The sequence below is a fragment of the Apaloderma vittatum genome, unplaced genomic scaffold (genome assembly GCF_000703405.1).
Source record: "Apaloderma vittatum isolate BGI_N311 unplaced genomic scaffold, ASM70340v1 scaffold20432, whole genome shotgun sequence".
Taxonomy (NCBI): domain Eukaryota; kingdom Metazoa; phylum Chordata; class Aves; order Trogoniformes; family Trogonidae; genus Apaloderma; species Apaloderma vittatum.
In genome coordinates, this window is record NW_009704381.1 from 1 (window position 1) to 58,269 (window position 58,269).

A 58,269-nucleotide genomic window follows, 5' to 3' on the forward strand; every position below is an offset into this window, starting at 1 on the left:
TATATTTCATATTATATATTCTATTTTATATTTCATTTTCTATATTCTATATATTATATTTTATATTTTATATCTTACATTTTATGTTATTTTGTATTTTATGTTATTTTAGATTTTATGTTACTTTATATTTTGTATTATGTGCTTTTATTTTAATTTATTTTATCATTTTATTTTATTTTGTCAGTGAAGATAGGGTCAGTAACAGGTTAGTATATTATGGCTATTGGGGTAAAATGTGAAACAAATCTCTCTGGAAACACTCATTTTCAATTTCTGAGCCTTAAATACATTTGGAACTGTAGTGCTGGCCAGACCTATGGGAAGTCAAACGTTTCTTAAAACAGTCTCTAGATATGTCTTACTGCAGAAGTGAACAGGTTTCTACAAGACTGTAAGCTCTAGCTTAGTTCCAAATCCATCATTCCTAACTTCATTTTTCTATAGCAAAGCTCTGTGTACCTTTGGAACCTTTGCCTGTTCAGGTAGTGGGAAGGATGACTGTGAGCCCCAAATAATAGTGAAAAAGCTGCCTATTCCTAGATAATTCTCTGCTAATTTCAGACCACCTTGAGAGGATCTTAACCACAGTGCTGCAGTAGAAGAAAAGAACAATCAGGAAGGGAGAGAGTATTTCAAATGTCCCTCTATTCCTTTTTTTCTTCCTTTCTTCCCAGTGCCAGTAATAGAATTACCCTTTTGCCCTGGAGTTTAGTTGCCAACTGAAGTAAATTAAAACAAACTCAGCTGAGCTGCAATAGGGAATCAGGTAGCTCTAAGGGGACTTTGAATTACCAAGAAATGTGTGGAGTAAGTAGACAACTGAGGTATGAAAAAAAGGACCAAAAACTATTACATTTGAGAAGGTCTTAGGATGAGAGGAGAAAAAAGGAAGTGGGGGGGGAAAAAAAAAAGGGAATATATTGGTCTTTGAGTTGCACTATGGAGGTCACCAGGCTTTAGAACTTCAGCCTGAACCTTCCTTGCCTCACGTTGGTCCTCTCCAGTTCGAGGAGCTGCTGTTCTGCTGTGCTACCCTATGGCATGCCTTGAAAAAGTAGAAGCAGTGACGTGGTCTGATAGGATTGTGTCATCATTAGCTGTCAAATTTCAACACCTTTCTGTGCTTGTTTTCTTGTCAGACACTGCACATTTCTGCAATCCTGGATGAGGAACCAGAGATGGATGAGCACTTTGTTGTCACCCTGTTCAATCCAACTGGAGGAGCCAGACTAGGGACAAGAGTGCAAACGATGATTACAGTATTACAGAATCAGGCTCCACTCGGGCTTTTCAGCATCTACCCAGTTACAAATAGGTACTAAACATTCATGATTCAGTTAAAAGGAGATATTTTTGTATTCGTTAGAGATTTTGGTTTTGATTTGTATTCAGCAGAGATTTTGTTTTCAATCAATCCCTTTAACCAAATTCAGCTATCCAAATGTAAAATGTTCGTAAATTTGAAGAGTACACTCTCTGCCAAATACTATGACTGTTATGGAAAAGAACAGAAAGTCACGTATAATGGACTACTCATCATTAGAAATGTCAATTTTTCTATGAAGTTTTTTCATAAAGCAGTACTTCATTACTCCGTAAATATTCCACTAACAGTAACCTATGTTAAGAGTTCCAAACCTCCTAGTCATAGATTTTATAATTTATTTTTGGTTTCAAGCAGGCGTAAAATCCACTTTCACTTAGGGCTGGTTTTCAGAAGCAAATGAACCATATGGAATTACATTTTTACCAATCACTGAGCTTAAACTGTACAGCTGGTATGTTAAATTTCAGAACAGGTTTAAGAGTTTATTGAATTTCCTACAATTTTGCGAAGATATTGTGGTTAAGAAACATTAGACAACCTTGATTAACAAAGTTATCAGTCCATCAGATAGCAAAACTAGTTTTTTTATTATTATTATTTCTGTTGTGACTTCTGTGCTGGAATTGTACTGTAAGGACCTTCTTCATATGCTATGAAAATAACACTTTTTTTCCCTTTATTTTCACAATTCTCATGTTTAGGACAAATTTCCTCACAGTTGAAGAAGCCAATACTACAGTTTATTTGAAAGTTTTGCGGAGCAATGGGCTCAACGTGTCTGTGAGTGTGGAGTGGGAGACGTTGTCGGATACTGCATTTGGCATCAGTACGTTCATTTTATCAAGCGTGTCCACTGCTTTTGTCAGAGTGGAGATAGCCAGAGAGTAGACAAACTTACAGGACATGTAGCTTTGGAATCTAAATTCACATATTCAGACCTGATTAATGAATGTTTTTCTGAGCATGCCAAAATTCATTAAAGAGCTTGAGAGTAACATTATCATCAGTCACTTTTGCCAGAATTTCAGTAATTTACTGCTCTCCCTGCTGCTTGTAGGAACTTTATTGTCACTAGAATTTCATTTAACAAAATTTGAGGTTTACTACTTGTAACTTTGAATTTTTCTAACATTGTTTTCTATCATTACTTCCCATTTATGGGAGTCTTGGGCTGAAGGGATCCATCGTTTCATCTCTACTCACTTGTTCCCATTTGCATGCTAAGTGTTTTTTTGCTCCCGTACCGATATGTGTATAGCTACTCACTAATCCGGACTATCTAACAAAGTGAAAAAAAGGAAAATGCCTGATTTTGAACGTGGATGAATACTCTGTGTGGCTCATCAGCTGGTCTAACCTGTATGTGGGTTTGGGAGTTTAGTTCTGGCATTGCAGTGGTTTTTTTCTGTAGGCCAGTCAAACGACTTAGGCAATCTAAGAATCTTAGTGCCGTGCCTGCTTATTGTGGGAAGGAGAAAAAGGAGAACAAATCATTTTTGTAGTTTCTGTCACTTTTTTCACTACTTGCTATTTAACTAATTTTCTTGCTAGCTGGATTCCAAACTGAATCATTCTGAATCAAACTCAAATTGCCTATGCATCTTCCATATGAAATTGTAATATATAAAGAAAACATGTATTGCTTAACTCTGCTAATGTCCCCAGTACTATAAAATTTCTGTGCATTTATATACACTTATACAAACTACTTAAAGACAACTTCAACATTTCTGGTATTAGGTCTGGCTTTTCAAGTAAAACATGAAAATAGCATTGCAAAAGACCTCAAGAACAAGCAATGTTTTCTTCTATTATATTGCAGGGGGTAGTATCAGTGTCCTGTCTGTCTTGCAAAGTTTTATGGAAGAGGCAGCATCTAGCTGGTGTTTCTTTACCTCTGGAGAAATCCTGTATGGTGTCCTGCTGCGTATGCCTCCAGCTACGTTTTCTACTATCTACCAATGGAAAGGAGTTTTTGTTCCTGTCGAGGTAAATGTTTGCTTGCAAACACCAAGCAAGCTACTCAGTAAAGAATTTAAATCTCAGTTTTTCTTTTTTTCTTTTTTTTTTAATTATTCTTCTCTTAGAATTTCAGTATGTGGAATCCTAAGAGCTGCGTGCCTTTCCAAATCCATGCCTCTCCCTACCTTGTGGTTACTCACGGAGGAGACAGGCAGGGATCTTCCAACAACAGTGTGTATGTGTTCATGCCTGGACCCAGGCTGTTGAAGGTAAATCTGTTTTACACACAAAATTATAAAATAGTGGATTTGGAGAGAACCTCAGTGCGGCCTCCAGTCCAGCCATGTTTTAGAAAAGAGCACTCTCTTCTCAGTTTGTTTGGGGCCCTAACGCTCCACATGGCTGCAGTGTTGTAAGTTTTCACAGCTTGTGGCCTACTGTGCTTTTATATTTATATGTTGGTGATGGGGGGAAATGACCTGGGAAGTGAGGAAATAAATTGTGGAGCAGTCATAGAGCATTTTCTTTAAAATGTGTGGTAAGTTTTATTAATTTTGTAAATAAATGCCACATATAGAAATGCATTTGTTAAATTGTAAAATTATATATATATATAATTTCATATATTTTATAGAGAGCTTTATATATGTTCATGCAGTTTTTAAAAACATATATATATATATAAGCTTGTCACTTAAGATGGCTTCCAAAAACCTCTTTTGTCACATTTCCCTCACAGATACAGACTGTCTCTATTTTGGATACCAGACATGTGGAACATTTTGCTGTAGATGAAGAAGACTATTTGATTTTTGTGAGTCACTCGACCGGTTCCAGTTCCATCCAGGTTAGGATACATTTGCCTTCCCTGGCTTTGATACAGGTAGTTTGATTAGTTTTGAGCTTGAAATGTGAAGGGATAATAAAATCCATACATATGTATTTCTGAAAAAATACGTTTTTATTATGGATTTATAAGACTTAAAATTCGTATTCTTTTGAAGAACAAGCATAGCTCTCTGAAGGAAGGTAGTTAGTTACCAGTGTGTTTCTATCTTAATGTAGGGTCCATCTTAGAAACTAGGAATTTAATTCACTGCAAGTCTTCCCAGTTTTTCATAACAACACTTAATTTCTCTTCTCTTGGTAGTAATTACGAAAGTATAATGACAAGAGTATTTCATATTTCCACAGGTTTTCCAGTGGAATAATGATGTATTTGTGCTGCATCATCAACTTCCACTTTACAGAGCTCTGAACATAGCCTTGTTTCCTAGAGGAGGCATCATGTACCTGCTAGTTTCTTTGTCAAATACCAGCCAGAACATGCTCTTGTACCACTGGGTGAATAATGAGTTTAGGAATCTTCATCAGTTACCAGCAAAAGAAATAAAACATATGGAGGCCTGGATTTCTGGATCTGATATCTATTTAATTACTGCAAAAGGTATTTAGCAGAAGATGAACACTGACTTTGCTGAGTATATGCTGGTTTGCTTGGTAGTGAAGGCATTTAGACAGGGATTAAGGTGATATTATTATTATTACTGTTGTCATTGGTGGTGTTGGTGGTCTTTTTATTATTATTATCATTATTATTATTTCTACTATTACTAGTAGTAGTAGTAGTATCATCAGCATTGTTGCTTTGATATTATCATTATCATTATTAAACCTTATTGTCCTTATTAAGGATTGGTGTCCCTGCCCATGGCAGGGAGATTGGAACTAGATCTTTAAAGCCCCTTCCAACCCAAACCATTCCATGATTTTGTGGTTACTGGCAAGTGAGAACCATTTTATCAAAACAATCTCTGTTTTGTCTCTCAGAAAATAAAATCATTTCATTCATTCTCAAATGCTTATGGAACTGGTGAAATATTTTCCCAAGAAAAACAGAAAACAACTCCATTCATGTAGCTGCTGATTGCATCTTTTCTAAGATTTTCTGAGCTTTGTCATGTGAAAACATCATTGGTCTGAAAAGTTCATTTGTTTTTTTTGTTGCAGACATGACATTTTAGTTGTTGTTTTTCTGTTTGCCTGTTGAAAAATTTAGGCTGCAGTCTATAGGTTTCTTTGCAATTGACTGTTGCCTACTGGCAATCAGTGTTCTTATATGTCAGTGTGTGCAGAAAAGCCCTTAAATTATGGTTGGGTGGGTGAATGATCCCATGGAGATCAGTCATGCCATGGAGTTATGCACCAAGTAAAAAGGAATATATTATAATTTTCTTCACTTCGTAATTAAAGCTCTAAGAATGCAGAAAAAAAAGAAAGTAAGTTTTGTTGTTTCTCTACTTTGCAGAATTTGGAAATTCTTCTGAAATTTTCATCTGGGAGACAGGGCAGTCTACCTTTAGGCACTTTCAGTCTCTTCCAGTCTGCGCCATAAGAAACGTCCATGTTTTCATGCCTCCTTCAGGTTTAGGTAAGACTTAAATGACAACATTTGTTCAAATCCTGGGAATTGCAGAAAAATATGCGCTCACTTTTTTGTATTATTATGCAATTTAAAAGTTACTATGATCATTTTGCTGCCAAGGACATTTCTGGTGTTACAAGGAGAACTTTTATATAAGTCACTGAATATTACTGTGGTTTGTTTTGTGTTTTTTTTTACTCCTTGCTCGATGTAGTTCACATTCTCCTGTCTGGTAAGGACACAACAACGCTGTATTCTTGGAACTCGGAAGGGAACCAGTTCTCTGTGATGCTGCAAGCCCCATATGCAGATCATATCACTTCAGCTACTGCAACGTCTCTGAACTCCAGCAAGAGCTTGATCGCTCTGTCCCAAGAGTCCAACTCCCAGATTTATGAGCTGACCACTGTCTCAAACCAGTCAGATTTTATACCTAGGTAGGTTTTGTGGGTTTTTTGTTTGTTTGTTTTATATAACTTTCTCCCAGCACCTGCCTTTGTTTTTCTGTTTTATACTGTTCTGGATACAGTGGAGAGCCTTATATACTTACGTGTGCAGTGTGCTTATTAACATTATAGAGAATTTTTTATAGGTAAGTGTTAAAATAGCCTGAGGTCGAGCTGCCTCACAGCTGGCTTTAAAACATGGCAAGAAAGGACTTGGAGCTATGACTTGATTTTCTTTAAGCTTTTATTTAGGATAAATTAAATTACTTCCATAATTTCAGTTGCTCTATGATCTATTGTAATAAAAAAACCCCAAACCGCCAAGCTCCCTTTCACCCCCCCCAAAAAACCCACACCCTTTAAACCAGGAGTGCTTTCTAAGTTCATTAATCAGCTATCCTCAGTTTATAATTATTTGATGTGTGCATTTTTATGCTAGTTCAGGTGAACTGATATTTGACCCTGGGGTCATGGAAGCTGTGGTAGCAGTCAATATCCTGGATGACGTCATCCCAGAGGAGGAAGAATGCTTCAAAGTGTGGTTGAAAAACCCTAAGGGAGGTGCAGAGATTGGTGTTCATGGTTTTGTTAACATAATTATTCCTTCCAATGACAATGCCTACGGAATCATTGCATTTGCTCAGGTAAAACTACTAAGGTGAATCATTACAGTATGTATTTATAATTTCTGAATAACAGAAAGCATAGTAAAACTCTGAGCTGGTGGATGCGACAGGGTTGATCTTCTAAAGTCGTGTAGAAACCCAAGTTAGAAGCTCTTGAACATCCATTTAGCATTGCAATAGGATCAGATGATAGAAACTCAGTCTGTCCCCATTCTGACATTTTTTAATCCTATTGCATTTAGATTGACACATTAGTTTATCAGCTTGGTTTGCAACAACTTAAGAATTAGGTTTTCACATGGCAAATATGATACAATCATGGAGTTGCTACTGCTTGGTTAATCAGGGGAATTAATTAAAAGGAATCTGAAGATCCTTTTCCCCTGAAAGAGATACTAACTGGGTTATGCCACAAGATGAGCCAGCTTGCCAGAACAAAATCATTTATTTGGAAAAAATGTCAGACTGAAGGTATTATTTGGAATATGTAATTCTTAAATCATCAAACACTGTAGAAGTTATCTAGACAGGCATATAGTAAATGTGTACTAAAAATATATAGCACAGAAGAATTGTTACTGAAATGAAACACTGCATTGCATTATGAGGAGGGTGAGTAACAGTAAAGTAAAAGCAGAAAAAATAAGTCTCTCTTGAAGGTCCCTTTATTTATTATCTACTTCGTGTGTTTTGGACATAAAATGCTGTACTGAAAAAAAACAACCCAAAACCTAAAAAAATGGAATGTTGGGCTTTTTGCCTTAGGATAAAGAAGCCAGACATTTTAAATTCTCCGTGAAACCTGGAAGAATTTAGTACCTCGAAAAGTTAGGACTTAAACATGTAATCAATGAACATGTATTTAGCTACTTAATAGTAGACTAACATATTGATGCCCAGTGTCAGTGGCCCCCATTGAATACCCAGATCCCTAAAGAAACTTTTTGTTATAAGGAAATATTGTTATGGTTCCACTATTTAATGTTTTCCAGAGTTCTTTATTTAAGCAAGTTGAAGAAATGGAACAGGACAGCTTAATCACCTTGAATATTGAACGTTTAATAGGAACATATGGACGAGTTACAGTAGAGTGGATCGCTAATGGGAGCATAAGTGATGTATTTCCAGCTTCAGGAATGGTACGTAATAACATCACTGGTGTTAGGGAAGCACTGACTGGGTTGTCTCAGACAATAGATGCAGATGTACTGAGGGAGAAGTACACGTCAGATTGCCCTGCTCTCCCGTTAATTCCTGCTTCCTGGTCCTTTCCTGTGATTCTAGCAGTCTGCACTTTTGGCTGGCGCATAACACCGCAGCATCATTCTTGCGCTTCTAGAACCAGATGCCCTCCAGGCACTAGAAATACGTATCTGTAGTATCCTCTCTTCCCTTCTTCCCACTGTGAGATCCAGCAGCTTCTGTCAAATCATTTGCGGAGGTGGGAATCTGGGGGCATTTGCTCTTCGTCCTGACCTTCTTAGTGCAACTGAGAGCTCCAGTGGCCTAGGAGAATAACACAAACTCCAGTTTTCCCTGTTTACGAGACTGTTCAGATTTCCAGCCACTCTTGGCATACTTTAGGAGCGATAGATGCCAGGTTCTTTAAGTCAAGGGCCTCCGTCTGGTGGCCATCTGTAGAAGACAGAAAGCCCTATGGCAAAATGGCCCTGTTTGCCTAAAGCAAAGACACAGCTGAGGGAGAACAGGGCCAAAACTTTACACCCAAAAATAATGGATCTGAAGTAAGATAAAAAATCCAGAGAAAAGCCAAGAAGAGGGAAAGTCAAGGATGCCAAAACAATCATACTGAAATTGTTAAAGCACTCCTTGAGCGTTCTGGGTGGAAAGCTACATGATTTCCCTCCACAAATTTGCACCTAGGAAGAGACAGAAAGGCAAAGTAAAAGCGTAATGCTATTCATTGAAAATTTCTATTTATCCTTCAGAGTGTGTGTAGCCTAAGTGTTTATAGACAGGTCTTACCTGGTGAGAGAGAGACCTAATTAAGTGACCAGGATTTTGAATTTAAAAATAATAGATAGACAAAGCATTTACCAATAATTTTATCTAAAAAAACCCAACCCCAAACTAAAACAACAAAAAAATCAACAAAACTGATGACTGGGCATTTCTTCAGTTAGCAGTGATTTTGATATATATTACGTGCTCATAACTCTTTTGGCGTATTCATATGGGGTGAATTGACCACGGCTGGCTGAGAACCCCCACCCAGTTGCTCTCTTACTCCACCTCCTCATCAGGACGTGGAAGAAAATAAGGTGGAAAAGCTTGAGACAAAGGCATTTTAATAAGCAAAAGCCACACATGGAAGCAAATCTAAAAGTGGAATTTATTCAGTAGTTTCCATCAGAGAGAGATGTGCAGACACTTCTTGAGAAGCAGGCTATGTCCTGTGTCTGCAATGGGAACAATACAGGAAATCTCAATTAAACATGAGGATTATATGCACAGCCTGGGTAATAAACAGGAGGAACTGGAGCTCTGTTGTGAGTCAGAAATTTATTATGTCATAGGAATAATTGAAACACAGTGGGACAACACATGGCTAGAGGATCATGATATGTGTCTATAGGCTGTTTCATAAAGACAGGTAGGGAAGAAGAGGAGGAGTCTCTCTTTAAATTAAGGAGAACCTTGAATGTGTAGCAGTCAACTACGGTGATTGTGGAGGCCCTGTTGAATGCCTATGGGTAAAGATCAGAGGGGTCATCCCCACAGAAGATCTAACAGTAAGCATCTGCTACTGACCTCCAAAGTAAGATAATAAGGACAGCAAATAAATATCTGTGTTACTTAAGCAAGCTCAGATCAACAAAATCCAGCTCTTACAGGTGATTTGCACTACCCAGATGTTTGTTAGAAGAACACAGCAGCAGCTCATATGCCATCTGTAAGTTCTGGCATGCATGAAGGACTGCTTCCTCATACAAATGTTAGATATGCCAACCAGGAATGGGGCACTGCTGATCTTAGAATCGTAGAATCATAGAATAATTCAGGTTGGAAAAGACTCTTGGGATCATCGAATCCAACCATTAACCCAACAGTACAAGTTCACCCCTAAACCATATCACCCAACACCACATCTAAGTGACACTTGAACACATCCAGGGATGGCGACTCAACCACCTCCCTAGGCAGTCTGTTCCAGGGTCTGACCACTCTTCCCGTGAAGAATTTCTTCTCTTTCTCTGAAGTATTTCTTCTCTTTCTTGCTGCTCACAGACCAAGAAAAACTGCTTTGTAATATATCAGTTAGTTACAGCCTTGGCTGCAGTGATCACGGTATTGTGGAGTTTGGAATTCTGCTGAGCATGTGGTGGAAGATGGGTAGTAAGACAAAGGTTTTAGATTTTAGAAGAGCAGACTTTAGCTCACTCAGAGCTCATCTGGGAGGGATTCCATGGGAAGCTCCCATGAAGGATGAAGGAGCTACTGAGTGCTGGGAGTTTTTCAAGATCTCTCTGTGGGAAGCACAAAAACAGTTCATCCCTTTCAGACACAAAGGAAGTAGGTGGAGAAGGAGACCTGGACCACTGGGCTAACAAGAACTTTGTGAAGTTCAGCAAGGACAAATGTAAGGCCTTGCACCTAGGCAAACATAAATTTGTGAGTGCAGCTCAGGCTGGGATCTAACTGGCTGGGGAACAGCTCTGTGGAAAGGGACCTGGGGGGTCTTTGTGGGCAAATAGCTCAATATGGGTGAATAATGTGCTGCTGCATCCCAGGAAGACAATGGGATGCTGGGCTGCATCAACAGTACTCAGCACTGGTCAGGACAAACCTGGAATCAGTACTGTGTTCAGTTTTGTCCCTGCTGTGCAAAAAAAGATGTGGACAGGCTGAAGAGGGTCCAGAGAAGGACCACAAGGGTGATCCAAGGATTGGATACAATTGGATACAATTACTGCTGAGGACATTCTGATTGGACACAAGAGGAAGATTCTCAAAATGGGAACAATCAGGCCTTGGAATAATCTACTCAGGGTACTGACACATTTCTCATAATTGGAGACTTTGAAGATTCAGATGGGCAGGTTGCTGGGCCATCTTGTCTAGACCATGTCTTTGTCAAGAAATGTTCAACCAGGTGATCCTTGAGATCCCCTCCAACATGAGATTCTATGATTCTGTAATATGATGATTGAATTATAGATATTTATATTTGTATATATGTGTGTATGCATATATATTTAATTGGTAGTGTTTTACAGAGAGTAAAACAGTTGGTGTAACATCATTAGGAAGAAGTTTGACTTTTCTTTTGCCCTCCCTCTGAAATTTTAGATTACATTTTCAGAAGGTCAAGCCCTGTCCACGATCACCCTGACAATTCTTGCGGATGGTGTTGCAGAGCTTTCAGAGACCGTGGAAATCACACTCGCTCGTGTTACCACTGTGGGTGTGCAGGATGCTGCAAAAGGAGCCGTCATTGACCCCAAAAGGGCAAGGGCTATACTCACCATTTTACCCAGTGACTCTCCACACGGTGTGATAGGGTGGCATATGGAGTCTCTCTTTGTTAAAGCCACAGAGCCAGAAGGTAAGTCTGTTTCTTGATTCATAGGGAAAAAAAAGTTTTTTTCAACATCAGCATTGTTGAACCTGTAACATTTTTTATATGTAATAAATATAAAATATAAAAAATATTTTACTTTTTATATTTTACATTTTAGATTTTATGTATTTTATTTATATATCAGGAGATGTAGTGATAGCATGAGGGGTAAGGGTTTCATACTGAAATACGGTAGGTGTAGATTAGATATCAGGAAGAAATTCTTCACTGAGAGAATGGTGAGGCACTGGAACAGGTTGCCTCATCTGAGGCAAACAGTAAGTTTGCAGATGATATGAAATGGCATGGGAATGTTATCATTCCTTGAAAGGAGGGTGTCGCCAGGTGGGAGTCAGTCTCTTCTTGCAAGTGACAAGTGGAAGGACAAGAGGAAATGGCCTTAAGTTGCCCAGGGAGGTTCAGATTGGATATTAGTGAAAATTTCTTCACAGAAAGGGCTGTCAAGTCTTGGAACAGGCTGCCCAGGGCAGTGGTGGAGTCACCATCACCAGAGATATTTAAAAGTCTTGTAGATGTGGTGCTGAAGGACATGGTTTGGTGGTGGACCTGGCATTGCTAGGTTAATGCTTGAACTCAGTGATCTTAAAGGTCTTTTCTAACCTAAACAGTCCTATGATTCTATGCTCAGGGAAGCTGTAGCAGCCCCCTCCCCGGCAGTCTCCAAGGCCAGGTCGGATGAGGCTTTGGGTGACTTAGTCTAGTGGGAGATGTCCCTGCCCATGGTGGCGGTGTGCAAACTAGATGATCTTTAAGGTCCCTTCCAACTAAAACTTTTCTATGATTCTGTTTTTTTTCTAGAAGTAATTTGTAGCAGAAATATCCTTTAAAATATGTAGCTGTGCTATTTCATTACACTCATTTTATGCTGTATTCTTCATTTGATTTATCAACATTATCCAGTCATTCTCGTAAATTGTTACAATATTGTAATTATTAAAATATTGGCATCTTATATTTCAAATCATTAATACATACAATGTTTCTATTTAGACAAACAGCTGAACCTGACCATTTAATGGGATTAATATATTGTTTAGAGTAACTTACACAGAGATTTTCATCATGAACGGGGTCAGAAAGGGAAGCTTTTTGTTCCGCAAGTTAGGGGAAGGTGGGAAGTAGGCAAATTTATGAAAAATATGCTTTCCATCAGAATATTATTGCAGATAAAACTTCCTCAAGTATTTTATTTTGAAGTGAATTATTATTGCCCCTTTTCTAGCACCTAGAAGTATTGTGAAGGCATTCTGTTATTTCCTCACATATCTGCCTCTTGCAAGCAGCTCCTGTACAATTAGTCAAGATGAAAGCCAAGCAGAGCAAGGGTTAAAACAATCGTGTCTTGATTATTTTTCTTTGTTACAGGGCAACTGAATTCAACTACTCTCACTTTACAAATTATTCGAGAACAAGGGTTTGTTGGAGAGATTGCAGTTCAGCTGAGCACTGCGCCCAACTTCGAACTCGCCCTCTCCAACCAGGCAACAGAGAATGAGGATTATATACTTGAAAAGAAGACAGTCATTATGGCGGAGAACACAACAATGACTTCTGTTGTAGTCACTATTTTGCCTGTGAGTAGCCTTGTGAGTAGCACAACTTTAGCTAAAAATATCATTGAAGGAAAAAGAAAATGGTACAAATGTAACAAAAGTAGGGTTTAGCATTCTAGAAGTGTCTAGGATGGGATTCTTCTCTCATCAGATGGTTGTATACTAGTAAGAATGCAGCCATCTGTTTCAAAGGAATCTGAGTATTTATCACTGACAAAATTCTTTGTTTTGCTGTAGTCCCAAGATTCACATATACTAATGACAGAGAAAAAATTATCAGTGTCATTGGTGCTTGCTCTTTTTTCAACTTGTTGCAGGTTTTTACAGAGGATCTATTTTACTTTACATGCCTCTTAACAGACTTTTTTTCTGTACTACAGGAGAAGTTAATTTTCAACCAAAGATATGTATGTTCTTTAAATATATTCAGAATGCTTTTCAAGTTCTGGCTTAGTTTTTGAAATCTAGCTGCTTTTCTTATAGATAGAAGAAACTGGTGACAGCCAGCAATACTTTGCACCTTTCTTACAGATCTGGAATTTGACTGCCAACTTAAATTTTTAAAACTCAAATGAGGTAGTACTTTTCACCTTTCATATGGTGTTAAGCAGGGGATTGGTTTTATGGTCCCAAGTGCTGAGAATTTTTGGACAGTAAGCAACCTACAAGTAGTCAGCTTTCTGCGTGTGTTGTAACTTAGCATGTTTTATTTAAAAAGTGGCATTTAAAAATGTTTTTGCAGGATGATGTTCCTGAATTACAGGAAGGATTTATAATTAATATTACTGTTGTGCAACTGGTTGATTCTCCCACTGGAAGTCAGCCAAGTGTGAAGAGGCTCGGGTTGGAAATAGCTGAAATAACAATCGAAGAAAATGATGATGCCAGAGGAATATTTGGTTTCAATGTTACAAGAGTAAGTAAATGTTGGTGAAAAATATTTATAGTAGCATTCCATCAGGAGAGTCTGTTTTTTCGTAGCAGTTTTGATAATGGTCTAATAGACTTTACAACATAAATTATTCTGGATAAAAAGTCCAGATACCAGACAAACAATTCCTTCTTAAAAGGTTCTTAGAAATTAGTAGATTAAATTTATTAGAGGACTAGAAGTGCTAAAACTTATGTCATAGAGTATTCTGAAAGGGACTTTAGCAGGTCATCTAATCCAGACTTTTGCCGATAACAAGGTCAATACTAAATTCAGACCAATTCGCAAGTCATTATGCAATTTTTCGATATTTGTCTAACCTGCAAGTCAATATGGGCAAAAAAAAAAAAGAAAAAAGAAAGAAAAAAAGGTTGCTGCGACACTCAGCAGTTCCCTGTTGATTTTACAGGATATAACTGGAGCTGTTGCTGGTTATGAGGTACCACCACCACAGAATGTATTGAAACTTCCAGTTGTTCGACAGGCGGGGAGGTTTGGGTCAGCAACTCTGTATTGGGAAGCCATTCATTCAACGGCCAGCTTTGAAGATTTCACACCATCATTTGGAAACCTTACATTTGCAGATGGGCAGGTATGTGCTTGGTGAAAGCTTAACTATCTCTAGATTAAAAGTTTAAGAGTTTCTCAAGTTTTCTTTGAGCAGAATTTACATCTTTTCAGTGAAAATATTTTATGTGTGGCCTTATGCGTGTGAATAATGCTCCTGACTTCAGTCCTTTAACGTGGAGAATCAGAATGTTCATAAACATTCAACAGATAAGGTTTTATGCCTTTGATGCCTCTGCAGGTGAAGACATAATTTCTAACAATAAAAGCTGGTACATTGAAAATTTGTAACATTACCTGTCTTCTCTATAAATTCTCAGAATAAGCCTATGTGTTTTCTTAGCTGTGCACTGAATATTCTCTTAAATATCATTCTTGCCCTGACAATACTGAGTGTATACAAGAGGATTTGATTTCAAGTGAACAGAGCTGGTCTTTGGCAAATAGAACTTTATACTTCATCAACAGAATTCTCACCAAAGCAGAGCTGTCTGCTGGTTTCAACATACAAGATTCGTGTTCATGGAATTAAAGGCACTTTTGAAATTTTATTATCTTTTTATAACTATACAAGTATGATAAGAAATAAGCACAACTGAACAATACGTATTAATCTATTATTAGATAAAATTTACCTATTTTAATTTCATTTTTTTTCCAAATTATGAACAGAATGTTATAAATGAAACTTCATTGCTCTCTTATTTTTTAACAATTTCTGCAGGCTACAGGAGAAATAGAAATTACAATCGTAGATGACAGTGAAGTTGAATTCCTTGAGATATTCAAGATTTCCCTGGTGAGGGTCACAGGTGGTGCAAGACTAGGGGATGACACTCTGGTAACTGTCACTATTCCGCCAAATGATTCCCCTGTTGGAGTATTTGGGTTAGAGGAAAAGAACGTAAGTTTGATTTGGATTGAAATCTTTTCTACTAAAGCTAGGTAGTGAGTTTGTGTTACTCACACATAGCCTGTTTTGGTAAGCCTTCATTGCAGCGAAAGATGTGACTTCATTGAAAGGCACATTGGCAGTTGTCTTCATCTAGCTGTGTAGGATGGTAACGAGAATGAAAGTGCTGCTGTAAAGATGTAGATTTCTGTATGGCTGATTCAATTTATTTCAGTATATTAACAATTCAGGATATCTCATGTTGGATTTCTGGCAGTCTGTTGAATGTTAGAATGGTTTTGTAATAACCTCTATTCCTGAAAGTAGATTTTGGAAAGCAATTATGAAATGTATCCCCTCTTAGTTCTTGTCAGTGAGTGATTCTTCTGCTCTCCATTTTGCTGGTGCTGTGCCGACTTGTGACTCATTGTAATTGTTTTGAATCATAGAGCATACAGAAATAACGAGTGACTAATCTTTGCTAGCAGAATTCAACATGTTCCTTACATTCTTCCTGTTCATTTTCACTCTTGCCTTCATTGTCACCGATGATGCTTTTCGTTGTTCAGCTTCAGCCAGTACCGATGCCCTTTGCTGCTGCCTTTCCCACTTCCTCCTTCTCTTTTTTGATCAGGTAACAGTGAGGGAACCTCAGACACCTGATGACCCTGCTGCAGTGGTATTGCTCACTGTAAGTCGAAGTCAAGGAGGACGAGGAGCAGTTAAAGTGCTGTGGATTCTCGAGGAAGCAGCCAGATATGATCTGTCCCCTCTGAATGGTACCCTTCACTTCAATGAGGTATTTCTGATATTGCAATGAATTATTTACTGTTACATTTAGAAATACTTTCTTCTTATTATGTACATTTGCATGGGATTTTTTACATGTTTGTAGAAGTAGGGGTGTATGTAATGCACTAGGAAAAGACCAGTTCAAACTGGTGACGTTGTCAGTGTGCAGCATTTTTCCAAACAGGAAAGGAAAGCTGATGTGCTGTTTTTGAGCTAGCATAATGTAACCATCAGGAAGAGAGGCTTTCAAATCTAAATTACTTTTACAATTTAAAAAAAGAAAAAGAACAAGAGTGTCCTGACTGACAAGAATGATTGCAGCAACATTTATTGCATTTCAGTATCAGACAACTGAAAGAGAAAACTGATATCAAAAGAGGGAGAAGGATAAATGAATGATCAAAATTTGCAGATTTTAAAAAATATATAATCATAGAATCATAGAATGGCTTAGGCTGGAAGGGACCTTAGAGATCATTTAATCCAACCTCCCTGTCATGGGCAGGGATGCCTCTCAACTAGATCAGGCAACACATGGGGACTGAATGGGAATAAAACACTCTAGTGACTTTCAAACTGGACATAGTTATTTGATTCATGTTTTGTGGCACGTTAACTCTGAAGTACGAGCCAAAGTATTATTAGGCTATTGTTCTTCTCTTCATATTCATCTTTTACAGCTTATTAAAAATGTTTAATGAAGAAAAGTGTTTTTACATAAAGCATAATCTATTCTGCCTGTAAAAGGCTATTTTGCATTAAATAGATAGGCATATTGGGTGTTTCTTTTATTCAGCTGGAAAAATAACATTTTTTGGTATCACCATGAGTATCTGGCAAAGTTTTTCTATAATTTTGGGGTCCTTCCTCTACTGATCAGCCTGAACATTGTTTTTCTCTTCCTGAAGCTCTTATATATGCATATATGTAAGAATACAAGTATGTATTTATGAAGTACTAAATTATACAATATGTACCTACTTTTCCCCTATATGCTTATTTTAAGCATTTACTGCTGCCCACTGACAAAAACGTGGGTTAGATAACAATTTGCTATGAGCTAATCTATGTAAATTTATTAATGTTGATCCTTAGAATGTATATATTTGTTTGAATATGCACTTTCTGATGGAAAATATTTTTCTATCAAGTGTTTCCTCTAGGCGGAAAATTTCTATGTGAATGCAATTTCAAAATAATCATTATTCAGCTGAAAACAGCCAGCTTATTTTTGGAGTGGTTCGAGAGATGATTTTTGGTATTTATTAATCTGTGGCAAAACATTTCAGCCAGATCAGACCTGTCATATTTTGAAAAAATATAAAGAATTTGTCAAGCATATGCATGCTTAACATTAGGTTTGTTAAAGAAATTGTTAAAGAAAAAAAGCTTCTTTGTAATTCCATATTTTGTTTAGTTTCACTTAATGTCTTTATGTGATGCAGACTGAATCACAGAAGGTGATTGTTTTACATGTGGTTCAAGATGATCAGCTGGAGGGGAATGAAACATTTGCCATTCAGCTACTCTCTACGGGTGATGCAGAGATATCCCCTGTAAATGGTAAAGAATTAATTCTGTTAATTACGTTCTCTTTTGGGACATTTTGCATGAGAATTCTTGTAAGTCTGTTCATATCATTTTAGTCTGCAATACTTAATGTTCTATATGCAACTCGTTGATAGCAGTTTTGACTGTCAGATTTTTTTTCCGTAAGTTATTTCCTAGTCTGAAGAAATAAAAGAGAAAGTTAGATCATAATTTTTCATTCTACGGTAGTTCCCGGTGTAGACTTTTGTGTTCAGGTGGTTAACATTCTCCATGGAGAATTCTTTGACAAAAATAAACAAAAAATCAAATGCAAGTTCAGATCTCTAAGAATCGTAGAGTAATTTAATTTGTAAAAGACCAACCAGGGTGGTCATCTAGTTGAAAACCTTGCTTAAGCAACAGGAGACTTCACAATTAGGTCAGGTGGCTGGATGCCTTTTCCACTCAAATTCTGAATACCTCTAAGCATGAGGATTCCATGAACTCTCTGGGAAGCTTGTGCTTAACCACTTATGTCACAAAATTTATGAAAATTTCCACATTATTTAGTTTTCATTAACCATGAGAAGCTTTGTTCTCTTTGTAGGCGTTGCAACCATCATTATTGTGGGTGATGAAGGAGCTTCTGGGGTGGTTGGGATAGCCCATTCATCCAAGCATGTTCTGATTGGAGAACCTTCAGGAAATTATAATGGAACTGCCCTCATTAGGTAGGTACATCACTCATTTTTCCAAAGGAAGGACAACAGCTCAGTTTCAAAAGCTACGAGAATTGACATTTGGCAAGAGTTTCTTGAGTGCTGCATTTCATTATCACTTCTAAAATCGAACTATTTTTAAAATTAGTTCCTTATTTTTGAAGAAAATGAGAACATAATACGCATGTGGTTTTTCAGTATTACTGGAGAGCTCCAAGTATTCCTCTCAGACTTTATATTATTTACAACACTGATGCATTAAAGGAAAGGCAATTCTAACCAAAATAAGGGGGTGAGGAAATAAATGACTTTTAAAGTCACGTTGTGCTTTTCAGGATTCAGTTCACCATTGGTGTCTGAACTGTATTTCAGTATATTTCTATGATGTGTAACATAACCACAGTGGGAACTGGATTTTTAGTTGAAACAAGGTAAAGTTATTTCACTGCATTCAGTCAGCTGATCACAGAATGAAGAAGTAAAGGTGTTACCATACCTTCTAAGAGTATTGGAAAAAACATTTCTTTCATGCACAGCGATATGAGATACTGTCTGTCTCTGGATTGACTATCAAATATTAAAGGTAGAAAATAAAACCTGTGTTTGTGTTCCTACCTGCAGCCTGACACGTGGCCCGGGGATTTTTGGTGAGATAGTAATATATTGGAATATAACACCTCCTCATCACACAGAATTTATTGAGACATCGGGGATCTTGACAATGCGAGACAGACAGTCTGCAGCAGTTGTTCTAATACAGGTATACGAGAGATTTTATACCAGCGACTATTTCAAGTACTTCCTTTTATTTAGTTATTATCTCGGCTAGAAATTCATTATACCTCTCCCTCTGGAAATGGTGTAAATCCTTTTAGTTTTCATTGGTTCTTCTCTCTAGGCTGTGGATGACAACCGTCCTGAGGAGAAGCATTACTACCAGTTTCAACTAACTGGAATCAGTTATGGAGGACTCATAAATGAATCTAGCAGCACAGCAAATATTACCATGGCCTCCAGTGATTTTCCGTATGGAAAGTTTACATTTTCACAGGAACTGTTACAAACAACAGAAGAAGAAAAATGGGTATTAATTTAAAATTCCTTCTTATGTAAATTAAGATATAAAATATAGATATCAATATTGTTGCTCGATCTATGCTTAACTTGAGGAGAAAAAAAAAAAAAAAGAAAAAGAAAAGAGATTGATTCTACATTTATCATAGCACAGTCTCCAGAATGGCTGTCTGAGCCTTCCGGAGTTTTTTAATACCCTGGGAAAAAAAAGCTAGCTGCCAAGTTGCACGTACTCTGTACTTACTAAGACAAATTGTTGTCATTTGACAGAACTATTGAAAAGGTGCCTTTAGAACAGTCTCCTAGAGACAACTAACAGAAAAAAAACAAAACCATTTTTAAAGAAAATGTCCTCTTTCCTTCAGGTTAACATCACTATTGTGCGTTCCAGGGGATCCTATGGCGAAGTTCGTCTTTGCTTTCAGATAATAAATGGGACTGCAGAGGAGGGAGCTGATTTCACTCCTGCAGTGAGGGAATTGTTGTTTGAACCACATGAGGAGAGTAGAACAATTTTGGTTGAAATTCATGATGATGACTTTCCTGAAGGTCCTGAAGACTTTTCAGTGATGATTACCGAGGTGGAACTCCAGGGAAGGTAAAGATGAATGGGGATGAACGGCGAACCCAGTTCTAATAATGGCATAAAGATTTTTCTGATTAAGGCTTATTAAAGCTAAAAGTACATAAAAATTGTGAAGTTGCCTTAAATTCAAATAAGAAGATAAAATTAGAAAGAAAAAGTGAAAGATACACTTTTCTCTGAGTTAACTATATATAATAGTTTGAATAAATGTGACCAGAAAGTTTGTCAGAAAATAAAAATATTTGTGGTAACTGACAAATTGTAATACCTGCATCATAGTAGTTTCACAAGTATTTTTTATGTAATTCTTTTTTATGTTCTTGCAAGTGGATTTGATTTTACTGTAAAGGAAAATGGTCTACAGATAGATCAACCTCCAGTAATAGGAAATATCTCCACAGTACGAATCACTATAGCAAAAAGTGATAATGCAGAAGGCATCATAGAATTTGATCCACAGTATATCCTCCTACAGGGTAAGTTTGCCCTAAGTTTTCACAGTGCTTTAGAAAATATGTCTGTGGTTATTGACTAAATTTTGAAGAAAAATAACTTTTTCTTAATTATTCATGCAGTGGAAGAGGATGCTGGATTAATCATGATTCCTGTTGTGAGAAGGCGTGGAACTTATGGCTATGTGACAGCTGATTTTCTTTCTCGAAGTATTTCTGCACTTCCCAATGGTGTTGACTATGTTCTCCATAATGATTCCATAATTTTTGATCATGGCCAGAACAAGACTTTTATTTATGTTTCTATTATAGATGACGAAGAGAGGTAATTGGTTTTTTGAATATTTAGTCTCTAACTTATCTCTTGAGAAATCCTTTTTTTTAACATGTGTGGTATGCTTGTGTGTAGAACTGGAACTGAAAAGTAATGCAGTGCTGAAAAACCACGTAAATTTAAAAGGGAAAAAAGAATCTATTCTTAGAATTTCATAGTTCTTGTTAAATGTTATGCATATTCAAACATTTTTAATTAAGTTATAGGTAATTTTATGTGTTAAAAGTACTGCTTTGCATAATTAAATATTCTGCTTATTTTGTTTTCAAATTTAACACAGGGAAGGAATAGAACATTATTTTTATTTCGACTATCACCATTCTTTGCAAATGGAGAAATCTTCTACTGTATGCTGACAGAGATAACCTTTGTATACCTTCAAAGAGATCCAGTTGGATGCGTGATTGAATTACTAAGTGCAGCTTTAATTTGTTTTTTTTTTCTCCTCTCGGATGTCTCAGGACCTCTTTTTCCTTTTTCCCTGCAGTGAATTTGCAGAGCAGTTTGAAATCCAGCTGACAGGAGCCACTGGTGGGGCCATCCTCGGGCTCCACTTAGTGAGCCAGGTCACTATTGCTAAAAGTGACTCCCCCCAGGGTATCGTGAGGTTTCTCAACCAAAGTCGAATTATTCTTCCCAACCCCGACACCCTCATGGCAGTTTCCCTGGTGCTGGAAAGGACTGGAAGATTGATAGGGGAGACAGAGGTGGGTCCTGGCCGTCAAAAAACACATGCTTTCCAGTGACTAGGTCAAAAAGCTCCTGAATTTTCCTTCAGGAGCTTCTTCGTGATTCATTTCTAGTGGGATAGCTGTGGATTTTCATCGGGCATGAATTAAATATAGTTGCAGTATAACATAGAATGTTGTTACCCTTTTAATCTCTTTCTCCTCCTGCTTTCTTTCTTTTATTATGATCTAGCCTACTTTGCTTTGAAATATCTCCTCATCCCGTCAGAAATATGGTTAATTTCATGCACCACCATTTAAATTTAATTTAGTTGCATTACTTCCTGAAGATGGTCAACTTTTATTCAGTAAATAATTTATTGAGAGTTTTCTAGATTTTGTTCTCTGCTCTACACAGAACACTGTCAAAACAAAGGTATAAATATGAACCAAGGCAGGACTTTCACAGTCTTGTCAAACAACTGGAAGATTGCCCATAAAGGCCATCCTCCCCTTGTCTCCCTATATAAAACCTGGTTTTCCTGCTTTTGAATTTTTCTAGAAAGCTGAAAAGCATTTAAAATGCCCAAAATAATAAAGTGATGAAAATGACCTCCTCAAAAATAATCTAATTTGTGGGAAATTGTTAAATATTTAAAAATATTCTAGTTTCTAATCAGGATGAAGAAGTATGAATCATCATTTGAGGGATCAAAAACCTCTAATGCAGACACTTAAAAAAATATTTGTCCTCTCTGTCTTCATATCACACTTCACAGGGAATGGTTTTGGTCATGATTATTCATTTGGGGAGCTTTGGAAAACAATTAATAAAAGAGAGAGTGAGAAATAGAAACTGGCCTGTGTGTTTCCTGTTAATGTGTTAAAGAAATCTCAGTTTTCTTTTCTATTACTAGTATCTAGAATTTCACAAACTGGCGTTGTGGTTAAGTAACACTTCAAAATGTTCGTTTATAATCTGTCATGTCTGTTTTTCCAGAGGATTATATGATATCACGTGTACAACTAACTATGAATCTTTTATATTCCATATTAACAGTAAAGATTTAAACATAGCTAGTTGCCAGATGCAGGAACTTTTGTTTCACTTGCATTACTCTGTTGTTTCTTCCTCTGGGAGGCAATTAAAATATGTCACCACTCTGAATCTGAAACTGATCTTTTCCACAGATTAATTGGGACGTCTTGGGGCCCAATTCAGAAGAAGTTTTATCTCCCCTGAATAGTGACATTGGTGACCCTGTGAGTGGATCATTTTACTTTGGAGAAGGAGAAGGGGGTCTGAGAGCTATTGATCTACGCATCTATCCTCATGAAGAAGTTGAAGTTCAGGAGATCTTCATTATTAGACTGAGCCTTAAGAAAGGTGAAACAGAAATAGATCCTAAGGCAAACAACATTACACTAATGGTAAGTCATTATTGCTTTTCTTCTGGGATCTCTGTTGATACTGGTATTTATGCTGCAAATCTTCTAAAAATTAATAACTATTTCGTATTTTGTCATTTGGCTTTTTTTTTGTTCCTTGTACTACTGAAGTTTAACTTCCTAAAAAAGAAGGAAAAGAATCTGTCAGTAAAATTTGGTATATAACCCCTGACCTGGCCTTCTTATTTGTGGATTTCTGTGTTTGTCTTTGGAGAGAGTTTGACTGGATCCTCATTTCTGGGTGTCATAAATAAAAGAGAGGGGAAATCTGACTATGGCAGAGCAAGAGAAATGCATGAATTTGTGGGAGAAGGCACAGGGAACTATCAAAGACAAATTATTACTCCAGAGATACTACAACTAGAAACATATTTATAAAGCTGTTATAAAAAAAACCAAAACAAACAAAAGCTAAATTTGTCCTAGCAATTGGGATTTTTGTTTACATTTTTATTTTTTTCTGTAGAGCATTGATGGACTTAGCTCCCATTTCCTCAAATGACTCAGTTTCTGCTTTGTGGACCCAGGTTTATTCTTTGGACTGGAATGTTTCACCTTGCACACCAATGAATGGGGTTCTCCATAGGCACTGATGTTACGACTCAGTTGTACCTCAGTTCACCACGAATCCCCATCGCAGCTAGTGATTCATGCAGGTGGATGTGAATGTCCAGGGGGTTGAGTTTCTAACCTGATAGCGTTAGAAGAGTTTCTGTGCTCTAGTCTAAGGTACCTGAGTGTTTCCTGCTTTAATATCAGAATATTCAGACACAGCATTTGAAATAAACCTCTATCTTTTTCTTCCTTGGACGGAGGGGACTGAAAACTAAAAAGAGGACAGTCATACTTTCTCTGCTGTCTCTTAGTATCATTTAGAAACATGTTCAATTTAGATCCTGCCTAAACTTCTTTGTGTATCACTGACAGTTTTTTGTCACAAAAGAGCAAGCCCCTCAGTAGGTTTAGTACAACAGTCTTGCTTTTTGTGCATATTGGTGAGTGCGTGGGCTTGGTATCACTCTCTTCTCATGACCTCTTGGTCCTGTCTGCTGGGTTGTGTTTTTACTCTCTCTTCTCACTGCTAATATATTCTTAAATCTTCTTAAGAGGAGAAAACTCAGTAGGAAGAACTAATAGATATATGTCCTGCAGCATCTAGCAATGAAAGGTCTCAATGGTTTGAACAAGAATACAACTCGCTCTACAATTCTTGGGGTTTTTTTGCTTGTTTACTTTTTTTACAGATACAGAAGTTTGGTGATCCCAACGGAATTGTACAGTTTGCTCCTGAATCATTAACTCAGAACAATTATACAGAACCTTCAGCAGTGGAAGGGCCACAAAATATTACTCTGTTTGTCAGACGAATTCAAGGCACTCTGGGAAATATAACGGTATTCCCACTCTTTTCCTTATAAACAGTATGAATTGAAATCATCCTCAGTATCGATGTATGGAGGAATATCTTATTCTGTGCCTTTCAGTTGCTTGTTTCTCAAATTTATTTTTGAAGTGTTGCCTTTTAGACTGAGGGGCTCAGCCCTAGTGCTTGTAGTTTGCAAATTCAGTCTCCCCAGTCAGGGAAAAAAAACCAAACCAGTACTGCAGTGTTGTCTCACTTTCTCTCTCCCTCTGCCCCCTGTGCTTTTGATGGGAGAGCAGAAGAGGCTGTACTTTCATAGTGAGTTTTCTGAGTTCATCACAATTTACTTTTTTTCTAGACAATTTAAAGTTAAGAATCAGACTTTTTTGTGAACCGTCACTCACATTGTTTGTAATCTAAAGTTGATTTTAAGTCAACCTGAGAGCAACCTTGGGAACAGGAAAACCAGCAAGGATATGCTGGGTGTAAAACCAGAAATAATTTCAAGAAACAGTTCAGAGATTCCATATAGTTCTACCTAAATCTTCTGAAGATATACAAAGGAAGTCGTTGCATTCATAGTATTGTTAGAGGAACAACACACCCTTTTCCAAGATTGCCTGTGTGCTTATCTCTGTGCATATCTAAACCAACTCTTGTTTTACCCTCTTTAAACCAATCTGTTCCATATTCTATCTGTACTGAATCCTGAATATGAAAGTTACTGACTCTGTGGGTAATTTTGATTTCCTTTGTTTTGTGCATTTTCTAAACTTGTTTCAGGTTTACTGGGAAATAAGTAGCGAGTTTGACATCATGGGTGACTTTCTTAGGACAGAGGGATCTGTCATCATTGCTGACCAGCAGAGCAGAGCTGAGATAATTATCTACCTCTTACCTGATGATGTCCCAGAATTGGATGAAAACTATGTGGTGCAGCTGATTTCTGTAGAAGGTGGAGCAGATTTAGACCAAGAGAAGAGAATTTCAAAGATCACCGTGTTTGCAAATGATGATCCTCACGGAGTGTTCGCCCTCTACTCTGATGAGCAGTCCCTCTTCATAGAGAGAAACCTGGATCGGTGTGTTCAGATCAATGTAACTCGGCATGCTGGGGCCTTTGGAGACGTGATCGTTGAGTACCATATCTCATCTCATTATGAAGAAGTGCTAATTGAGCCAGAGAACGAGGTGGGACACCTCACAGTAAAAGATGGTGCCAGCTTTGGAGTGAAAAGCGTGCCAATAAGCAACCAGGTCTGTATCACACTTCTACCTCCTGTGATATCTGCTGCTTCCAGTTGTGTTCATCACGGTACAAATGTGCTGGAACAAGATATAAACTCCCAATAGTATTCACTGTGAAGAAGCAGAAAAAAGTTTTAGTATTGCAAATTTCCTATTTTTGGATTAGAACTGAGTTCAGATACCACATTTTCAGATAATAATTGCAAAATCATTGCTGTGCATGTGTTCAAATACTCAGAGTTTCCTTACTTCATTGCTTTGTGCTACTTATCAGTTCGACATTTTATTATTATATATATGCAAATATTTTCTCAAGTTTCCCTTTTGGACTCTAAATAGTCAGTGCTGATTCATGAAGCAGCAGACAAATTTACCAGCAGTTCTCTTTGTTCTCACGTTCTTTGTAATTGTTATTGCAGTCTTACATCCACACTAACATACTTTTACCTCCATTTTAGATCTATATAATCCTAAAGTTTAAAATCAAGATGAGGCACACTGTGTTAGACACAATGTATTAAGATTACAGTGGCTGCCCTACAAACTTACTTACTGCATCCACAATATTGATATTTTAGCTGTATTTCTTTTGAGAAACATGATCAACAAACCATTTGTCTTGAAAACACTGCTTTTTGTATGCAAGTAGCACAAAGTCCACAGATTGTTTCTGCTACTTAATTTTCTGAACTGGTAGTTATAATGTGTTTAGTCAGATTAAATTCCTACCTTTTAAACTAAAATATCTTTCTCAAAGGCATTTATTTTACTGGGCTTGAATTTTACTCTGGAACTGATTAACGTAAGCCTGGTTGGTGGAAGTGCCAAGGATGTGCCTAAAATATTGGGAAAAGCACAGTCAGCTGTTCTGCTTGTTCCTGAAGAAGCTGCCAATTCACAGGTCAGTAGACTAACGTTTCTACCCCAGAAAGAAGGTACATTGCATTACAAAAGATAGCTGATACAAGAATTCACCTGGCTCCTCAAAGTTTTCATCACTGCAACCATTTTAATGAGTCACAAGACTTGTCCAGCTATTACTGTATATTGTCTCTTCTCTGATACAAATTCTGATAGAAATGTGTTAATGCAGGGTCAAAATGTCTCTTCACCTCTAAAATGTAAATAGTGTAAATATGATGGTTAATTTGTACTTTTGTTTACATGAAATGGAAGTTCTGAGACTTAAAGGAAAATAACTAATTCTGGACAGTGCTATTCCTTTAAGTAGAGCAGCCCCAAAGTAGTAGCGTGTATGCAGCACTTACATGCAAGAAGAGATGAAGGTCATGCTGGGTTTTAGTGTAGTTGACAGGCTAATCACTGAGTGGGAAATTTTCCATATATCTACTTTGTATGACAGTGAGAAAAGATAATTTCCCTATTCTGATATGTGCTGCAGTTCCTTTCTTGTGCATCAGGCAAAGCCGATAGCGTGCTGAGTTTTTATCTCTTAAATATTGTTGAAGTTTTTATTTCGTGATTTGTCTTGAAGCCCCATTCTGTCTTTTAACATCTAATTGAAATTAATTCAAATGGTCTTTCTGTAAACGTTGTTTACTACCATATATCCATTTATCATTCCTTTTAGTATCTGTGAGTTATTGTTTTAGTTCCATCTGCTGCTCAAACGAAAAGAATAATTTTTGAATGGTGTCAGGTTGCAACAATTTACTTTTCACTGGTCACACGACAATTTTCTTTAGACATATGTATATATATATAGCTATATATGTGGCTATTGCCGTGTGAACAACAAGGGCAGGTTGGTTTGTTTTTCTTTTAAACAGACACAGAATGCTATATTCAGTGTTTTCTGTATTGAAATGTCAGTCATACTCGTTCCTTTTCCCTAGGATTTACTTCTCAGAAAACTAAAATTTGGAAGTTCTGTTAAAGAGTTGTAAAGGAAGAATGTGAATGTGTATACACACATGCATATACACATACATACATTTATAAGTGCATGTAATTATTGTAAAATGCCTATTTAAAAATATAGTGCCCCTTCATACATGTTATTGCTCGTTTTTTATTCAATTTTCTTTAACAAAATCTACTATGTTTCCACAGGTTGGATTCGAATCTGTGATTTTACGACTTACAAACATTGTAGCAGGGACAGGCCAGGCTGTCATAACCAGAAAAGGAATTTATGGCTCGGTAGTAGTTAGCTGGGTTTCAGGATACCCACCCGACCTAATGACTGGCTTTGCTCAGCCAGGCAATATTACTCCTCCATTTGGTAAGTACTTATCTGAGGAAAGATTGTCTAAGTTGCAAAAGTGACAATGCCCACTTTTAGTTGTGTGTACCTCTACATGCTTCCTCTGTTAGTGAAGAGTCATGAGAATGAAATTGTATGGTCTAATTTTTATCTGTAAAGGATATGTTTATATTACGAGCAAAAAAAAAGAAGTAAGCTTCACAGATTCATATCTGGGAGTTTGACACAGTGCTGTGCCCCTGAAGGACAGTCTTATCTAGGAAAGACTCTTATCATGCAGATTTCTTCTTTCTAAATGAAGTGGAATTGTGATTAAAGTCTCTGTCTTGGCATTTTACCAGGTAAAAAAGAAGATTCCTACTTAGTGATTTTCACTTATGGTTTCTCTCTCTCTTTTCTTTCAGGTACTGTTGTGTTTTCCTCTGGTGAGCAAAGTAAAGTAATTTCATTTCAGGCTACTCAAAGCCTAAGTAGACATGAGTTGTTTGCCATCACTTTAGCATCAGTGCACAGCAATGTCTCTGGTGGGGCTCGCCTGAGGTAAGGAGAAAAATTATTCGTTGAAGCTGCACAGATGCTGTGTAAGAATTGTGGCCTGTTTAGAGGCATATATCTTATACAAATCACTACTGAATTTTAGGTAGCTAGTAAGTTGTAGTGACTCCTTTGATAAATCTGATGTCTTAGATCAGGTGGAAACAGGTGTCAGTATTGGAGATCTGATCAGAACTGAGGCTTTTCTCCAGTTACAGTCTATTTCATATTGCTGGGATCCAAGGTGCTTAAAATGTGTCTAGAAAATGACGAAACAAGATAAAAGTTTTAGCCACAAAGCTGAAGAACAAAAGCAACTTAACACTTTTCATTAGTGTCTCTAAAAATCCATATTTAGAAGATTTTAAATAATGAACATTATTTAAAATAAATAAAATGAAAGTACAAATGCTCTGAAAATACCAAAATTATATAAAACCTTTTTTTTATTCTTAAAACCAAAACCATTACACATAATGTAGCTTTTCATTTCAGCTGTTATCTATTCTTCAAACTATTTTAGTTTCATCCTTCCTTGCTAAATGATAACTAAATCTGATATAACAAGAATGGACATGGACTAATACTGTGTATGGAGAAAAGTATTGGCTTTGCAATATTAGTGATTGAAAGGATCTAGTTTGTTCACAAAAATCACTCACTGTAATCTCAGTGCCATTTGTAAGACCCAAGGTTTAGCAAAGAGTCTTAGTCTCTATGCTTACTTTCCAATAAAAATTTAATATGAACAAAGTAGAGCTTAAGTTGTTAATAGGGCTCAAATCTGGAAGAAATTACTATGAGTAATGTTGAGAAGTGGCAGTTAGTATTTCAAAGTCCAACTTTAAATTTTGAAATAACATCCTTTCCTTCTCTGGCTTCCTGGCTAAAAGTGTAGTTCTGCTAGCATCTGTCTGCTCCACAGTTTCCCCTTGGTACAGGAAGTTTGTTCAACAGTTAAAACTGGTTTTACTCAGAGCGACTGTATTGTAATATAACTCCCTGCGTTGTGCCCACAATAGGACATCATGCCTTCCTTTGCCTCTTCATTTTCTCAGGAAGACCTTATTTTTTTTTTATTCTTTACTCTGTATCCTGTCCTGACTCAGGATGCATTAAGCCTGTGGAGGGGGCTGTGTGATCCAATCACTGCAAAAACATTTTCCAGGGAAATTCTTAACACCTTGCTTTGTGAAGTTGCCTCTGCTTCCCTGTATTGTTACACATTTTTTAATTCACTTTCTTAAAGGTGCAATTGACTGTTCACTGGAAATTATTCTGCTTGGGTGTTTTACTTTTCATACTCCGTATTTCCTCCCTCAGCTTTAATATCTTTTCTTTTTCAGACCAGGATTTACGATAGCTGAAATTGAGCCAATGGGGATCTTCCAATTTGATGTCAATTCAAGATCTGTTTCAGTTGAAGAAGATGTTCAGGTAGTCACACTACACATCCAAAGATTGTTTGGTTTTCGAAGTAATCTCACTAAACTGATTTATCAGACTATTCCAGGAAGTGCCAAACCATTGGAGGACTTTATACCTGTCTACAATGGAGAACTTATGTTTTTGCATTTTCAGACAAATGCTGTGATAGAAATATCAATAATTGATGACACTGTGTCTGAAATAGAGGAATTTTTTTTTGTAAATTTGACTGCTGTGGAAGTTTTGGATGCTCAGCCTGTGAATCCTGCCTGGAGTCCACGTCTGAATCCAGCTTTCAGTGTTGCAACAGTTAATATCCTGGCTAATGATATTCTTCATGGAATACTAAGTTTGGGGCCAGAGCTTATCTATGTTGAAGAAGATGCAAACAACAGTACCCCCAATACAGTGATACTTCATATCAGAAGGACCAAGGGTTTTACTGGTAATATTGAAGTAACTGTTAAAACCTTTGGAGGAGTGAGTGCACAAAGTGGAGTAGATTCATATCCCTTCAAAAATATTGATGGAAAACCAAACTTCACATGGGCAGTGGAAGGAGAAGACTTTGAGGAACAGCTAATCTCTCTGACTTTGCTGGATGGAGAAAGAGAAAGCAAGGTGTCCATAAAAATTTTTGATGATGATGAGCCTGAAGGACAAGAATTGTTTTACGTTTTCCTCTCAGATCCTGAATATGGAGCGCAGATTGTGGAAGGGAAGGATGAATATGGATTTGCTGCCTTTGCAACAGTAATTATTGCAGGTAATATTTTTCCCCCAGAAAATAATAATTAAATAACAGTAAAAACCCTGTATGTTCTCATGGATGTATTCATGTAAAGGTCGGACTTCTATTTGATGATAGTCGGGGTTTTCTAATCCAAAATCTTGACTTTTCCAGATGTGAGGAAGCATCTAATGCACTAAGTCCACATTGCATCCCTTAGCAATGTAGCTCAAAATATATTTATAGATGTGCCTTATATTGGCTCTTGTCCTGTTTATCTTCATGAAAGGAAAAGGCTAAGCTTGAGTGTTTTTCATGCAGATGTAGTAGCATGGCAGGCTTTTTTGGTTTTCTTTGACATTCTGTCACTTCTACGTTGTATATCATTTGCATAAGGTGTACAAAACAGTTTCTGGTTTTGTTCTTTGATACCACACAGTTTATATCTGCAATGTAATCATCTTCTGGTTCTGGGGACGTAGGATAGGGATGGGCTTGTGTAGACATCAGGGAAGAATTTTACTCTCAGTCACTTCGCTACTGTAAGAAAGTGATGTCAGAGCTTCAGTTTTCCTTTTAGACTTACCAGTTGAATATAAACCAGGTTTAATGACTATTTACATGAAAGTTTATAAAGAAGCTGGGAATTGGAACAGTTTAGGCTAATCAAGCAACTTATGTACAAGGTCCAACATGTAATGGAAGTTTTGCCTATTTAGATAGTCTCAACAAAACAAGGCAGATATTGAAAACTAGGATTAAACTGTGCTGTTGGAGGAGTGTACACAGCAACAGAAATCATACATACAAGAGCATACTGTGTGCAAAACACGTTCCCTTCAGGTGCACTCTAAAGCCATCACTACCTGTAAGGAGAAATAATGTAGAAGCAAGATTCAATGGAACTCTGTGAAGACGTTAGTTTCTCCTCATTACCCCTGTTGTTGTTTTTTTTACCCTTGGCTGCTGTTTTGATGAAGTTATTTATGTTCCCATGAGAACAATACAGTGTTTTGCATCTCCCTAGTTCCACACACAGAATTAAAGATGCAGGAAAAAATCTGATGTAACAGTTTGGGAAAGTGGATGGATTGAACAACATTGTGGGTGGGATGAATAAGAAAACTAAACTCACATTCTCGAAAGCCCATCTTTATCCCATAACCTACTATGGCGATGCTGTCCATGTAGAGAGGCACATTTCTGTTTAGAAATAATATGTTTTAAGTATTATGGTAAATATAATATAGCTGAAGTGCTATCTCAGAAACAAGGCTTTTGACACTGTCCTGCACTACTGTAACAGCTAGTGTCTTTATGCTGAAGGACACAGAATTCAGTCAGTTTGCTGAATGCTGCTCAAAGTACAAACTTACGTACATAGATGGTGCAAGAACTGTCATAAGGAATATCCTTTCAAAAATTCTTATTCTACTCATTAAGTTAGAATTCAGAAGGGCCAGCATTTGAAGTTCTAGATAAGTATGGAGGGTAAATTAAGAATAGAAATACTAAAATTAGTTTTCTTTAGGCATCCCCAAGTGATACTTCACAGCACGCTTTCGATATCTACTTTTAATTTTTTAAGCAGTTATCCATATTAAAGTTATAATTTAGTCTAAGCTTAAATTACTTGTTAATTATTTACTTGTTATTTATTTCCTATATAGGAAGTGATCTCCAGAATGGCATTTTGGGATTCATTCCAGAAGTGCAAAGAGGTCTTGTACTTGATGAAGACTCAGAAAACAGAGAGGTGCTGCTGATGGTCACAAGGCAACCAAACAGGTGCAGGCAACAGCTGATTGAAGGGCTCTTCCCACGTGCTGTAACATGCTCTGTTGAGTCACAGAAGGTGCTGTTAGCAGAAGAGGTTATCACAAAGTTTTATAATAAATCTTTGCCTTTCAGCTCCTTTGGCAAATGGGCTTTTAAGTTGTGAATGTGATTAGGTCTGTCACTGTGCTGTTAGGAAGCAGAAAAGGAAAACAAACAAAAAACCAAATGTTTTCCAACTTATAAAGCAGCAAGTGTGAAAGTTTTGCTTAAGGTAAAGTATTTGCATTGCTGAAGTTATAACTCAAATTCTGATCTCCCTGTGTGATATAAGTAGGTATGAATACCAAAATGAGCAATTAAGGAGTTACCTAAGTGTTGGTGCTATGCTGTGTCTTCACTCACACAGTTATTATGTTTTTTTCCAATTAACACGTACATGTGTTGCACATTTATGTGTACTTTAAGCAAGTATGCTCAAGTACTCTAAGTTCCCTAAACTTAGAGGAAAGGCAAATTTTGACAGCTTTCCAGACAAATGGTTACTGTAGTATTACAAAAAGCACTTGGGCACATCCCTGTCTTCCAAACACAGGTGTCTCCAGCTAATCTCACGTTTTCTGAAACAAAAACTGAGAAATATCTGGGTGCTTTATTTTATGTTACTTTTTTGGTTTTAGAGGAAGGAAATTAAATAAAGGGAGAAAAGTTTTTATCTTAAAGCACTTTGTTCCCTAGTGGTAAGTTTTGAATAATAACACAAAGTGTAAGTTAAGTCTGTGGTTTCTGTTCACTAAAGCAGTAACGCTCACCTTCAGCACGTGTATACTCTTGTGATTTGCTTGTAGGGCTTTTGAAGATGTGAAGATCTTTTGGCGTGTGACCTTTAATGAAACAGCTGTTGTTCTTCTGAAGGATGGCACAAACTTGGAGAACGAACTTGTATCTGTGCTGGGAGCTACAACCTGCATGGCAGGTCAAACAATATGCAACATCTCCATTGAAATAAAACCTGATAATGTAAGTAATTATTGCTCATTTGTGTACAGCACAATTAAATTTATTAAGATGAAGAAAATCCTCTGATCCAGGGGAACTGATGTGCAGTTAGAAGATGGTAACTTGAGACCTACTCAGTTCTTCTGCAGACACGTTTATTTACAGGCTTTTACTATCTTCATTACGACTAGTAAAGATTCAGGAAGAGGATGAGTATTTAGTTTAAAGAGTAAATTTCATATCTCACATTTCCATAGAACAATAAGGAAAAAAAAGAATGGAATTATTTCAGTGAGGTGCATATTCATACACTGGACTCTTGATCTTCACACAGTAAATTTTTCATCAAAGCACTTCTTAGGGTGTATCCTGTAAGTAATAACATCTCATTCAACAACAAAAAACCAGTTTTGTTGCAACTTGTGCATAATTTTACGTGCCTAAATCCAGCACAATGATCTGTGAACAATCAGTTATAAAGCTGAGTGTCTAAGATTCTGTGGCCGTGCACATCCAGGTGGTGAGTAGCAAAGCTCAGTTTAGCAGCCATCGTCCTCTAGAGCCACTTGGCATTTGTCACTTGGGTTTGCCTAAGCCTAAAAGCCTTCAGAGGCCCTTCTGGCACTCCAGAATACAAATATCATTGAGGTAACACAAAGCACAGCATTACAGTCACTTTTATTGAAAAGAGATGGGAAATAAAGCATTTTTGTGTGAATACCTTGTGGTTAGAGCAGTCCCTTAAGAAAGGAAGGATTAGCATTGGCTGTTCTCTCAGAGTGGAGAACTTGAACCTTTCCAAGAAATTATCCTAGCGACAAAGCTGAGGTTTGGGGAATGGAAAAAGACAAAATGAAACATTTTTCACATTTTTTTCTGACTCCATTCTAGAAAATAATGTAAGGTGTGTGATTTGGGAATTAGTAATTTCCCACTAGGGAAATCCTAGTTGAGTAAGATGGCCATTTTCATCTTCCTCTTTAAATGTTATTTTTACATTATGGAGCCAATGAATAAAATATACTCGTGGTTGGGGCACAGGCTGCCTCACTGAGTAAGCTGGGATTTTGAACCTGTTTAGTCCAAAGGAGTGATATCATTATTTAATGACAGCAGTGCAGCAGCTGCAGAGACGTGCAGTTGTATCACACGAAGCACGATCGTGTGCCACTCTAAAAAGTGGTAATGGAAGGCTAAATCTCCAGTAAATTTGTGCATGTCATCAATTAGTCAAGATCATTCCATTATAGAGTTACTTGACATAAATTTAATTAAAAACATATGTCATTTAACCCTCTAGATATTTCCTAATTCTTCTTCCAGTGCTTTCTCCATAAGATAACCTATGAATTAGTAAGAAATATATTACAAATTAATGAAATATAAATACATTCAATAAATATTTAACATTTTTAAGGCATATGATATAACATATTCTAACTTTTGAAAGTTTTCAAGTAGTCAGCTCTAATGACTTCATTAGCCAAGAACCAAATTCTACTTTCCTAGAACTAGTAGGGTTTCCAAAAATCCAGAGCTGAAGCAAAAAGCTATGTTTATTTAAAAAATTATCTTTGATGATTTTTTTTGTAAATGCTGGTGTTGTGTAAAGAACTAGTTTTTTTGCAAGTTTGATGCTTCACAAGTGCATGTAATAGGCAGAAATAACGTATTTCCAATGATTTCTAGAATCCTAGTAATCAGATGTCTATTTCTAAACATGTTAAGTTTGTATTGTAGGTACAAGATCAAAGACTAGGCAGAATGTCATGTTGTAATTTAATACTGCTACCTTGTTTTCAACAAACAAGCATTAAGAATCTAGAATTGACTAAGCTAATTCTTTCACATTTTAACAGTAAAATTTCATACCCCGTGTTTCCAGAATGGAAGATTTCTCTATATCTTCATTTAAGTGTTCAAGTCCAATGAGATTTCCTTGTAAAAACATTCATAAACACTAGTGTGTTTAAACACCAAGGCTGCATGTAAAATTTTTTTCTGAACTTTACCTGAGTTCAGTACTCGAATATTCAATTAATTGCTGTTGTAAAACTGATACTTAGGCTTCTGTGCAGTTTTTACACAGGTGAGTAGGTCTTTACCTGACTTTTTGGAAGGCAAAAAGAAAATGGAAGGCATATTCTTCACAAGACATATGTCTCTGTAAACCCATAATCTGGAATATGGAGTTCCTGGAGAGTTTACTTTCATGTGTTATGGCAAATTTACTGCCATAATACATGTAGTATGTAAATAGCTGCTTTATTGCAATAAGTTCCAGGTGAAAAGTGGAGATTTCATTATCATACATGACAGAGTGGTGCCTATTGCAATATATCTTTAGGATATACTTCACTGCATATTTCAGGAAGCATGCTTTTGGTAAGTGTAAGTACAAGTAATCCACTGTGCATACAAAATAATATATAATTTTTTTTAAAGTTGAAAGTAGTTAGTAGGTATATAATCATATGAAAATCATCCCTTATTTACAGGTACCTGAATTTGAAACATATTTTTTTGTCGAGCTGTATGCTGTAAGCACAGGAGCCGCATTGAACAGCAGTGCCAGATTTGCTATTTTAACAGTCCTTGAAAGTGATGCTCCTTGTGGTTTAGTATATTTCGCCGTGGGGTCTCGCTTTGCTGTGGCTCATAAGAAGACAACATTAGTCAGTCTGCAAGTGCTTAGAGATTCTAGTACTTCGATAACTACAATGGTTAGCTATAGCATGCAGGTAAGACTTTTATTATTATTTCAATATTTAACTTACTTTTATTGTCAAATCTCTGTTTATTCTCTAAAGCAAATGTGATAAAATTAGCAATTTTTCAGGAAACAGTAAAACATGTTTTGGACCTATATGGTCTGGCTTCCTTGGCTGTCCATTAGTAAAAAGACCTTGTTTCATCGCATTGTTAAGAGTGATACTCTTCATAGTACCATCCAGTTGTCTGAAATTCTACAGTCACTCAGACATTAAATACATTTCTTTCTTTGTGCTAAGGTTCTTACGAGACTCCAATTTCTGAGGCTTTCTCTGAAATTAAGTTTTTGTCATGATGGGTATGAGTGTAAGATTCGGATACACCACACTTGCTGTGCTAGATCACAAATTTATGCATAGACAGACTACACTTAGGAAAAGAGAGACAGAACTTCCATCAATTTTTGTTTCATGTTATTGAAGTACTAAACTTGAAAATTTTTCTTCAGATTGAACATCTCATGTGCTGAAGGACATTTTATCATCCCCATTAATTTTTGTTAGGTTTACAGCTCTACTCCAGCCTCTTCTAGCTGTTGACCCTTTTATCTCTAAATGAATACCTCATTCATACTGACAAATGATGAAGATTCTCCTTCAGCAGAAGTAACACAGCTACAAAAATGTGATTCGTTCCAGTTCCTTGTAGCTGTGAATCCAGCTTCAGGGCACAGGATGCAATTTGCCAGCACACTGGAGTAGTGCTTAGCGTGATCTGCTTTGCATATGTGGGATTTTATGCCTACAGGCGTTATATTGGGGAAGGTTTTTATAAGAAGCCCTATGTAGGGGTACTCATGCTTGTAATAAAAGGTTTTGCATTTTGTTTTTGTATTGCATGCATATCTTTTTTAACTGCATAGGATTACGTGGTGTTTCCATGCATTTATTATACAGTAGCTGGCCAGTGTTTAAACTAGATTGCAGTGTAACAAATTTTCACATTATTTCAAGTCAAGAGCTGGCCATTTAACAGCTAAATTGTAATTAAAACATTGCTATTATTCAGTGTGTATCTAGGCTAAAATACAGGGGGCAATTCCTTGTCTATTTGTATTTTTTATATAACAACCATTTTGGACGTTTTTAGGTTTTAAGAGCACAGGGCCAAGTCTCAAGGTATTGGTAGTATTGATATGTGTAAAGTAAGAGTTCTCAGCAGACAGGAAGAGGGAGGAGCAAACTGGAAACAGGTGTTTATCTTGATCCTCCAAAGGTTTCTCAAACACTGTTCTTGCCACTGGTGCTTTTATTAACACTGATTTCCCTGTTTCCTAATCACAATTGGAACTGATAAACAAAAGGAAACTTTTCATTGGAATTTACACAGATGATGTGGTCGTTTTCTAGAAGAATTTTGAACAGTTACTTGCTGCACTGATTTACCAATTTCTCCGGTGAACTAAAAAATGTCTGATTAACTATGTAATAAACTCTGCTAATTAAAACTAAATGTTTTCAAAAGGTGTCTAGTATTTAAAAAAAAAGCTTTTTTTTTTTCTTTTACAGTAGGAGACCTTTACTTAAGAGTCAGTATACAATCTATACTTATTACTTTAATAGGTACTACTGAAAAATCATACGTTTGAATAATAGCCCAGAATCTTAGTTTCCAATTAAGGAAAGTTTGCTATATTACCAGATACAATACCAATTTATGATAACTGACAAAAAGACCAAGAATGTGAAGAATGTAAAAAGTATCTGTAAACTTCACACAAGGTAAAAATAGTGCTACTTCACCAGGAAAGGAGCCCATAGAACATTGCTAGATAAGTTCATCTGTGTGCTTCGCAAGTGTATTCTATAGTGTTTGCTTTTGCCTTTACGTTCTTATCTTTTACCATGTGTTGGTATTAATTTGAACACAAATTTCCCAAACCTTTGCCATGCTTTCATACAGTTTTTATGTATCTGTCATGCCTGCCTCTACCCTGAACTGAGGCACTTTCTGCTGCAGACATAAACTTACATCAATCCCTCAGGAATTCACCTGATGGATGTGCTATCTTTTCTGTAATACCTGTTTACTCAGAAATGCTCTGTGTTTTCTGTTCTGTAAAAGACAGGGATCTTCATTGCTGTTGACATAATTCCTCCCCTAGGTTGTCACTGACTTTAGGTGACAGATTGCTACTTCATGGAGATATTTCATTTAGTGTAATTGTTATATCATTCCTAACTGCATTTTGGAAGAGGAATTCTTTTAGATACATTTAAATTTTACCTATTTACAGCATGCGTGTTCCACAGCAGCTGGTTTTGAACAACTGTACCAATCACAATTTTATCTAAAACTTTTGGTTTGTTTTAAGGAACTACAAAAACCTGAACCTATTGGTCGGACCTTCATATCTCCCGCTGTGCCAGGACAAGATTTTTCCAGATCTGAAGGTTTACTGACTTTTGAACCTGGACAGAGAAATATAGTTCTGGACGTGACCCTTACTCCAAAGACGGCATCTTTAAACCCGTTTCCTAAACGTTTCCAGGTTGTACTTTCTAATCCCAGAGATGGTGCCAGGGTGGATGATATGTATGGCATTGCTAATGTCACCATTCTCTCAGATTTGGACTCTCTGCCATTTTGGGGGTTGATTGACCAACTGCATCAGCCTCTTAATGATGCCATTTTACACAGAGTCCTCCAGAATCTGAATGTCAAAGTGGCTACAGAAACTACAGAGGAGCAGCTTACTGCTGTGATGCATATAATAGACAAGGTAAACCCTTCCTACTTTTTCATGAATGACCAAAGACTTTAGCAGTAATAACCTCTAGACCTGTGATAAGAGCAAGATTAGTGTCCATAGCAGTGATGCATGGGCACAGACTGCAAAGGTAAAAATGGAAATTGTGAAGTCCCACAATCAGAGAAGAAATTTGCTTGCCACTAATTAGGGTGGCGTCCCGGTCTGAGCTAAACAGAACACACAGACAAATCGTGCCAGGGCCAGCTGGAGCTTGCTGTGCTCTGAACCAGGCACACACCTGGTCTTTTTTTTTCCTGCAGCAGCTTTGAGAATCACATTGGCAGCATAGCTGAGCACGTCAGCATTGCTCTGTAAAAACTCTAGGGCTAGTTTGATGGCTTTCTGGCTCTTCCGGACTTTTGGAATAATGCACAGGATCTGGAAAATGCATATATAGACACAAAGCTGGATAACATTATTAAGGAACAACAGTTCCTTTGTAGCTGTTGCCATTTTGACAAGGAAAACAGAGAAGGTGCCAGAAATTCTCAGGGGTCAACAATCTTTGACTTGAGAAAGAAACCACGTGGCATTTCTCATTCTTTAGTAATCAAACCCTTATTAGATTCATAGAATCATAGAACAATTCAGGTTGAAAAGACCCTTGGGATCATCAAGTCCAACCATTATTAGTAAGCATATCTTCACGTAGATTTGACAAAGACTGTCTCACGCTTTGGCAGTGGTGATCAGAAGGTGGAAAAAATATTCTGAACTTTCAGAATGTACGTTGGGATAAAAATGAAGGTCTTAATAAACGGTTCAGTGTGAGGAAATGTTATAATCAGACTCCTGTGGATAAAATGTTTGGTTTCTTCTCATTAGGTTGCAGATGTAGGTGAGAAACAGTTACTCACTGATAGAAGTAGAAGCCTTTTCTATGAGATACTCTGTGTGCTAGCTAGCCCAAAACGTGAGGACACACGGGGATATAGCCTGCTTGCTGAGGTGACTGAGAAGTTTGCTTTTTCCCTGTCGACTGGAATAATGTGTGGATCACCAGGAGAAAGGTTGGTAAACTTGAATTCATAATATGTTTTGAAAATATGTAACAGCTTACCAATACAGTCACAATTTAAATAACATTTTTAGGATCTGGGGTGTAGTAATTCACCTTTAGCTCAAATATTGCATGGAAAAGTATTCATTAATCTCACTAAGAATATAATATGTAATGTGTGTTGGAGAATTGTGTTCTAAGACTTAAGAGAGAGTAAGCAACCCAGGATTTCTCCTGGCGTTTTGTAATTTGTGTGCTTGGTTTTTGCTCACTCGAACATTATTTATAGTTTTTTAGAAACAACTTGTAGTTTTCACATGTAGTTTCAAATTGTTGGTTCTTTCTGCAAGTGCATAATATCCTATGGTCAGGCTAATGGGAAGGGAAAACAGGCAACTGCAGAAACAGACAACACTCTTTTATGAGGTGGTTTTAAATGGTGGATTTCTCCCATTGTGAATATATTAAACAACTGGTAGTTGAATTTAGGAAAAAAAACGAACACCTTTCACCCCTGAAAACCAGCATAGATTAGATTTCTATTTCAATTTCATTTGGAGATGTTACTTTTCTTGCCATTTTCTAAGTTGTAGGGCATATGAGGCCCATCTCAGCCAATTGACACAAAATGGCATAAATATCAGCACTATCCTGAACAGTATCCAGCACTTGAAAGTTCAAATTCTTCATTCCAAGGTTTTTTTGCATTATCTGTCTGGAAAAATAAGTAAAGCAGGATCATCCATTTTAATGCCTCTTCTTGTAGACTCATCTGTACATCAGCTGTAGAGCTGAGTATTATGATAAGCTAGTTTGCCATGGAGAGGTTTGGGTTGCAGAGCATAGTGAGCATTTCCTCAGAGGGGAAATGGAGAAACTGAAATGGGTATTAATTCAGCCCTTCTTTTTTTTTTCACAGAAGGTGAAATCATCAATTAAATGACATAAAGCCTAAAAGTGATAGAGGAATAATGTACTAATTGCAAATAAGTTTTAGAGCCAAGAATAGTGAAGCTCAGTTGCACTTACCAGCCCTATTGCTTTTCCCTTTTAACAGAGGTAAAAATATCCTTGACAGCTGCCCCTACCTTGCAATAATGGCTCACAACTGGTTTCCTCAGCAAATCAATGGACACAGATTTGATGGAAAAGATGGGGACTCTATTCAAGTACCTGAACATTTACTAGAGGTCTCTGTTGTACTGCCACCTCCTCAAGAAAGGAACTGTGAATCTGTACAGTTCACAGAATACAGAAGTCAGCAGTGGTTCCTTACTGGAGATAAAGAACTTGCCCTGAAGAACAAGGTTTGAAGATGATGCAATTTATTTTTTCATTAAATAATTTAAATTTAGATATTTCTCAAAACATCTTAAACATATTTAAAATAATGTGAATATTTTTTGTGTGTCTGATTAAAATGAGCACTGACTGTTTAATTTTAATATCAAATTTGTATTTAGATTGTACATGTTGTTTCAGGTTTTTTCTATGAGTTTGAAGGGTCGGAGTTCACACCCTTTGAAAGATAACAATGAAGTAATTTATCGGATTTATGCTACGGGAAGTCGGATTGTTCCACAGAAGTCTCTATGTCTCCTCTGGAATCAAGCTGCTGAAAGGTAATTTTATGAATCTGTTCAGTTTTCCAGTTTCTACCATGAGCTTTTTATTTGCCTAAGATGTGATAACTCTGATTAGATCATTTGCAGGTACAAAATTGATCCCTTTCATACCTGTCTTTTTTCCTCAATTTTTCTGGCCTTCGTATCAGCACATAATTTAATAAAATGCTTAGTTATTCCATCTCAAACCTTTCCCAGACTTCTGCTCTTGACTTTTTTAACCAAAATACCTTTGAGTTTATGTAACGATGTGTTAGGCAATGTGGACAGGCCATAAATCTCAGAATTGCATCACTTCATTAATATCACTGACTTTGTGCCCTTTACAATTGTTATCGGACAGTGCTTCAAGTCCGTTCTTACAAAAGTAAAGAATTAAACCAGCATCTCTGGTGTTGCTTCAAGTCACTGTCTCAGAATGTTCCTAATTTGCTAATATCCATTCTTTGGGCCTGTGAGAGACAGTGAGTAACTGAACAACAACAAAAAAACAGCTGTTAAGGGGCACACTATGGATTCGTCTAGACCAACGTCATGTGTCTAGTAGTGGCTAAAAGTAAATGTCAAGGAAGGAGTGAGATCAGGTCAAGCATAATTAGTAGTTCCCCTAATACTATACTTTCCAGTGACTCCGGGAGCTGAATGTGATTTTGTGTATTTCTTATATCAAATGGTTTGTCTACCACAAACTTGTCTAATCTTTACTTGCAACATCCAGAATTCTAGCACTGCTTTTGACAATGATCTCTATTGGGTCTAACTTTTTGTCAGAAAAGCTTTCTCCTGTTTTTAGTTTGTTTGCTGTTTTGTTTGTGGTTTTTTTGGGTGGAGTTTTTTTTTAATGTTATTGCTACTAGCTTGTTATCTTCCCTAGTTTTTAGAATAAATGTTGAACTGCCAATCATTTTCCATTCTTGTTGCTACTGACAACATTGCGGACCATGGAATAAGGTTTTCTTGTATGCTCTTCAATGCCCGATTGTTTGATGAAACTGTATCTTTCCTCTTCACACAGTATAAACGAATCTGGTGATTATTATGTTTTGTATCCTGCTGAGATCTGTTCATATATTATTTCATTAGACAGATTGGATTATATCAGTCTGTCAGTGATGTAAACTATTTCTCTTCAGAAATGAGGTGCAGCAGAATTTACCTGTATGCTCTCCTTTTATCAAGACACTGTATCACAGAGCCCATGGGATTTCCACTAGAAATGGCTTAGGTTGTCACCTGTAGTATCCTGTTTCAAAATAAGTCCAGCGATACTAAAAAAAACCTCAAACGTGAATTTTAGTTTCAAAGCAAAAAGTAGCAGAACAAAATGAAGTGCTTACCATAATGTAGTATTGTGTAAGTTAACTAACAAACTATTTTAGAAGTCAGACAGACCTGTAAATCTTACAGAAGTTTTAAAAACATGGCCACAAAAAATTCTCTGCTGGAAAAAAATGTTCATTGTCATATGTTTACAATTTTTTCAATCATAAAAGCAAACCAAAAAGCTATAATTATTCTCAATTTTATCTTCATGTGTAATTCTGAGAGCTGCACCTGAAAGATCACACAAAACACCTATACGATAGTTCAGAAAACACAGTATTTCAGAGATACAATGACAATTTTCAAGCCTGCTTACCATATAAATTGCACAAGTCCATTTCCCACTTTGTGAATATTTTGTTTTGCAGCTGGCTGTCTGACAGCGAGTTCTGCAAAGTGGTTGATGACACCTCAGACTATGTGGAGTGCTCATGTTCTCATATGTCCATTTACGCAGTTTATGCCCAAACGGATAACTTGTCTTCGTACAATGAGGCTTTTTTCTCTTCTGGATTCATCTGCATTTCAGGTCAGTTGAGTTTTCTTATTGGTAACAACTGTTGACCGGTAAGACTGGTTGATTTGCCATCTGGTCTGGTACTTGCACACTGACACATTTTGCCACTGAAAAAAAAAAAAAAGAGAGGGGAAAAAAAAAAAAGTCCAGCAAAGAAATGTGTTTCCTTGTAATGTTTCATTGGACAAAACAGAAATATGTCATTTGGGGCAAGAAACTTAAAAAACCTAAGTTTGTCTGTGTCTCTGGTAGCAGTACAGTTGCCCTCTTTGTCAAATCACTGAACAAACATGTTAAAGGGATTCTTAGTCCAACCTTAAGGCACTGCAGTGGGCTTCTTGGTCTGCTCTTTGCAAAGTTCATGACTCCTGAAATAGATCATCACGGTATGAGTAACAAAAACATAGCAAAGCGGCTAAATCCCTTTCTTTTCTTTTTTTTTTTCTTTTTTCTTTTTTGGTAGGTTTCACTTTGGCTATTATCTCCCACCTATTCTGCACCAGATGCGCAATGTTTGCAGCTAAACTTCTCACTCACATGATGGTTGCTTGTTTGGGTACTCAGGTAAGAAAAAAGGCTGAAATCTCTAAGTGCAAATTACGTGTATCTTTACTTTCCTTTTCCTCACTTCCATGTCCATGTCTGAACAGATCTTCTTTCCTTTTTCACAAAGTTTTGGAAAATGTGAAATTTCACTATATAATACTTATAATTAATCCAGTATTCATATCCTATGTTGGGAATTCAATTGAAATGATGCATATTCTGATAATATTTATAGAAAACTTCTGGCTGATATAGCCACATGAGAAGATACTCCTGTGTGTGGAATAGCAAATGTTTTGATGACGAGGTATATAATAGAAACACAAGAGTTTGGTCATTAACATAATGGACGAATGTGTCATGTCAACCAGTAGCTACTTGAAACAGCCCAGTGTTACCTGTAAAAGTTTAGCAACTGGCTTGTCTCTCAGAGAAGCTTTTGTATACTGCCTTGATTAGTATTTAATTTTTTTCATGTTACCTCGTGATATAGTTCTTTGTTGTACAATGGAATGCATTGATAACGTTCATCACACAACAGGATGTAAAATACAAGGAGCGGGAAAGGTTCTCACAGTACTTCTAGAGATCACTGGATACCAGCAAGTTTCTTGCATCTTAGGGTGTGAAAGTATTTTGACATTTCAGTTCTTGGTTTTTGAAACAAGTACTTCATGATTTTTAATAGTTTTATGTGGTTACATGAAAAAATAATTTGTTCCAGGGACCCGTAATGTACGTGGTTACTAGCATACAAATTTGCAGACTTAATCTGGGATATGTAGCTCGGCGTGCAGGTAAGGACTTGCATATGGTAGTGTGTCAAAATTATGCAAAAAAAAGATTACTGACAGCCTTACAGTTGTCCTGGTTCAAGCTGACTGGCACAAAAAAACGCACTGTCTCCAGCTCACTTCTCTCCCCACCCTCACCCCAGTGATGTGGAGGGAGACAATTCAACTAAAAAGGCTCAAGGGAGGGTAATAATCTTTTTCAGAGAAGTCGATTTGTTTTGCTTTGTTTTGTTTTGTTGTCTCTTTTTTTTTCTGTAAGAACTCCCCACCAGGTCCTCTAGAACCCCTAAATTGCCACAGGTGCAGATCTTCGTGGTAGTAGCAAGTATTCAAACAAGAGCTTTGAAGGCTGAAGCAGAGCAGGGTTCTATGTGAACAGCAGTTGAATGTCTTAATTTACACACAGAAACACACATAATTCTTCTTCAAGTTGGACAGTTCCAGCTTTCTCAGCCTCTCCTCATAGGAAAAATCGTTCACCCTTTAATCATCTCAGTGGCCCTTCCAGATTCTGTCCAATCTGTCCATGTCTCTCTTGTACTGGGGAGCCCAGTACTGGGCAGAGGACTCCAGATGTGGCCTCAGTGGTGCTGAGCAGAGGGGAAGGCTGACCTGCATCGACCTGCTGGCAGAGCTTTGCCTAATGCAGCCCTGGATGCCTCCAGCCTTCTTTGCAGCAAGTGCACATCGCTGGCTCATGTTCGATTTGTTGTCCACAAGGGCCTTTGATGTCCACAGGGCTTTTTCTGGCAAGTTGCATTTTAGTTGCGTGGCCTCCAGCATATGTTGGTGCATTCATCTGAGGAAAGTGAGTTTTGCTATTTTGGCAGTGATTACACAGTTAAAATCATAGAATCATAGAATCATTTAGATTGGAAAAGACTGATAAGAACACAGAGTCCAACCATTAACGTAACACTGCCAAGTCCACCACTAAGGCATGTCCCAAAGCTCCGTGTCTACACATCTTTTAAATGCCTCCAGGGATGGTGACTCAACATTTCCTGAAGTCTGTTGCATGTGTTTAGACCTACTGAGTCATTTTGTTTGGAAGACATTTCTGAAAACTTCCTGATTTAAACTCTTCCTCAAAGCAAGCCCAGTTTACGTTGCTCAGGACCTTGTCCAGTTGAATTCTGAGCATCTTCAGCAATGGAGATTCCACAAGATCTCTCAGCAACCCAGTCCAGTGTTTGAATATGTAATGTGAAAAGCGTCTCCTAATATCTAGTTGAAATTTAATTTTTTGCAGCTTGTATCCATTGTCTCTTATGCTGTCAGTATGCACCTTCAAGGATAGAATCATAAAATGTGTTGAGTTGGAAGGGACCTTTAAAGTTTGTCTAGTCCAACCCCCCCTACAGTGAGCAGGGACATCTTTAACTAGATCAGGTTGCTCAGAGCCCCATCATGCCTGACTTTGGATGTCTCCAGAGATGAGACCTCCACCACCTCTCTGGGCATCCTGTGCCAGTATTTAACCACGCACCTTTTTTAGAACTTCATCCTGATAGCCAGTCTAAATCTACCCTATTTTATTTTAAAAGCATTACTCCTTGCCCTGTTGCAGGCCCTGCTGAAAAGATTGTCCACATCTTTCTTATAGGCTCCCTTTAATTACTGAAAGGCTGCAAATAAGGTCTCCCTGGAGCCTTTTCTTCTCCAGGCTGAATGGCATCGACACTCTCAACCATTCTTCACAGGAGAGGTGCTGCAGCCCTCTGATCATTTTTGTAGCCTCCTCTGGACCCGCTCCAATAGGTCCACATCTTTCTTGTGCTGAAGAGTTTGGTTCCCTCATTTCTAGGCATTAGTACGACGTACTTTATAAGCTGTCGCCATCCCACACTCTTAGGACTGAAGAACCCTAGTTCTTCTGTAGATTTTGTGGTCTGAATGTCTTGGTGGACTTTGACTGAGCTGGTTCCAGTGTGTCAGTTTCCCACAGTGGAGATCCCAGCTGTATCCAGATGTGGTCACAAGCGCTTGAAGGGAAGCAAGGAATCACTTCCCTTTACCTTTTGCTAGTGTAAATCAAACAGCAAGGCATACTGCTGACTCATGGTCAACTTGTCATCTGCTGGAACCCCAGGTCTTCTTCTGCAGGGCTGCTGCATTGCCATTGGTCCCCAGCCTGTGCTGTTACATACACAGCTGTCACCAGCTATATGACTGGGCTTGGTCAGAAGTCAGCCCATTTCTCCAGCCTGTTGAGTTTCCCTTCAACAACAGCCTTACAACTCACCTGCACCCAGATCTTGGGGTCCACCTCAAACTTCCAATGTGGCCCTCTGATCAAGCTCCAGCTGGATCTCATACTGTAGATCACAACCCTTTGAGCCTCATGGTGCAGGCAACTTTCATTTTATAATCTATCTAACCAAAGTGTGTCTTGGCATTTTAATGCTAATGCTGTGAATACCCCAGAAACCGCGTGAAAGTCCTTGCTAAATTTAAGGAAAACATTTGCTTGCCTAAGCCTCATATTGTATGCCCAGACGTTCTTACTACTGACAATTCTAGGTTTCAAATAGGAACTCTGTTGTAATCTCATGGACATGGCTGGAGAACAGCTCAGGTAGAGACTAATGGCCAGGGATGAGTTTACATGGAGCTGCTGGGCATTGGAGCAGAGGGTGAGACACCAGACAGAAATGCACTCAATGCTCTGATGTAAGGGCAGCTTCTCTCATTTGTACATTGACCTCAGTTAAGCATTTTAGGTATGAAGAGAGAGTTTGAATGTCTTCCTTTTCCAATAATTCTTCTTATAAGTAGAAAAAAAAAATGAGAATTAGTAAAACTATATGTAAAGAAAAACTATCTGAAAGGCATGTATTTCATGGGTGGAGAGAATTGAGAATAAACGCAGGAAGAGAGTACAGGAGGTAAAAGATTAAGATAGAAAGGATTTTCTACTAAGATGTAAGAGTATAACATTTTCATTATTGCCTTTCTTCGTGTGCAGAGGCAATACTGAGAAGTCTCGTATCTGGCGACTTGAGTATTGTGCTTGACTCTAGCTGCTGAAGGACCTCAAAAGTGAGGAAGTCAAATTCAGCTTGGGCCCACAGGCACCCATATCCAAAAAAATAAATTCATGCGTATAGTTAAATTTAAATTTATTTACAGGATGTAAGTTCCCCGCCAATTTAAAGGTTCGGTATCGGTTGAGACAAAGATCAAGCTCATGCACTAGCCCTTGACAAAAGAGTGATAATCCAGATTATCATACACTCACCTCAATCAAGCCGGGGGTTCCCTTTCTCGTCTTGACTGTTCTCACTAAGGTACCATAAAAAGGAGGGATTCCCGTTCTCCCTTTTAACCTTGCCAGGGGGTACCTTTACCAGGTGCGGTTCCCCTTCTCACCTGATGAACCTTGCCTAGGGATCCCCTAGACCAAGGGGCACACCTCCTCAGGCCACTGCCACGAGGTAACTCCAACATGGCCACTGCGAAGCCCTCTTTTAAAACCTAGCCAATGATGACGGTGGTCAATCATAGCCATCTCGGCTTCTCATTGGCTGCTGGCCAACTTCCTGGGTGTAACCGAGTTCTGACCAGCTCAGGTTTCTGGACTAGCCCAGGTAGGCAGAGTCCCTGGAATCTGCCTAGCAACAGCTTAGCTGGGGGGAGGAAATACCTGCCACACACTGATCTGTGCAGAATAATTCTTGAAAACACTTCACAATGGTGTGTAAATATAATAATTCAGTTTAATTACAGAGGTACCATTTAGAATGGTTCTAAGTCCTTTTGCTATTCATCCTCCACCCCTAAAATCCATGGCTCTCCTGCTTTGTTTTCCTTTTGCCATGTAATTATTCTGCAGGTTAGGAATAAAACCTGTAAAAGAGTATTTTTGCAGGTACCTGCTAGTTACCCAGTTAGCTAGCTTGGGTAGGAACTAGAGGCAGCTCGTCAGCAGCTGTTGAAGAGAAGAAAGTGGCTTTAAGGCAGGGTGGAAAGAGGAGGGTATGTTTGACAAGAGTGACCTGAATGACTGCGCTAGCTGTTCTGAAAAGCTAAAGGAAAAATCTTCGTACAGTTACTTGTGTTGTGATGTGTTGGCGTATGTTCTGCCTAGAGAGAGCCAGACTGATTAGGAAGCCTAAGTTTAACAGAAATCTCTAAATAGAGGGTGATTGTACAGCTAGACCCACCTACAACTATTTGGATGCTATATGTATGATGAGATACGTACAATACAATTAAGTTTTGTGGTTTTGCTAACCAATGGCTCTGTATGAGAGCAGTTATTTAACTGACAACTCAAAATGTAAAAAAAATGTGAAAATCATCACTTAATAATTCCTAGTTTAAATACATGGAAAATGTTAATACTTTTTATTTTCATGTAGTAATATTTAGGCAGTAGCAGATACTGGATTTGTAGCTACTAGTTCTCAAATCACACTAGAGAATGAAGGGAGCTGGTGTTTCTGTTTGCAGTCATATTTTTTACCAGGAAAAAAAAAACAAACCCCAAATAAACACAAAATAAGGTTTTCAGGTTAGCTCCCTTGTACATTCATGAATTATTAGGTTTTTTTAATACTTGCCCTGGACGTTTATTAGGCTTGTTTTATTTATTTATTTATTTTTCTGCTACCAGTGCACTAATTACTGTTATCTGTAGATGGCAGTCAAGCCTTTTCAGCACGTTGCTCAGAAATAGGCTCGCTCAATGCGGTGCCTGCTTTGTGGTTGTTCACAGTAATTTGATACTCTGGTGGTGCACAATATTCGACCTTCACTTCATTCCTGGTCTAGAGCTTCCAGCGTTAATGTGGCATTTGTAAAGCATTCGAGAATGGATGTTTCACCAAGTGTCCGGTGAATCTCATTGGAAATACATAAAAGGACAGCTATTTCTAAAATGTTTTTTATTCCTTTAAATTCTGATACTTAGTCAAAGAATCATGATCTCTTGAAAGAACACTATTGCTTGAATTCTTATTTAGTCTTAGTATTTTGTTTGTTGTTTTGTTAACTAGCATTTTATAATTTCATGCAATGATATGATGTTTTCAATTTTGGAGTAAATTCAAGTGAAGATTTGTGTATTTGAAAAATTACAGTATAACAAGAATATACTTCTCAGTGTCTCAATACAGTCATGCTAATCAATAAATTTTTCCGTCTTAGAAAACTACAAGCCTAGATTACCATCTCCCTTGCTTTGACTGGGAATACCCAGGCAGAAATACATGAACAAGCACTCTATGTGGCTTGTGCATGTATTCCCAGCTTGATGCATCTCATCTGCTTTAAATTCCAGTCTGGATGCAGAGGCCATTTCCACAGCACACACTGAGTATTGCAAATGACATGCACGTGTGCTAAATTCTGCATTTAGATTTTCCCTATGTGCACTGCTGAGCTGCTCTGTATATGTGCAGTGGCTATTTCTTGGTAATATTTGAGCGTTCCCAATCTGCTTGCAGCAATAGCTGTGTACAAATATCCTGCTATTCTTCAGGCTAGTAATGCCAAATTAAAGTCTAGTGGTCAAGTAGAAAAATAAGGCATATGGAGGACTATGTCATCCTATTTTTGTCAAACAGTGTCTATTTTCTAATTTAGCTAGTCCTTAAGCTACAGCAGCATTTAGCATCACCATCCACTACACTAATATCTGTAAGCCATAACAAACCGGCAAGTCAAATTCACCCTACTATTGAATTTGGTAGAAAAGCATGATGTAGAATTATATTTACTATTTTTGATTGTTTGAAAGCTGTGTGTTATTTAACCTGAGTCAGAACACAAGCATACATGTCAATTATGTTTTTAAAGAAGAAAGTGTGAAAATGATCCTGGCTAAAAAATTCGTTTAATGTTTATTTGAGAACTATAAGCTGCAGCCTTGGGAGAATTGTGGTTTTATTACTTGTACTTCGTAGGAAGAATGATAGTAGTATGTCGTCTTCTTCCACCCTTAATGTCAGTGTTGTTATCTTTGGGATAATAATGTCTAAAAATTATCTTTTAGAGCAAGAGAGATTCTATAGGTGTGACAATGGAAAGTGGAAAAGATTTTCACTTCTATTAGAGGGGTGTTGTAATTTATTCAGTAAAACTGGACAATCTTTGTATTTCTGATTATCTGATGTCCTTAAAGTGATCAGAACCTTTCTGAAATTAGTAGTCACCCTGTAACTCCCTAGGTGGGATATCCTTAAGGGTGTTTTGCAATCTCTGTCCCTGCATGGTTTGTGTTAAAACAATTGTGGAATATTGCATTCATCCTGGGATAAGTGAAGTTTCCGTAGGATCGAGAGATTTTCCTTTTGGTGTCATATTTCCTAATAAAGGAAGACAGCCCTTCTGGTAATGACTTGATCTCACAGGAATAAATAAGTGAATATTCCTGGAACTTCTACTTACATTACTTCCACAGAGACTGGGGTCACACTCAAGAGTCACCGTTAGACTTCAGTCAACACCACGAGTTACTTAGCTGACCAAATGCAAGAACAACAATTATGTTTTCCAGCAACTTTGAATTCACAGTTAATTTTCATTTTGCAGAAGACTAGCAAAGCTACTTTAATTTTCTGCATTTCTGTTAAAATTAGAGTTCTGTACAGCATAGCTGGCTAAGACATATTTTGGGGATATTGGAAGAAAAATCTGTAAGTGTTTATGTGGGTAAGCTGTTTTCACCAGTTCCTTACAAGACATTTGTATGAGCACAGTAAATACATGTTAGTTTCTTTACAACAAGTCAAGCTGTTCCAGCATGTGTGATGTATATTCCCTAGTCCTGTTGACAACATGTTACAGTGTAATACAGTAATACAGGGTCTCACCTATTTTCTTTGTTACCTCTGCAAAAAAAAAAAAGGACAAAACCTCCAAACCTTTCTTCCCAGTGACTGTGTTACTAGGTCTCATACTGCATTAATTACTTATTAGCTGATTTCAGTCATTCCCACCAAGTGAGAGTCAAGTTCATTCATCTGCTTTCGGAAGCAGTTTCAACCAAGTAATAAGAAGAACTACTTAGGGATTAGTTTACATGAAAGAAAATTTCAGAGTAGGGTAATCCAGACTGAATGCTCTTATAGCAGAGCGGTACAGTTTTATGATTAGTAAGGCTCTGAGGGCCCTTATCTATTACTCTGTGATACCAATTGTGAGTTTGCAATATTCAAGATAGTCAAAGGCTGGAGCTATTCAGGGTTTCATAGTAGAAGTTATAATTTATCTCAAGATGTCAGTGACTTTTTAAGCTGCATATATACACACCCATTTTAAATATATTTATAAGGTGTCCTCAGGTGGTAGTTAAGGTGTATGAAGTCCTTCAGAATCTGAGGGTTAAGAAATTCTTATCTCAACCAGTGGGGAATCATAATAGATATTATATATAATAAAAAATGGTGAGGAAGGAATCTTGACATAAAAAACCCCAAGCAGTTCTTTACTGATTTTGACCTTGAAGTTCCATCAGTTAGACTGGCTCAGAGAGGCTTGACATAAGCATGACTATATCTGCAGATACAAAAAGCTAAAGCTCAGGTAGAAGTAAAACACAATGCAGATGCTATGAGAACAGATTTTTAAGGTCTCAGTATGTGGAGGGTGGAGATGTAGAAGCAGCTGAAATATCTCTATCTCGTGAAAAGAGGGTAAGAATAAGTGCTCTAGTAGTCCAGGTGACGGAACGTGTAAGAAATAAATCTGAAATATTCATATAATTTAAATTTTGTGTTACATTTTTTCATCAACCAATACATGATTTTGGTCTCTCACTGGTAACACCACTGCAGTACCCATATATTTCTAATTTTGCTGTTCATAGGGATAATGTTAATTTACCACCCTTGCTCACTTTTTCTGATATTGAGTCACCATTTACTGCTAATGCACAGGCTATTAGTATCTTCTTATAGATTATATCCCAGTGTTTGCCAGAACTCGGATATATGAGCAATACTGTAACATATGTTAGAATGCTGATACATCATCTCACACCTCCTGTCCTCATTGCAAGCAGTCAAATGTTCTGTTTATCACTTTAAAGGATAAGAGTACGAGATTTCTATCAGCTAATGCCTTCCAGCTCTTTTTTTCGTTATACCCTATTTTTTTCTCAACATCACAAACAGTTGGGGAGGACCACACACAGAGAAATAGACACCAACATTCCCAAGTTGGCTATTCATTATTTTTCTCTGTACTTTACTGTGAAGCAGTTTATACTACTGCCTCTCTATGCTTCATGCTTTTCATTGTCATTGTTTCAACTCTTACTCCCATTTTATGCCTCCTTTCTTCCTCTTCCTCTATTCTATCCACTCATGTGTGCCATTCTGCTTTAATAGAAAGGTAGGTATCCATTTCTTCTCCTAAATAGCAAATCTCCTATTGCTCATTTGCCCGCTAAAGGCTTCCCTCAGCCCTGTGTTGATGGAAAGAAGAACCTCAGCATTTGCTGCTACCCATAAATTCAGGCCCTGGCAACAGCTGTGCAGTGTTAATCTGAAGTTTCCAAAACATTGTTAACTTAGCTTATCTTTTGGAGGAAGAAATCCATAAACTTTAATGAACAATAGTGCCTCGATGGTTTGCCTTACAGCTAATTAAAATTATAGCTTCTGTTTTTACTCCACCACTGTCACTTTGTTTGCTTACTTCCATGTGCGAGAAAGTGTGCAAGAGTATTTTAAAAGAGTCTTTTTGTTTCCATTTTTGGCCGTTTTCTCATGACCTGCTTCTTCGTATCATCCAGGCAGCTAATGTTCCATACACAGTAGATTAACAAGTCCTTTACAAGACTTAATTGGATTAATTATTGGTATACATGAAACCAGAGCCTGACCTTGCCAGATGTATATGGCAAGTGTAGTTTTGAGTGTATCAGGGTCGTGATTGCATTTGAAAATAATTGAATAAGATTTTCATAAATATAGGCTTACTAATGATTACAGTTAACTGTGATTAAAATAATTTGTATAGTTTTTGATGGTTTAATCAGAAGGCTGTAGCAGAATTTTATATGCTGGTGGATGTGGTTTTGTTTACATGATTGTTTTTCCCTGCTGTGCCTTTTGAAAATGATAATATGTGGATTTATAAGAATCAGACAAACAGGTCATAATCCAAAGACAAGATAGACTATTCATGTTGGTTATTCTTTTACTATCCCATGTAGGTCATGTTAGTATTTTATGCTAAATAAAATACAATTTGAAAGAATGACACTAATACAAACGTGGATCTGAATAGACTCTGAAAAATCACCATAAAACTCCAAAATTCTGATGTTGAGGGTTAGGGCTGGGCTGGCCACTGGATGCTGACAGATGCCCTCTAATAATCCTTGTTGCCAGACCAGGACAGTTTGGAATGATGGTGAATGATCAGAGAAATTATTAATGAAGAGTTTAGGCTGTATATGATCCAGAGGGAGAAACCATGAGCATATAAAGTATATGTTCGTATGCAGAAGCAAAACCACAAACCTCAACCTGATCATGTTCAGTCATGAACAGTTTTTTATTTCCATATTTCCATTTTGTTAGGAATCTGGTTTTTTTACTAACAGATCTTGAAATTCAAGAGGTCACCATGTAACAAAATTGCAAAGTATATGACCAGATTGTGTCACCTACTTCAGAACATGGCACAAAGCTCTTCAAACACACTGAGGTGCTATTTGAAAGGAAGGCAGTCACTGAGGAGACATCATATATCAAATTCTGCTCCGTTCTTCCTAAATTAATAGCTAGGCAGCAGGTGGACAACCATTCATTCAAGAAAGATGAAGGAGTAGGAAAGCTCTTTTTGGAATAAGATGTATGGAAGAATAGAAACCAATTTCTAAAACAAAAGGTATGTGTCTCTGTAGAAATTAATTTGTGTGGCTGGAACATATGCTGGGGATGATAGAATTTTATGTGTCTCTAGGAGAGAAGAGAGAAGGGAATAACCGAACAGGAGATCATTAACGACTTTGTTTTATTTCACAGCTGTAACGGGTTAGGAATCTTCCCTTAGTCAATAATTGTGGGTCAGCTGGTAAGAATTAACTTGGAAAGCACAGGAATTAAAAGTCTTAAAATTGTCTGTCTGTGAGTAAACAAACAGAATTGAATTAAGTTGAATTAAATTGAATGAACACTCAGCCATCTCATCGTTTACACAGGGCTATGAAACGTCTGCTCCACCCAAAGGATAGGTTTTCTAAGGAAAAGTGTTACCCTCTCACCCTCAATATTTATCTCTCCTCCTTGCATAAATACCATCCAAAGACTTAGAGCATTTTATTGTGTCCTGCAACAATTTTAGACAGATACTGCTCTAGTGCATTATCTGATAGAGTACTGCATGTTCCACCCAGTCCAAGTATAGGTCTTTTACTATTGTTTAGAAGCAGGTGGCAAATGGGGAGCATATAAATGTTTTTATTATGTTATCTGAAATCCTTCTTACATGTGCTTTGAGAGTGATCATAATCTACAGTGTCCAGATTCAAAATCGGAAAAGCTCAGCCTTTAAAATAAATTGGAAAATAATTTCTCTTTTTGGGACCAAAAAAAATAAATCATAAATCTAAAACAATAACTGAAGCCCTGGTTTGTGGTAGGTGATCTTATTTTTTAATGTGTTCCCACAATGAGAACAAATTTGGGAAGGGAGTTATGGAAAAAGTCATACATTGTAAATGTGTCCTGTGAAGATACATCAGTCCTTGAAATCCAACACCCACAGGCATTTTTTCTTCCCACCACCTCTTTAATAGGGGTGCATGATTCAGTAAAAGGCTGGTACATACCTGAAAAGTGTAGATACAGAACTGTGTTCTTCTATGGACGTTCACACTTAAAAGTGGCTCCTAGTTACTGCTATTTGGTTTTTTTAAAATATTGCAAGTTCTTCTTGAATATAATCTGTGATCTATATACACTAGAGTACTTCAGTTAGAGACAATTATGTGAACATTTTCAAAAGGTCTCCATGGGAGATAAAAGATTGGGCTTTACAACAAAATCTATCCTCACATTAAATCATGCTCTTTAAATGGTGCAGAGCCTTGCAGTCTCTTACCTTGGAGCAGAGTTTTGGGTAGATGGGTGGTTAATGTGTTCCTAAACCCTCATCATAATCATTGCCAAGTCATTAATTCGCTGTGATACACAGGAGTCCCTACCCTTGACCTGGCAGAGGTTACAGTGTTGTTCATATATATTAATTTTTTATTTAGTATAAACATGCATAAATTTCTAGCTTATGCAGACTAATATATGGCATTAATACTCTGCAAATCATTACTAACTTTTAGCTGAGATCAGACGTGATGGCAACTAATCACTTCAGTATAATTTTTAGTTTGGTGTCTCAGCCTCCCAACCTTGAAGAACAAAAGCTTTCAGGATATATTTGATACTAAATGCTATCTGTTGTTAAAACATGTTTTGTTAATATCAGACTCGTTTCTTAAAGCCTTGCATAAATGTGATTTCACTGGAAAAGTAATGGAATAGAAACAAATAAGGAAGCTGGATGAAGTATTCACTGTGTGATTAGTAAGTCTAAAGCATTAACTCCTCAACACCTTCTGCGTCACAGTATACCGTGATATAGCGATAGAAAAGTCTCATTTATGCTCCTCTACCTATGTAAAATTTTTCCTCTGTAATGTATCCTTGGTTCTGTTTATTTAATAGTTTTAAATTACTTTAGCTTTGATGTTTCTGGCATTCAGGTTGTAAGCTTTCTCTGTTCCATGCCTGTATGTTCAGTAAAAGGTTAAAATCACGGGTGAATTTTATCTTAATTGTACTAATAGATCACTCCTGACATAGGCACCAAATGTAAGGCGATGTTGATCTTCTGTTCTAGAAGCATGAATAGAAAACAGGTATTTTAATCACAAATATAAATAACTCATTTTAAATCCAGTGACAGCCACAGACTGAGCCTGCCGCTGAGCTTGGCTTGCTCTGGCAGGAGCAAGAGTCACTAGGAATTTCCCACCCACCTCTTGTGGCCTGGAAGACATATAATAAACTTTTACTAAGCTCAGCCCAGTTTAGATGCCCATAAAATATTCATTGTAAAATAATAAAACGTGTTAAGAGCCCTCTCTGAAGATAACTGTCGACAGCTGTGGGTTTAGTGTCCTGCTGCAGCGTGTGACGGAGCGGTGGCAGTGTTCACAGCATTTGCTAATGCGTTTGATGTTTCAGGTTTAACTTGTTTTTTGGGTTTTTTTTTTAATCTTTATATTGAGACCACTTGCTCTCGGAGGTGGAAACACGACGTATTGTTTTGCTAACCTAAGCAGTCTGCCCAAAGGCACGTATCATTCTTTCCCTCAGCTTTCATAATATCATGTGTCCTTACTAAGCTTCACTACAGGAAAATGCACCTACAGAAACTTTCTTTGTTTTGAAATTCTGAGATGCACAGGTGTTACCAGCGAGCCTGATAAATGTCAAATTCCAGTAGATAGTCTGCTTATCAAAGAAAAAAAAGAAGTAGTTTATTTTTCTAAATTCTGAAATTACTGATACGTTATATTCAAAATATTTTACTGGTTGCTGCTAACATTTAGCTATGTATAACACAACAGTTGTCCCCTTTCCAAAATTAACTGCTAATTAGTTAGTACAGTTTTTCAAAACTGGAAACTTTTTATTTTTATAAAGAAAAAAAAAATGTGAGCTTTTAGTTGTCAGTAGTTCATTACTCGCTTAATTCATTCATGGTTGTATGCACATAGTTCACTTGTAGGATCATTAGTTTATGAAGTGCTGGACTATTTATGATGCTGGGAATGTGCTAAACATTATAAACAGAAATTTGAAGAAAATAACTCAGCAGAGGAATTTTTAGTTTAAAGAATCCAGATGGGCTTTAGCTTTAGCAGATGTCTCTCCTGCCTGAAGTTTCCACTGATCATTGCATCAAATTACCCTTTCAGAATATTTTAAGTTGCTGAGGGCTGTCAATTGAGATGTATATATAGCAGATGACTCCGACTTTGGAGGTCATCACTTGCTATCAGTGACAGAAATGTAAGCATGGTAGTTTCACTTGGCTTATTTCATATTCCTCCACAACATAGCCTTAAATTGACCACAAGATGTTGTAGTGATGCTGTCCTAACCTGCCCTTCATGATCTTGGATGCTAAATAGTCCTAGGTAGGTGTGTTATGTAGACTACGGCATACAACTTGGGTCAAACTCTGAGGGAACACTTCATTTGGCACCACTCTAAATTTTGAGATACTGTACAGGTAAAGACTTAAAGAAGTTGTACCTATAGTCGATAGCTTTCAACCAAGGTCCAACATTATCCTTTCAAAACTACATTTTTTTAAGGGGAAAGAAGCATGATTTTTAAATAGGATTGCAATATCATAGAGGAAAATAAATGGATAGAGTTCCCGTAATTTAATTTCCAGCATTTCTAATCTGAAACAAAGGGAGTTGGGATGTACTCTCAACTCAAACTCAACATTCAGCTAATACTATTTCATACATGCTTGCCAAGGCTTTCAACTAAGTAATGTAGGTTATTTTCATCAGATGAAATAAACAAATTCATGAGGTTCAGAATTGCCTCGTTTGATAATTAGAAACTAGTATGTTTTAAATAATGTGGCAAATTATGAGCTATGATTTACTTACTAATAGTGTTCCCTAGGGGTCAGTGCTGGGGCCGGTGCTGTTCAA

The 58,269-nt window shown here is 37.3% G+C and overlaps 1 protein-coding gene across 1 annotated transcript; it reads left to right on the top strand.

Moving 5' to 3' along the window:
- Positions 1-1,142: 1,142 nt before the first annotated feature.
- Positions 1,143-43,797, top strand: LOC104270618 (G-protein coupled receptor 98-like; the record flags this gene model as incomplete). Its single annotated transcript, XM_009865032.1, has 40 exons — positions 1,143-1,318; positions 2,032-2,156; positions 3,153-3,319; positions 3,418-3,561; positions 4,032-4,139; positions 4,487-4,739; positions 5,601-5,723; positions 5,932-6,154; positions 6,603-6,807; positions 7,782-7,928; positions 11,101-11,356; positions 12,758-12,966; positions 13,688-13,861; positions 14,286-14,468; positions 15,168-15,347; positions 15,970-16,134; positions 17,573-17,690; positions 18,265-18,388; positions 18,998-19,136; positions 19,275-19,460; positions 19,816-20,048; positions 20,364-20,512; positions 20,612-20,813; positions 21,310-21,529; positions 22,682-22,921; positions 24,184-24,333; positions 25,086-25,559; positions 26,308-26,451; positions 27,624-27,795; positions 28,182-28,317; positions 29,658-30,505; positions 32,140-32,257; positions 33,094-33,265; positions 35,743-35,985; positions 38,331-38,738; positions 39,594-39,778; positions 40,826-41,075; positions 41,251-41,390; positions 43,085-43,245; positions 43,697-43,797. Coding segments are annotated over 40 exons (8,151 nt in total), but the record flags the coding sequence as incomplete, so codon positions are not given.
- Positions 43,798-58,269: the final 14,472 nt, after the last annotated feature.